At 49.6% G+C, this 70,350-nt stretch overlaps 2 protein-coding genes and 1 long non-coding RNA gene across 6 annotated transcripts; 1 reads left to right on the top strand and 2 right to left on the bottom strand.

Moving 5' to 3' along the window:
- Nucleotides 1–15,819: 15,819 nt before the first annotated feature.
- Nucleotides 15,820–28,009, bottom strand: LOC132250716 (uncharacterized). 2 transcript variants are annotated; one of them, XR_009462301.1, is made up of 4 exons: nt 27,809–28,009; nt 24,320–24,471; nt 17,729–17,851; nt 15,820–16,649 (listed from the first exon to the last, which is right to left on the bottom strand). It is a non-coding gene; the product is annotated as an uncharacterized LOC132250716 (long non-coding RNA). The 2 variants fall into 2 exon arrangements; XR_009462302.1 differs by lacking the exon at nt 27,809–28,009 and adding an exon at nt 25,108–25,133.
- Nucleotides 28,010–28,043: 34 nt separating this feature from the next.
- Nucleotides 28,044–34,160, bottom strand: LOC132250714 (uncharacterized). Its single transcript, XM_059727801.1, has 2 exons — nt 34,075–34,160; nt 28,044–29,933 (listed from the first exon to the last, which is right to left on the bottom strand). Exon 2 carries the CDS (start codon nt 29,846–29,848, stop codon nt 28,814–28,816), a length of 1,035 nt encoding a protein of 344 aa, XP_059583784.1. The 5' UTR covers nt 29,849–29,933; nt 34,075–34,160; the 3' UTR covers nt 28,044–28,813.
- A 772-nt stretch (nt 34,161–34,932) lies between these two features.
- LOC132250713 (fatty-acid amide hydrolase 1-like) lies at nt 34,933–64,292 on the top strand. Of its 3 annotated transcripts, XM_059727795.1 has the most exons (16): nt 34,937–35,193; nt 37,018–37,131; nt 40,469–40,612; nt 41,417–41,550; nt 42,666–42,872; nt 43,646–43,686; nt 48,608–48,732; nt 49,692–49,817; nt 52,302–52,399; nt 55,294–55,393; nt 57,573–57,613; nt 59,484–59,523; nt 60,686–60,757; nt 62,380–62,488; nt 63,713–63,858; nt 63,956–64,292. In XM_059727795.1, exons 1-16 carry the CDS (start codon nt 35,002–35,004, stop codon nt 64,082–64,084), a joined length of 1,818 nt encoding a protein of 605 aa, XP_059583778.1. In that variant the 5' UTR covers nt 34,937–35,001; the 3' UTR covers nt 64,085–64,292. The 3 variants fall into 3 exon arrangements, 2 of the variants coding, with proteins under 2 accessions (XP_059583778.1, XP_059583779.1); XR_009462300.1 differs by lacking the exon at nt 63,956–64,292 and having other exon boundaries at nt 34,933–35,193; nt 60,686–60,819; nt 63,713–63,802; XM_059727796.1 differs by lacking the exon at nt 60,686–60,757 and having other exon boundaries at nt 34,939–35,193.
- Nucleotides 64,293–70,350: the final 6,058 nt, after the last annotated feature.

Raw genomic sequence — 70,350 nt, 5'->3', positions numbered from 1 at the left:
GCTTTCACTTATTTTTTTTTTACTATGGAAAATAACACAGCCGTTTTTCCATTGTAAAGCGCTTGGACAGACCACAACGGGGCAGAATGTTTGACACATTCTGGATTCCTCCTTGAAATCTCTGGGTTGATCTGGTGAATCATGTGTAGATGTTTGCAGAGCGCTAATATTGTGCGGCACCCTTGAAAATAAAGACTCTCCTAGCACCCTGGTTGAGAAGCACTGCTTTAAAAGAATGGGTACTAAACATGGTGCCTGTCCACGACTATATCACCAGGAATATATAGTTTCATAGTTGATCGGGTCAGAAGGGACCTGAGCAGATCATCTAGTCTGACCCCCTGCCCTGGCAGGAAAGAGTACTGGGGTCAAACGACCCCAGCAAGGTGTTCATCCAGCCTCCTTTTGAAGACCCCCCAGGATAGGAGCCAGCACCACTTCTCTTGGAAGTTGGCTCCAGATCCTAGCCGCCCTGACTGTGAAGTAGCGAAGTAGAACATCATTATTCCTTAATGCAACTGGGAGTCCTATCAAACTGCATGAGGATATGAGTTCTTGTTGGAACAACTGTAGGTAACATAAAAGCCAGGCAGAGAGAGAGAGACAGAGAGAGAGGGAGAGAGGATGGCTTTTGGTGAAGCAGAGAGATGGTGCATTCACCAACACCTCAGCTTTCCCTTGTTCCCCTTAGTCCTTCAAATCACAGCAAGGACATCAGCCCACATTGTACCAATAGCACATCCCTTTGGCTACAGTTATCCCACCTTCATTTTCCATAGAGGTAGGTCACTGCAGAGTTTGAGGCCAAACCAAAATTATGTTGCTCTGCCTTCTTTATCCTCTTGCTCTACTTGTTAATAGCTAATCTCTCAAGATGTATATATTGTACCCTGGCAATGCACACTTAATATGCTGGGACAGAAAGAAAATCACAGTGTGGGTGGTCTACGTTAAGGAACGAAGCCAGTGAAAGCCCCTGGAGAATGCATGGAACACATGCATCCACGTACAAAAGATGTCCCTGATAACTGCATAGAAAAGAGAGCCTTTCTGTGAGTTAAAGCCTAACTAGATCATTTTGAATCAGGTTAGTGACAACATAAATGCAAGAAATTAAAAAAAAAAAAAAGGTGTTGACTAGTCCCCACCTATCATCTACAATCTAGGGGCCTTTGTACACACCACGTTTTTTGCTCTTTTTTGCGCTGCAACGGCGTGCTGTTTGCATGAGCGAGTTTTCTGGATGCTTTAAAAGTCTTTCTGGTGCATTAAAGTAAAACTCTTACTACATAGCTTAGTATGGCTCACCACAAATTGAAGTGTCACATCCATGGATTCATTGCTTGCAAACACAAAGGTACTCAAAGATGTGTAATGAGCCTCTTTGTTCACCAGATGTTGCTGTGACTTTTTTGTAGTTCACCCCTTTGAATTGCTTTCGCTTTCAAATTGCTTCCACTCTTTTTTCTTTTTCTTGTGCAGTTTGCCGACTCTCTGCTTCCACAGCTGCATGGCAGTGGAGGGCTGGAGGGGACCCTGGGTGAGGGTGGGGAGCGCTGGACTGTCCCATTCTCCTGCAGCACCAACTGGGGACTGGGCTTAATTCGTTTGAAAACTTAGTGCGTGCAAACTCTGATGCAATGCTTCAAAGCTTAATTCATTCAAAAACCTAGAGCATGCAAACACCAATGAGACGCTCCAACATAAACAAGTTTACATTTTATAAACCTATTTAATTTAATGAGGATTAAACCCCATGGTGTGTAGAGGTGCCCTAGCACTTCAGCCGTAGCAAGCCAAAAAGACTGCCAAAATATTCTCCTTAGTGCTAGACAGTAGAAATCCCAACAAACTACCTGTTGCCTTTTGAAATCTCCCAGGATGCATTCATTCTAGGAGTTGACCTGGGAAAGATACCCACAGGGCACAGGAGCTAAAACAGGGCATACATATTCAACATTACTAGTATGGATACATCATACAGTATGTGCCTGACCCAGTCCAGATATGAATGGCTCGGTTCCCTTGCACAGGTAAAATCTCAGGAACCAATTCTCAGTCTGGACCATCCTCACGCACTTAATGAAGTCAAAGAGAACAGAAGGATCTCAGTGTCTCGCAGGATCCAGCTGCTCGTCCCATCAACCTTTGCAAAGCTACCTCCTAGAAGTGTTCAGCTTCTTGTTCACTTTGCTACAGGCCTGCATACATCGGGGAAGGCTTTCTATCCCTTCCCTCATATTTCTTCCCCTTTCCCCCGCCAACAAAAAAACTGATTTTAAATACAGCCAGGTCCATTTTTTTTCTAGTTGAAAGTGGTTATTTGGACCATCAGCATCATCAAACCTTTTTTCGAGCAAGCTCCCTGTTTCCTGCAGACACCTGAAAATCTCACAGCCTTGAAAAATAAAGTGATCTGACTTTCAGCCAAAGCATTTGGCTGTCTGCAATTCTGTCAGCAAAGCCCAGTTATTTGTAGAAATTATTATTTGGGAGGTGGGGGGGGCATTTTTACTTTGTTTTTGGAGGGCCAGGCAGATCTTTTGAATGACTCCCCTTTTTAAAATGCTGTAGATCAGGACTGGGTAGCCCCTGATTTGTGGCTCAGGAAAAGCATTTCAGGACATCTCAGTCCCATCTACATTACAGCTGCAACCATTTTTTAATTAACCGGATCCATTTTAAAACGAGAGATATTTTGGAAAATATCCCCAGTATTGACCACACAGCATTTCCTTTCCATTCATTCAGTGGGGAGAAATAGTGAGGAATCCACTAATTGAGTTAGCAGAATGACCATACTGTTAATATACATACATCTACATAACAGCACATATCCCGGCGTTATCTTTTTCCTGGTCTCTTTTTCTCTCTTGGCTTCCTGACTACGTGAAACTTCCTCGCGTCCCATTTTTCACTCCTTCCACAGACATTTCAAGACGGGGGGAGTCGTCTGTGCAAGAACATAGCAACCTCCATTTATTTGATTGCTGCGAGATACAAGAGCGAAGCAGTGTGTCTTCCAGTTCGAAACGCCGAGAGATTAGATAGGGCAGCCAGATAGCTTGCATGAAGAAGGCAAGCGAATGAGCCAGCCTCCGTGCCCGCAAAGACCCAGTGACCATAAGTCCTTGATTGTGATTGGTCCTGGCTGGATAATGCCAGGAATAGGCATATTAAGCACATGAATGTCAAGTTCTAATTCATCTCTTTAATGTCGTACAGTAACAGGGCTGTGGCCCCCCGCTGCTGTGTAATTTCACGCTGAGGACTCTGATGGGGCTTCCTATGGGCTGATCCTTTATGGATCAGAAAACTCACTTTCTCTTTGTGCGAGGGGGCCTGGAGATTATTTTATTAACCACTTCCATGCCACAGCCGATAAAAGCAGCAGCCTCTGCCTCCTCGGAGGAATCTTTTTAGCGTCTCTCCCTCTCACCTCCAGGAGGGGACGAATGCACATAGGTCTTTTCAAATGAAATACTTGCACGAAAGGAAGCAGAAAGGTTTCGTGTTGGCGTGGGGGATGGCATCGAACCCACTCAGACCCACCCACACAACCTTGCTTAGAGCTGGCCGCCCGGAACCAGTTTAAGTCCCTGCAATCTGGCGTGTCTCCATTAGCCCCGACTAATTCATTTTATGCCCCCCTTTGCACTCCCGATGCCAAACTTCAGCAACCTCAGTAGGGTTGCCAACTCGGTTTGCATCTATTCGGGGAGGTTTCATCCCATGATGTAATGACATTAATGACTGTATGTCAGGAAGGCAAATGCACATTGCTATCCCAATTTAAAACCCCCCTGGACAACTGTATAAATCGGATGCAAAGCAGCCCTAAACCTCAGTGGCATCACCCTCTGGCTACCAGCACCACATTTCTGAGCTCTGCTCCTGGTACACGATGCACCATGAAACTAGTACATCATGGGATAGTCACAGGAGACTTAATCAAACCATTTCAGCTTGCCTCCATCCCCACTGATAAACTGTTCCCAAACCAGCCAGTTCTGGTCTACCTGGCTCTGAAGTCAGCTCTTCTGATCATTCATGAACCCAAAACCCATTCTCAGGCTAACGAGGACATGTCTGTCCTAGCCCAGACATGCCTGCTTCTAGCACTGGGTATTTTAAACAGGCTCCTGGCTGAGCTAGTCACAAGAACAAGCTCTTTCTGAAGAGCACTGGGCTCCATTTCATTTGGCCTCAGGGTTGGAGATGAGCTGGGGCTACGTGATTCAGATCTAGTTGGGATCAGGGGCTCCATCCACCTCAGGCTGAGCAACCATGAAATAAAGCACGAAGCCAGGTGAGATGAGAGAGATTCCTGCTGCCCAGCGGAGAGGAAGCCTTGCATGGAGGGTAGAGTGACTACAAGTACCCCGACATACCTTATTTACCTGCATCCATTTGCCCCCCACAGCCCAAATACGCTGCTTGGTGTGGCACTGCCCTGCCCACTTCTATGGCCGGGGGATTCTGGTGCCCCTTTGCAGTCGGTGCCCGGAGATGGTGCCCCACTCCCTCCTCTTGAGCGACTCTGATTGCAGCTGTGGTTCCTTCTCTGTGTGCCCAACTGCTCAGCTTTTGCTAATATGACTAGCTCTTAGCCCAATACTGGCCTCCATGGGGCAACTCCTCTGAGTGAGGGTCTGGAGGAGTGAACCCAGAGAGCCTCATGCAGCGATGGCCTTCAGCACTCCTCAAAGGCAGCAGAGATGGAGGTCACCCGGTCTTTCCCAGAATCGAGGCCCACAACGGCGAACGGTCTCCCATAAGACTTGATCTTCCTGCTGCTGTGTGCTCCACCATCGACCACAATGGGAACGATAGCCCCTGATTTAAAGCCACTCCAAAGGCCACACCGAAGTCCCATGCACAACCACTTTCTGACTCGAGGCCTTCATATCTCCTCTTTGCCCTACCTGCTATTAAATGCCCTAACACAAGCAACATATTGCTTTCAGCTGTAGAGCAAAGCCCAGCCCTGCTCACGTTACATCCAGCTAAGGAGCCCGGCAGTAAACATCCTTAGAAATTAACTCTGTGGCATTAATGGGGGAAAAAAAACCTACCCTGCATTTTATCTGCAAAAATAACATTGCCCTGTTCTTCTGGCCAGACAATTATTTAATGGATTTCCAAGCATTAAATAATCCTTCCCTGTCTAATGGGTTGAGTAAATCGCTTTCCAGCTGCTAGCCTGCTGGATTAGGCCGTGTTGCTGAGCACACCAACACCATTTCCCCATTCTCTGTTGGAGGATATAGAAAGTCTAATAGGAGGATATTTTTCTCTCTGCTTAATCCAAGTCTCTGCCTATTCACCTTGGGGTGCAACTGTCTCAGGGCCTGTTCCCTACCGCGTGGCAAACAGCCACTCCCACGACAGAAATACCAGGAATCTCAATGTAGCTGCGTCCATCTGTGGCCGCAGCAGGTAACATAGTGATGATGCCCCAGGGATACTTAAAACTTCGCAGATTTGAACCTTTGACTAAAGGCTTCCCACTAGACCACTGGAAAAAAAAGAGATCTGGGTTTTCAAGTTCCCCATCTTTTAAGCACTGAGGTATTGTCTGAAACATGCTCCACCCTTTCCAAAAATATAAGATATAATCTGCCTAGAGTCATGCATTCTTCCTCTATCAGTGGGGCGGTTTTTACCCAAAAATACACAGGGCCAATGGGTCCCAAGAGGTTGTGGAAACTTTCCTGGGATATATGCTTCATCCACAACGTCATTTTTTTCCCTAAAAAAGCAATTTCCCTCCAGCACCAGACCCTACCGCAAAGCGTTCCTTTCACAGCAAAAGGAGAAAAGCCCTGCATTCAAATGTACAGGATAGAGAGAGCACAGTGTGTGCATCTCCTTGGATAATCTCCATCATGCTCTGGGAGCAAAATGGTTGCCAAACCCAAAAAGGAGAGTGCTTAGAATCTACCCAGCAAACATGGCTGCTTTCAGGTTTCCCAGCTGCAACCAAACTCCATCCCAGATTCACAGCAAAAGGGAAAACGAACCACTGACGTTTCAAACATTTTGAATATCAGAATAAGGTGAAAAGGGACCACATCTCCTCTGCAATCAGAAAAGGGGATAATATAACTGGGACTTACCAGTTCTTAGGTGCAAAATGGCCGCTTTAGGGCCACAGCTGTCTTTCTCTGTGCAATTTAAAGGGATGGTCCCAGCAAGGCATGCTGGGAAAAAATGTTCCTATAAGAGAACACATGCCAGTAGGAATTAAGAGGTTGATGAAGGTGGCTGTGAAGGGCTGGGGATACAAATGGTGGATTTGGTTGCAGTCATGTTGGTCTAAGGACATCGGCAGACAAGGTTCTTTGGGTAGATGTGAGATCTTTTATTAGACCAGCTAAAGAGCTGGGGAAATTGGTTTTTGCAACCTTTGGGGCACACACGCCCTTCTTCAGGTGTAGGGAGAGTCTCATAGATCTCATAGATTTTAAGGTCAGAAGGGACCTATTAGATTATCAAGTCCGACCCCCTGCCTGGGCAGGAAAGAGCGCAGGGGTCAGATGAACCCAGACAAATGTTTGTCCAATCTCCTTTTCAGTATCTCCAAGGAAGGGGACAGCACCACCTCCCTGGGAAGCGTATTCCATATTTTGGCGTTGGTGTTTGTGTGCTCTCCTGGGTTGAGCTGTTTCCAAATGATGGAAAGACTCCTCCAGAAAACACTCCTGCTTATGAAATGTTTTTAGGAAGGTCCAAGGACGCTTTTTAAGATGGGTGCGAGTGCCCCTGTCAAACACACACGCGTGGACGTAGCATAAGCCAAGCTCCTTTCGGCACTGTAAACCTACCAGTGGATAGTGCTGGTTATGCTGCTACAAGTTGCTGGTGTGTGTTGGCATGAATGAATCCTGCTTCATGCACAGATCCCGGTGCAATAATAAAGGGACTCCATTTGGACTGCAACACCTTGGATCTTTATTTCAAGTGCAGAGTATTCAGTGCTGCCGTGTTGGATGCTGTTGTGAAGTTCCCTGAGCTTCCTGGTATCACCCTCCAAATCAACCCCATCCCCACGTGCAAGTCCTTGTTCCAATCTTCAGGGACCCAAGGGTGATGTCAGTCTGCTAGCAGTAATAAGACTCCTGCAGTTCAACTCAGCCCCTTGTCCCCAAGGGGCCCAGCGGCTCTCAGGAGCACCACTGCAGCCAACTGTCTTCCCCCATGTCCCACCCTTTCCCTGGTGGCCTGGGGAAATGGGGGTCTGAATGCCCTGGTCCTGTAAAGAAAGCACCCTTTTGCACTGCCTGCCACCAGAAGCAAAGTCAGGACCTACAAACTTCCTAGCAGCTATTGCCGGCTTCAGAGAGGGCAGAGTTAAGATGACCAGTGAGGTGGGGAAGCATCCCCAGTCCCGCTGGTTTCTGTGTATCCATCCCCTGCATTCGGGGGCGATACCAGGCCGTGTCAAGCTCCTTTGCCTGTTTTAATGAAGATTTCTGCTGTGCCTCTGAATCCATTCCCAGCCCACCCCTCCCATTTGGACCAGCCAGCGTCTGGGAGACATCAGACATTAACTTAACAGGGCTCCCAGATGCACAGATCTAAAACACTGCATCCTCCAGGAGAAGGTGGAGCAGTTTAGACCTAGCCAGGTCAGTCTGATATTCTCCATGCACTTTGTTGACTCCCAGAAGGAAAACCCCATAGTATCTTAAGCAGAATGAGTGCCCACAAAAGTCATTTTAAGCCCCTTGCCCCGTCCCACCTGTGGGTAAGAGAAGCAGGCAGACGGCAAGAGACAAAATGGGTATCATGCTCCTTTCCCCCTTGCTTACCCTTGGCGTAACACCCTCGGTTTGAGCAGTTACTCCCAAGAGTAGGCTGGGTCCCCGATCTAGGGCCAGCAATTAGGGACACGCCATGGAGCGGGGAGGGGAGTGAAGTCTGTCCTGCTGATACGTGCAGGAACGTGCATATAGACCAGCTTAACAAACGTGCACATAGACCGGAGACTTTGGAGCAGCATCACCCCTCCGTCACAAAGTCCTCCAAAGCAGCTCCGGAGAAATCAGACTTTATTCCCGGCACTGAGAACCGCTGATAGGGGCCTGGCTAAGAACGGCTCACGCAAATGCTCTGGAATTAAGCTCCGTCTGAAGGGAGAAAGGAGGGATGATAAACACTCCCGGCTTTCACACGACAAAAATATGCTTTGCAGGCACAGAGCTGGAGGAAGGCATGAAAGCATCTGATAGCACGTTAACAGCGAAGCAGCTCTGCCTCTCCAGGTTCCCTATAAAAACTCAAGACCCATTAAAGAGCTCTAACTATTATTTACACTTTGAAATCTTAAAACCATTAACAGAAGCCACTTAATTCAATTACTTTCCCTGGGCGCGACGGGTCTGACATGATTGTGGCAATGCCGAGCTGGGCTCTGCGGGGATGGGAGAGAGTTGGGGGGGTTGCTTCATGTCTCTGGTCCCTTCCCGGTCTCGTCCCCACCTCGCTTGCCTTCCCCGCTGCCATTGTGCCGAGCTAATGGGGTAAAGTGAAATGATGTCTGTCCCCCTTGACAGGTTTATGAGAATTTAATAAAGCGTGGCGAGGATAAAATGAGACATTACAACGCCGCACAAAGCTGATTGACTCCTCCACGTCAGCACTTTTCCTGCGAGATATCGACAGCTCCCGACCTAATCACGTCGTTCGAGTGGAAAGAGACTCTGGCTTTTTGTGGCAGTGTTTACAAGGCTTTGGGGCTGCTGCCAGGCCTAGAGTTTGGCAGAGAGCTCGGTTGGGGGTGCGGGAGCCCTTGAAAAAGCTGGGAAGCCCAGGTTCAAGAGCAGGCACCCACCCAGGCCAAACCCCCTCTGCTTCATGTCTGGGGTTGCCAGGAGGGGAGTGGGAGTGGGTAGGCTGGGTGTATTGCCTCTGTGAGTTGGTTGCTATTGTGGTGTAGATGTATTCCCCCAGCTTTCTGCTACAGTCAGTGGAGGACTTGTTTCCCCTCTCCTTTTGCATGCCCGACTCTCCCATGGATCTCTACCAGCAATGAGACCCACCAGCCCAGTGATGACTCTACTAAACCCAGCCTCCTCTTCCTGCCCCAGCTCCTCTCACTGCAGTTAAAACCGATGCGCCCTGGCGCAGGATGCCACCGTGCTAGGTGCTGCATGAACATGAAGGTGACCCTTTAATTTGTGGCAAGCCAAACTAAACTACGTGCGAGGAGTTCTAGTTTAATGCACCAGGAAGACTTTTAAAGCGTCCAGAAATCCTACTCGTGCAAACAGTCATGTGCTGCAGTGCAAGAAAGGGCAAAAAATGTGACGTACAAACGCCCCCGTGCAAAAGAGCTGCCAGCCCGTGCTGTCTTCCTGGGCTGTTAGCCATGTCTACATAGTAGATTTACCACACAGTGTCCTCAGAGATGGGCACAGCAGTATATCTGTGTCTGGGCACCACTATAGGTGGGTTAATTAGCACACAAGTGTGTTAATCAGCATGTTGGTTGTAGGGTTGTTGGTTGTAGCCAACAACATAAATGCAAGAGCCTTAGTTGGCCTAAGGACATAGGCAAATCAGGTTTTTTAGGTAGATGTGATATCTTTTATTAGACCAACTAAATACTTGGAAAAAATTGTTCTTCGCAAGCTTTTGGGCATGAACACCCTTCTTCATGTGCACTCAGCACCATTCGTGAGCCCAACTACAGTGCTTCACGCATGGAGCTATGCTGCTTTCGGTGGTGTGGGCAGCCCATGCCTGCCCAAACCCTTCCCGACATGCATCCACCCAGTCTGCATGCACCGCTGCTTCTCTGTCTGCTTTGCCCCCACCATCCCTTGGCCTCCCATTTTAAGTGCTATTTCTGCCCTGAGGAGACAGCAGCACCGCCCGACAGCCAAGTCCTTTCCAGGAATTTCTTACTTCCAACCGGGATTGTGCTCAATGGGGTTTTTATCTCAGGATTGTACTTTTAAATTGGTTCATGCCCACTGCTATTTTGTGTTCCTTCCCAACCCAGCATGGTAGGAGGCGAAGGCACTCTGTGAGCACACCCGCTCTTCAGGGAGCCTTGACATCTGCCCTCTCTCCTTTTGCCTTCATCTAAAATGAAGAGTCATTTGGAGGAAAGAACCTGGGTTGGGGTTTTTTTGGTTTGCAGAAAACAGGCAACCTGGGGTGGGATTTTAACACCCTCCCCACACACACACCCAGAAAATTGCCATAAGCAGTAACATAACTGCATACACTGATCAAGCACAATAGTAATGATGATGGTGATCATAGAGGTGGTTAGCTGAGTTAGTCTCAAGGCAGATGGGAGGCAGGCACCTTGGAGACTAACTCATCCATTCAAGCAGCAACCCACTGTGCCAGGTGCTATGAACGGCATTCATAGTATCCTTAGCCTCCAAAGAGGTAAGCTGTAGCCTATAAAAGCTCTTGCTTCTCTGAACTGCTGGATGCGTCTACACGTGCACATTTACTGTGCAGTAATTTAGGGTACTGCACAGTAACTAGGGCAATTTATGCTGACTTGGATGTAAATTTGATGCCAAATCATGCAGGTATCAAATTTACACCTGGATAGTTACTGCACAGCAATGCACGTGTAGACGCCTTGCTGCACAGTAACACCGTATGTGTTGACTGACTTGGGACTAACTTTAGTCCCAAGTCAGTCCACGCATAGCGTTACTGTGCTGTAATGCCTGCACGTGTAGACACCGGCCTAAAAACCACTTACTGCACAGTAAGTTACTGCACAGTAAATGCACGTGTAGATGCCCCCAGTTAGTCTCTAAGGTGCTGTCCTGTCCTAGTTACTCTCTATGCTGATGACTTTGTCTTTCTATCACAGTACCCCAGCCAGCCATCAGCATCCCATTGACAGTCATATGAACACAGAATAAAGGTCCCCATCACAGAGCTGCAAGGCCATACAGAATATAAGGATGAACCCAGAGTCATTGGTGAAAGACCCAGAGCTCAACACCAGGCTCTGACACCAGGCCTTGCAGCCTTGGTCATGTCACTTCACCTCCATGTACTTCAGTTCTCCCATTGGCCAAATGAGGAACATCAGCTCCCTTTTTTTGGCCTTTGCTACATCACACTGAAGGGCTGTATTTCACTCAGGGGACCTTTAGACAGGCTGCAGTTAATCACTCAGGTCCCAGCACTGCAAGGGAATGAAATCAGTAGGGGTGGAGGATTTTACAAGGGACCTGGCAAACACACCCATAACGCGACATGCCCAGGCACACGGCAATAAAACCATTAAAACACGTGTGCTTATGGCTATTACCCTGGCCAGAAAGAGAATAAATGGTTTGTTTGAAAACTGCTCGCTGTCCTGAGCTCAAGATCAGGCTGAGGGACCATGAGAAATGAAGATGAAAGAGGGGCTGGCGCATCAGACACCAGCATCGGCCCCTGTTTGTGTGGCCATGAGCTTATTGCTTTCCCTCTCCTGCCTCAGTTTACCTTCTACCTCTGGCCTGCCTAGCTTAATTAGACCCAGGAGGTGCTCCATCCTATAGGCCTGCCCTGAAAAAGCATGTGCAGGGGCTACCCTAACTAGGGATAAGCGTGCAGGGGAGTCAGGTATGTTCTCCATACGTGAATGATCTCCATGGAGCCACTGTTCACAGGACTGAAACACGTCCAGGTGTAACGCATGCATGTGCCAAGTGTGTCTCTCGGTCTCTCTCTAGTGGGCAGACTATGGATAGCGGCTTACAAGCACAGCTCTGTGGATGTTTTCAGGTTCATACAGACATGGAGATTTGGGCCCAGCAAAACTTTTCCCAGAATTTTGCTCTCTTGCCTTCAATAATGAAAAAGAAAAAGGAAAGAAAACCCTGAGAACATAAGAAGAACTGGGCAAACCAATGGTCGATCCAGCCCAGTATTCTGCCTTTGACACTGGCAGGAACAGATGCATTGAACTGGGTATCTCTAAAGCAATCTACCCCCTACCCCCTAAATAGAAAGTTTTGACCATTTGGGGGAACAAAAAAAGATTGTTTTTGTTTTTAAGTTGCTCTAGGCTTTGAAGCTTACCTAAATCTAGGGATTAAAACTAATAAATAACAAAACCTGATTGTTCATTTTAAGTGAAACGGGCCATTTTCATCCAACCTGAGAATAATTTTTTTGCTGGGACAAGTGAGGGGAGGGTCATTTTGCCGTAACAGCCATGAATTTGACTCCTGAACTGAACATCTTTCTTTGTGAGCCACTACAGCCTTTTCCATGGCAGAAGCTTGGGGCTTTTTTTGCTCTCTGGCCATGGAAGTTCGTGTTTTTCGGTCCACGGCTGCCACTAGAGGGGTGAGGACAATAAGCTGTGGAGGTAAACATTGGAAAGCAGGAGCACGGAGAAGAAGACCCATGTTACAGGTTGTGAGAAGCAAGGTGTGTTTATGAGAACCAACGAGATTAGGACAATTCTTGCAAGGCGCCGAGCCCCCATTTGAATCAGCGGGTGCAGAGATTTTAGCCTACGGGGTTGACGGGATCGTAGGAAAGTGGGGGCGGAAGGAGCCTCGTGAGGGCATCAGGTCCAGCCCCTTGCTCAACACAGGATCATCCGCTCCCAGCAAAGTACCCATCCAACCTGCTCTTGAAAACATCCAGGGATGGAGATTTCACCGCTTCTCCGGGCAGCCTGAGACTACCTTAGAGCCCAAAACATGCTTACTCATTTTTCCAGGTCAGCTGTTTGCTACGCTGGACCGAATCCCACAGCAACTGGAGCCGAAGGCAAATCTCCTATTGGCTTCAGTGGCATTGGATCAGGTCTGCTTAGCCCCGAGCTCAGCTTCGAGCCCAAGTGAAGCCAAAAGTGCTGCAAGCATCCAGGATCGAGCTGTCTTTGCACAGCCAGTTCCCCTCCCTGCTTGGCTCCCGTGTGCTGACACCGTGGCACTGGGCCTGTTTAAATCTAAATTTGCTCCTTAAATTGTGTGCAGAAAACACATGCTCTTCTTATTAGATTTTCTATCTGGTTTCATGTCTCCCCACCATCACCTCCCTTTCTTTTGAAACCCTCGTAGTGACATCCTGGCTTCCCGGAATCTGTGACAAATCTCGCTTTTCACCCCAAATTTTGCTTCTAAGCTAACGATGTCCCTGCAGCTCGAACGTAAGGCAAGGCTGTTTCGGCTGCCTCAAATCTGCTAAGCACAAGGAAAGAGCTCCCTCATTCACGCCCCAGCTCAGGGGGCTCTTGGCTTCCAAGTCTTCCCCCATCCTCGCCCAAAAACGGGGCGAGCAGGTTGCACTCACATGTCCGTCTGGAAGCTCAATCTCTCCCTCTAGCGGCTTCAGTGTGGAAGGCCGCATTGCACTGCCCTATCCCACTTTTCCCTCTACCTGGATGTGAAGTCAAATAACTTTTTCATTTTGCTGGGGTGGGGGGACAGGTCTGTTCATTTGAGAGCCGTTAAGCCGGGTCTAGAGCTCACGGATGGCAGATGCTCAAAGCAACTGTTCTCATTTGGTGCTCTTGGCGGGGAACATGACTGATGAGGAAAGACTGGGGGCACTGGGCTTATTTAGTCTGCAGAAGAGAAGACCGAGGGGGATTCAATAGCAGCCTTCACCTCCCTGCCGGGGGTGCAAAGACGATGGAGCTGGGCTGGTCTCCGTGGGGGCAGATGACAGGACAAGGAGCAATGGGCTCAGGCTGCAGCAAGGGAAGTTGAGGTTGGATATTAGGAAGGATTTTCTGACCAGGAAGGTAGTAAACACTGGAACAGGTTACCTAGAAAAGTGGTGGGATCTTCATCCTTGCAGGTTGTCAAAACCCAGGTAGAAAAGCCTTGTCTGGGATGAAGTAGTCAGGGCTGGTCCTGCTTGGAGCAGGGGGTTGGACTAGTGACCTCCCAAGCTCCCTTCCCACCTGAATTTTCTATGATTTTTTAGAGAACCAAGACAATTTGAATTTGGGGGGGTCTAGTTCACGATTCACCCCTGGTGCTGGGATCATGTCATCCTCGCTCCTTCGTCTCAGGTCTTTCAAATGGACACGAACACCCAGCTGTTGAGGCTGGCTCTGCTCCTTAAGCCCTCACTTCGAGGCAGAGCAGCCAAGGCAAATGGGGTTTCCCAGTATTAATTATTATTAATCTGAGAGTGCTCTTACTATTCCTAACAATATTCTGGCCATCGGGCATCCAACAGGAGGCCAGGTCCTGTCCCCGGTTCTCTGGATGGGCTATAATTCAGCCTCAGGTCTGTATATGGCCTCTGTTCCTCAGCACCTGAGCATCTCATGAGACCCTGGTGAGGTAAAGCAAAGCCCTTAACATCCCTATTGTGGAGATGGGGAAATGGCCTATAGGACAAATATAGGGCAAGTCTCTACTGCTTTGGAGTAGCACACACTGCCAACCCAGCTGGTATTGACCCCCACCAAACTAGCCTGGGGTCTAATAGGGCAGGTTGTGGTAGGAGAGGGGTTGAAACCAGTCTGGGGTCCCTCAGGCACAAACCTTCAGGCTGTTCCCTGCCCTGAGCACCTTGTGGCTGGCACCTGGGTTTAACCCTGCTGGGGTATGTCTACCATCACCCCACCCAGTGACCTGAAGTGCAGAGAGACAGAAGTGGCTTAGGCTTGGGGTGGATCAGCAGCACCGGATGTTACAGCAATCCTAGCATTGCAATGCAACCCCTGTGTGCTCTGGGATGAGTTGAGAGCCACCACTGGCCAGGTCCGGAGATCATGGTCCAGCATGGGCACGTTCACACCTCTCCCACTGTCCTGTGGAGTGGCACCGTGACAGTACACCATGGCCATGTCTTCCCTCTCTGCATGGGGACTGGGCAGGCAGGAGATGTCCTGAATGCCACTTTGCTCTAATAAAGTGGTTCTCCATCACTTTAGTCTCAAGAGGAGGTTGGATAAGCATCTAGCTGGGGTCATCTAGACCCAGCACTCTTTCCTGCCTATGCAGGGGGTCGGACTCGATGATCTATTGAGGTCCCTTCTGACCCTAACATCTATGAATCTATGACACCCCTGGATAGACTCGAGGCCCCCCTCGGAAAATGCCAGCTCTTCATTTTCACTTGGTTTTTGACTCCAGAAAAATGCTAGGGCCATTCTTCTGTTGTAAAGCACTCAGGAAGACTGCAACGAGGCAGGATGGTTTGAAAACTATGGATTCCTATTTGAAATCTCTTGGTTTGTCTTAGGAGTCATGTCTGTGCACCTACCAGTGCTGGCATAGTGTAGCACCCTTGAAAGGATCTCCAGGGATCCCCCGACACCCAGGTTGAGGGTCACGGCTGTAATGCGCACACCCAAGGCTCCAACCAGAGGGGATTAACTGGACTGCCCCCCGCTACCGGCTGGCAAACTCCTGCCTCGGCTCACCACCTAATCAGCTTTGGTGTCAATCAGCCTTTTGGCATGTAAATGTATGCAAATCTTTGGCGATATCCAGAAGCTGCCCATCTCTTCCTCTCTTCCTCCAAGCTGGTTGGAGTAATCACAGTGCTGCAGTGCCGCACGATGCGTTTCTGCTGATGAATGCAGTCAATACGAACGTAGTTTTATGTATCATTAATTCCTTCAGCGTTCAAAAAATAACTTTCTCTGACTGCAGATAATACAGTAATCACTCACAATTGCCAATACAATTATCTTCATTCAGCTGTGTAAAACAACAACAGCAATATTTTTAGCCACTTACATTTTCTTTTCTCTCTCTCTTTCTCTCTCTCTCTCCTTCTCCTTGATGTTCTCATTAAATGCAAAGTGGTTTTGATTCAGGTGGCTGCAATGCTGGTGTTCTCCATGAGAAGTGTAACCCCCTTGTTAATCTGTAGGGAAGGAAACCAAAAAGGCGTCTATGAGAGCCAGTTCTGAAGTGTTTGGGGTTTGCTAGGACTATTGGTCATGAGGGACAATCAATAGACTCATAGATAACGAGGGCGGGAAGGGAGCTCAGAAGTCACATCTAGTCCAACCCCTGCTCCAAGCAGGATCAGCCCCAACTACAGCATCCCAGACACGACTTTGTCTACCTGAGGCTTAAAAACTTCCAAGGATGGAGACTGCACCACCTCTCTGGGTACCCTGCTCCAGCGCTTCACCGCCCTCCTCATGAGAAAGTTTTTCCTAATATCCAACCTCAACTCCCCTTGCTGCAGCCTAAGCCCATTGCTTCTCCTTCCGTCAGACCTTCGATTACTTAGATCCAGTAACAGACCTTAGATTAGATCCTCACTGGTACGGACCATGCCGGAGTTGAATAGTCTGGATTTCTACATAGGGTGGTACCTTCACAGGTGGATCCAGGTATGGAGGGGTAGACAGAGAAGATGGGGAACTGGTAGGTGCAGCATTGCAGACGGTTGGGCAATGGAGGGGTTGGGATTGCACCAGGTTAATGCAGGGAGTGAGAAGTTCCCTGTGTTCCCCCTCGCCAGTTGGGTGTGGAAGTGGTAAAGGCCACATAAACATGACTGTGGGCAGCTGGGGAGAGCTGGGCACCGATATGGGGACAATGATCCTCCGAGGAGCTGGCTTGGAGCTAGGGTGAGTCTTGGAGGATGTAACCCTGCCGTTTCTTCCACCAGGGCTTGAGCCTCCTCCAGCTGGGAGAAGCCATAAGGAAGTGAGCAAGTGGAGCCTCACAGCTTCCTTCCTGAAAACGAGACAAGGAGGCCAAGGAGTAGCACAGCAAGGCTGCTTCTTCCCTGGCTTCCTCTTGGGGAGATAGGCTGGGTCGCATTCGCTGCATCCTCAGGCGTGAGCCAAACCTCGCCCCTGGCTGCAGCTGCAAGCCTCTCCCTGCTGCGATCAAGCAACCCTGTGCTCACAGCACTGGGGGCCAAGTTCTTCCTCCCCCTCCTCCATGCTTTTAAACCAGTGGGGCTAGAGCCACGGCAGCAAGGAAGGGCATGGAGGAGCCATGGAAGCGGCTGTACCCCTGGTGAGCTGCACTTTATTGGGAGGACTCTCAACTGGATGCCCAGGGCCAGGAAAGGAGCAGGTGGATCTATAAGGACTTCAACGCCCTCTCAGCAGAGCCGCTTATAGGGAAAGAGCTGCCTGCATTGGAAGCAAAGGGGAGGCAGACGGGAGGGCAGACAAGGGTCTGGGCAGCAGAGTGCAGAAAGGAGGAGAATGAGAGAGAGATGGAAATACCCGGGGGTCAGTCCATTTCTAGATCACTAGTGACCGCGCAGAGACACAGAAGCTACTACAAGACCTTCACGAGGGGCTCTCGGAACCTGTGCATATAGGACAAGACCCTCCTCCCCATTTACAGCCAGGGAAACTGAGGCACAAAGCAGGGAAACACACTGACCCAAGGTCCGCCCGCCGGTGTGGGTGACAAAGGTGGGGCAGGAACCCACCTCACCAAAACCCCAGGCCGGTGCGTCATCCTGGAGACCACACTGAGGTGGGGAAGGCTAGGGAGAGCCAAAGCCATGTCCACCGCATCTCCCTATCGAGGGAGAGGAACACATCAAGGGCTGGAGGGACCAAGAAGCAGGCCACACTCCAGCTGTGCTTGAGCCTGACAGCTGGACAGCTCGGAGGGGGCCTGGGCACATGCCCACCCCACTGCTCTCCATCTTGGGTGTGGGTAGAGGTGGTCAGTGGTGCTGGGCTCAGCGGGGAGCCTGTATCCACCTGGGTTATATCACACCGGGGCTCAGACCTAGACCTCGGGAGCTCCAAGCACTCGCAACTCCGGCCAAAGAGGTGAAGACTCACATTCAAGCATCTTCTTCCCAGCGGCTCTTGGAAAGCTCCTTGGAGAGTGGCCACGTCTGCCATCTGGCCACACAACGGTCCCTTCTATACACCCTCCGCCAACCCAGCTTTTCCAGCACTGGGCTACAAGGCATAAGCACATGGGACTGTTAGCAAGGGTCAATGCAAAACCACACAGGTTGCAAATGTCTGGGGAAGGGAGAGGGGTCCGAGCGATGTGGAAAAACATTGTGTGTCACTTTTCAACAGCCCCGAGGTTGAACGCAGTGGAGCTGAGGCCCAATTTTGGCTCAGTTCAACGGGATCAAGCCTTAGCTAGGTGCCTCTTTAGAAGCATCACCTCTTTCGCAGGCCCTAGACTGCTGCAGACCAGCGAAATAAAAATCCCCGTCAACTCTTCTGTTCATTCGGTGAACCAGTTCAGACTCTGCTATATAAGAACTATAGCACTTTTCAGCAGTAGGCCTCCACGTGCCTGGTAATGAGGGGCAGCAGCATTGTGCCCGTTTTGCAGACAGGGAAACTGAGGCACAAAGAAGTGAAGTGACTTAACCAAAACGATCTACCAGGCTGGTGGGAGATGGAAATAGGAGCCAGGTCTCCAATCTCCCAAACGAGTGTGTTATACTCATTAGAGATCCATTGTTGAGGATCACGGAGTTATTCAAGCTGATGGGGCAGCAGCGATGTGTGCAGTTAAGGGGAAACATGGCAGGCCCAGCATCTTATGGATGCAATGATCAACAGCCAATGCTACATGGTGCAGCTAAGAGCCAAGATTGATGAGATGAGAGCCAAACCTGAGGCTGTGGACATGCAATGCATGGGTACTGGGATCATCTGTCCTTATCCAGTGTGAATGTGGGGGAGACACATGACATGCAGCTCTGCACTAAAATAAGGGCCTTGTTATACATCGTACTTCAAGGGCAATAGATGTTAGTGTCGGAGTAGTTACACCTTCTGGCTAAAATCCTTCCCTGTCCCCAACCTGCACACCTGTGACTTGCCACTGCCTGCAGGGGCCTGACTAGGAGCCACAACTGTGAGCTGTCCACCCATGGCAGGAGGGTGAAGGGAGGGACACTGCATCCTGGGATGCTGGAGGACTGAAACATGGGTGGCTTATCTCTGGGGAGCAGCCACACATTCGTGGAACGGGAGCTGGGTAACACGGATCAGAGAGGAAACTTGCCCCGGAGTGGCATAGCTTTAAGACACCTTCAGGTTGACATGTCTGAATGTGTGGATAACCCAGAAGAGCTCCCTGAGCTGCCTAAACTGAATATGTAATGATGTCCTAAGTCACAGACTCCTAGCATCATCAAAACACAGGGCAGGAAGGAGATCACATCCAGTCCAGCCCACTGCTCAAAGGAGGATCAAGCCCCCTTCCAGGCAAATCACTCGCCTCTGGAGTATACAGAAGTACATACACACCAGGGTAAATAAATCCCACCAAGGCAGGTTCATGTGTCCACAGCCTGTGAAGTTCATCCTTTGCTTAATATTTGCAGGCTCTTACAGGCTAGATGCAGTAGCAGCAGATCCTGGTACTCTCATTTGTTCACTGGAGACACAAGTTACCAGCCCATGACTGTACAAACCAAAGTCAAATACACCGGTGCAAATACAAGAGGTGCCTAGGGGGTGTGGGGCTAAGATCTTCCAACTTATATAGGGCCTAATGGAGTTTAAGCACCTCGATACCTTTGTGAATGTGTGCTTATGTGCCTGACCCCCACCATCTCTTGCTATCGCTCAGACAACGATCGTGCCCAAAGCCAGTTAGAGCAATGCAACTCTTTATGAGACTTTCTTCTGCATATTGAATGGGGCTGCGGAAACCATCAGATGCAAAATGCCCTGCTTTTAAGTCCAGAGACTTTCCAGAAGAGAGTCTGGGTTCGTAGCAAAGGTGATCTTCAAAGAACGTGTGGCAGAGCACAGGGTGTCTCTGCCACTTTAAGGGCCTGGAGCTGGCAGCCTCCAGGTGCCTGATTAGGGCAGCCATTTTGAGGCCTAGGCTGCCTATATAAACAAGGCAGTTTGGCTGTAGGAGGTCAGGTAGCAACATTGCCTGGCTGTAGGGCTGCTGTGAATGACCTGGAGGTAAGGGGGAGCTGCATGGGGATGGCAGGAGGGTCCTGGTCCTGGTCCTGGTCCTGGTCCTGGTCCTGGTCCTGGTCCTGGTCCTGGTCCTGGTCCTGGTCCTGGTCCTGGTCCTGGTCCTGGTCCTGGTCCTGGTCCTGGTCCTGGTCCTGGTCCTGGTCCTGGTCCTGGGCATGACCTGAAACTGCACCCTGCTGGGAGTGGGTGGTCTGGTGGGGCTCTCGGTGGCGTGGGAGCCCCCAGGAAATGCCAGGCCAGTTATCACCCTGGTGAAAGGCAGGTTGCAGCGCCTTAACCCCTAGCTCCCACCACCACTGGGTGGGTTACCCATGTGTTTTGTTGGGGGGCCCAGATGGGCCAGTGTTGTGAGGGGCCCAGAGAGGGTGGACCCCAAGAGTGGGAGTGATGTGGGTGTGGTGCTGTGGTTGCCCCCGAGAGGGCGGGGAGTAGTGGCACAGTGAGGCCCAGTGACAGAGTGGGTGGCTAGAGAGACCCAGCCCGAAGGGGAGAGTACCCTCGACTGGCCCAAGCTGGGGCCAGGACTATGGTAGTCAAAAGGGCTGGGGGCCCACCGCGTGGGATGCCCAAGAGCCGGGGGCCTGGGGTCCCTACTAGCCTGGAGGTGGGCCAGGTAGCCGAAGGTCCCAGGGGGACCACACCTGAGAAGGGAAGATAGCCCAGATGATGGCGGAGTAGCCGCCTGAGAAGAGAGGATCAGAGAGGGGTCCTGTTAAGATGATTCTGGGGCCCAGTACGGGGCCGGTGATTAGAAACGCCATGATGCCATCTGTGAGGCTTGGGCTATGGTATTAGGGGAGGTTGGAGCTGCAGAGTGCCCCCTGGCATCGGGGCACTACAATGGGCAGCCTCCTGCTTAATTGACATCGATATATAAATCAATTATCATCAAAAGTCTGGCGGGCGAGATAAGCGGGCGGCTGCCCAGAGACAGGCGGGCAGGCCACGAAGAGCTCGGCCCTGAGTAAGCCCTCTGTCACAGTGACAGGCGGGTGGGCCACAGAGTTCGGCCCCAGGAGGCCTTCTGTCGCAGAACACAAAAAGGAGATGAAGGAATTCAAAAAAAGGCATTGTACCTACAGCATTGTCATGATAAGCAAGCAAAATCCAGGCTGGTTTTATTAGCTGCTATTAAATAAGTCATTCAAATGAATGATGAAGGAGCCAAATCCTAAATTAGGGAAATGGCCTCAGGCCGGGGGCTGGACTCGATGGCTTGTGGAGGTCCCTCGCGGCCCTACTTTTCTCGGACTTTACTGTACCCCTCCCCTCTCTCCTTGTAGGAGACTTGTGTTCACGGAGGCTGGGAAGACGATTGTTGGGACACTGGGTTTTTTTGGAAAGTAGGGGTCCCTGATCAGACTAGATGTGACCACCTCAGGGCTTGGCCAGCCTGACTTCTCCAGGACTTACAAGATAAACCCAGAGATCTCACATAGGAATCCGTAGCGTTAAAGCCACACAGGCTTTGCAATGAAAGAATTGCTCTATATTTAAAAAAAAAAAAAAAAAAGCCAAAAACCTAGAGCTGAGATTTTTCCAAGGGGGCCTCGAGTCTATTAAGGGGGTCCTCAAGTTTGAAAATGTTGAGAGTCACTGGTTTACAGCCTGGTCTGCTACATGGTGCACCGCTAGAGACAAGTCCAGCGTCAGGGCTCCTGTGTGTGGACAGCACATAGCCACAACAGACAGCAGATGGTGCTGCCGCTCAAAGTTCAATCATCTGGACAAAAACATTGCAGTGCAAAGCGTGTGGGTTATGATGGAGATGAGGAAAAAATATAGGGCCCCTATTCTGGACTGCTGGGGGAATTTGGAAGCTTGAGTGTTTTGTCAGAGGCTGCGACGGTCCAGAAATGATGTGAGAGGCAAGGATTTCTTAGGATGATCTTTTTTGTAAGTTATTGGACCAACCTGGATAAAGTTAGACAAACTTTTGAATGCAGGGCATCCTTCCTCAGATCAGAACTGCAGTTGAAAGAGATTGCCCTAAGAAATCCTGGTCCCTCGCATCATGTCTGGACCATCACTCTTGTACTATGATATCCAAGACAACTGTTCTCCTCATCCTTGGCTTTTATGCTTGGTGTTGAAATGCAGTCGTGCTAAGTGAGCAGTCGAGCATTTTGCTCCTTGCATTTACCCTTCCTCTTTGGAGATGCTTTGAAATGTCAGCATATAGCAAGCAGGAGAAACTTTTCCTACTGATTGAGTTCTTCCATAAAATAACAGAATCACAGAAAATGAGGGTTGAAGGGAGCTCAGGGAGTCGCATCTAGTCCAACCCCTGCTCCAAGCAGGACCAGCCCCAACTGCATCATCCCAGCCAAGGCTTTGTCAAGCCAGGTCTTAAACACCTCCAAGGATGGAGACTCCACCACCTCTCTGTGGGGGCTGTTCCAGTGCTGTACTACCCTCCTTGTGGTAGTTTTTTCTAATATCTTATCTTTCCTCAGCACACAGCAGCTCCTGCAGTGCTGTATTGCTTTGTGGTGGTAGGGAAGGGAAGGGAGGCTGGAAGAGTGCAGGAGAGAGGAGCAGGACAGTGGGCATCTGCTCCTAAATAGCACATGAGGGTGGATCCTGACTCCTGAAGGGCTGGGGTGGGGGCAAGGAGCCCTCATTCCTGCCTTGCTGGTAGATGACACCATCAAACAATAAAGGAGGTAGGACACTTAGCTTCATGTAACATTTGACCTGAGTCAAATAAGAGCCCATCAGTTGACCTTATCTGACCAGTCCATCAACTGGCTTGTCAACCCTAATCACACCCTGGCCTTTTTCTGACATTGTAGTGATTCTTGTAGGCACTGAGCACAGGATTGCTGAGGGTTTGGGGGTACTGGCAGTTTCACTGCACACGAATGAGAGATGCGCACAACTGCAAACTGAAACAAGCTCATTGCAAAAAAGGAGCCAGTGCCCATCTGAAAAACCAGGTTGCCTAGGGAGTTTGTGAATTCCCAACCCCTTGAGCCCTATAACCCCAGACTGGATGCCCTTGTAAGAGATCTGCTGTGTCTCAATGATAGGTTATGGCCTTAATGCCCAAATGGCAAGCGAGGTTCTCTGGTTGATCAGTGGTCCTCAGCCTTTATGATCCTGTAGCCCATTACAGTCTTTGCTCAACACCCCCTGCCAGATATACAAGTCAGCTCTGAATGGAGGTGTCATAGCCATGTGTGCATGGCCCTGAGCTTGGACTAATTACCCCGGCCTTTTACTGAAGGTGGCTTTGTTGCTTCCTGTTCTGGAAATGGCTGGAGTGGTGCCACTTGGCTTCTCACTTGGACCCTACCAGCCATCACAGGACAATGCAGAGGGGGTTAGCTAGCTCTCTTGCATCCACCCTGGACCACTCACGGCTTGGCAAACACTGGTCTAGACTCCAGATAATCACGATGGTCCCTTCTGCCCTTAAAAGCCCATGAGTCCTTCTTGGAAAGTTTCCTTCCTCTTATATACGACCATGGAAAGAAAAGGGCCAAAAGCCACGCGTTGGAAGGGAACTGCAACCATACAAGCATCATGCTTTGTAGAGTTGTCGTGGTGCCAGGGCAGACTGCCTGTTCCTGAGCAAATCTAGATCATTGCAAAGCGGGGTGCAGATAGCGAGGTGCATCATCACATATAGCAACAACACCTGTTCTTCTCCTGTTAAAAATAAAGGAGAAGCTCTACTAATATGCCAGGGACTGGGGCTATATGACTCAGTTTCAGACTGAAGCAAAACCAAGCGTAACATAATTGGAGTGAGTTAAAAATCATCTGCAGGGCTGTGAAATAGGAGCTTCACGGGCAGGAGCAGACAGCAGCATTGTAGAACAAAGGATAGCGTGATTGGTCGAACATCAAGACCATTAGAAAGAAGAGACAGTTGTTAGCACCTGGGGTAGGAAGAGTTTAAAAGGGATCAGTTAGATTATAATGAACCGTGAAGTCAAGGGACTCCATCTTGACTGCCTGGATAGAAACGCTGCTGCCACTGCCAGGCAGTTGGGTTTAAATTTTGGGTGGAGCAGGAATCAAAGGGAGGTGCAAATGCAAGCCCCTGGATCCGTCCCTGTGCCTGTTCCCTCGGAAGTCACAGATGCAAACAACCCCAATGCCAGAAAGCTTTTGCCATGGCAGACCACACTTGAGGGATCCTTTTCCCCCTCGTTCTCTTCAACATCTGCTTAATTCTTTGCTGGTATTTCATTGTTTTTTAAACGGCTGGGAAGAGACACACAACACCAGTTCCTGCATTTCACTGGCTTCCCAGTATTATAGAAAAACCCAGCACTGACAAACAATGACACGACGGGGTAAAGCTGTTGCCCTTGAAAAAGCCCTTTTCTGAGACCCCTACGCTGGGGCAGGGGGGAACGGATCTGAGCTGACAGCTTCCGTCTTTTTAAACACAAGCATATTTTCCAGTGGAAAACAAAGAAGGGTTTTCCCTGAAAATGTTCAACCAACCTTCTTCCTGGAAAATTACTTCAGTGCCATCTTCTCCCGTGGAGACTTCTTCAGGGCGAAGACGGCACTTAAAGAACAGGAACTTGGACGCTCGAGACCATCCATTAGAAACTGCAGAAATCGAAGACTCTGAAACCATCTTGTTTCTTTTACTAGGGAGAGAGAGAGTTTTTAATACTTTCTCTGACCTGTATTACTTTGATTGAGAACCAAACCTGAGGTTAATGTCGATTGTGTAATGAACTGCACACGATGCTTTTCCTTCCTTTTCCATCACAACTATGAACCCCTGGAAACGTTGGGAATTTGCTCAAGTTTCTCCCGGAAGTGCAGAGGCCTCACTGCAGTGCTAATTAATTTGTTAATCACTGCTCTCTTAGGTGCCCTCTGGGAAATTTGCAGTTCTCCTTATAAAGGTATTACTGTCGCAAGGTGCTATGGTCACATAGGGCAGTGGAAACGGAATAAAATGCAATGTTTTTAACTGGGACGGGCATAGATTGTCATTCATAGATTCATAGATGCTAGGGTCGGAAGGGACCTCAATAGATCATCGAGTCCGACCCCCTGCATAGGCAGGAAAGAGTGCTGAGTCTAGATGACCCCAGCTAGATGCTTATCTAACCTCCTCCTGAAGACCCCCAGAGTGGGGGAGAGAACCACCTCCCTTGGTAGCCCGTTCCAGACCTTGGCCACTCGAACTGTGAAGAAGTTCTTCCTAATGTCCAGTCTAAATCTGCTCTCTGCTCGCCACTGGTGGCCGCGACGCAGGTGGTAAGGTTTCTTACATAGTTACAGGCAATGAGTTGCTTGCTTGTGGCCATTGTTTCTTGTAACCCCCGGGGGCGCCTTGGTGAATAAATACTCACCAATTCCCTTCTGTGCCCCCGTGATGAACTTATAGGCAGCCACAAGGTCGCCTCTCAACCTTCTCTTGCGGAGGCTGAAAAGGTCCAGTTTCTCTAGTCTCTCCTCGTAGGGCTTGGTCTGCAGGCCCTTGACCATACGAGTGGCCCTTCTCTGGACCCTCTCCAGGTTATCCGCATCCTTCTTGAAGTGCGGCACCCAGAATTGCACGCAGTACTCCAACTGCGGTCTGACCAGTGCCCGATAGAGGGGAAGTATCACCTCCTTGGACCTATTCGTCATGCATCTGCTGATGCACGATAAAGTGTCATTGGCTTTTCTGATGGCTTCGTCACACTGCCGACTCATGTTCATCTTGGAGTCCACTAGGACTCCAAGATCCCTTTCCACCTCTGTGCCACCCAGCAGGTCATTCCCTAGGCTGTAGGTGTGCTGGACATTTTTCCTCCCTAGGTGCAGCACTTTGCATTTCTCCTTGTTGAACTGCATCCTGTTGTTTTCTGCCCACTTGTCCAACCTATCCAGGTCTGCCTGCAGCTGTTCCCTGCCCTCCGGCGTGTCCACTTCTCCCCATAGCTTTGTGTCATCTGCAAACTTGGACAGAGTACACTTCACTCCCTCGTCCAAGTCACTGATGAAGACATTAAAGAGTATCAGTCCAAGGACCGAGCCCTGCGGGACCCCACTGCCCACACCCTTCCAGGTCGAGACCGACCCCTCCACCACGACTCTCTGGGTGCGACCCTCCAGCCAATTCACCACCCACCAGACTGTGTAGTCATCCACATCACAGCCTCTTAACTTGTTCACCAGTTTGGGGTGGGATACCGTATCGAAGGCTTTCCTGAAGTCTGAGTATACGACATCCACCCCTCCTCCTGTGTCCAGGCGTTTCGTAACCTGGTCATAGAAAGAGACTAGATTGGTCAGGCACGATCTGCCTGCTACAAACCCGTGCTGGTTTCCCCTCAGCATAATTTGCCCTGCCGGGCTCTCACAAATGTGAGCCTTGATAATTTTTTCAAAGACTTTACCAAGGATGGAGGTGAGACTGACTGGCCTATAATTGCCCGGGTCCTCCTTCCTCCCCCTTTTGAAAATGGGGACTACGTTAGCCCTTTTCCAGTCTTCTGGGACTTGGCCCGTGCGCCACGAGCGTTCGAATATTCCCGCCAGTGGCTGTGCAATGATGTCGGCCAGTGCCTTCAGCACCCTCGGATGGAGCCCATCCAGGCCTGTCGACTTAAAGGCATCCAGTTCTTCCAAGTGACTCTGCACCATCTCAGGGTCTACGCATGGCAGTCTGGCACCTTGCTGCTGCCTCTCTACAACCCCAGTGAGAGACTTGTCGTGCCCCTCGCTTAGGAACACCGAGGCAAAGAACTCGTTGAGGAGTTCAGCCTTGTCCCCCCGTCCGTCACCAATTGTTTCTGCCCATTTAGCAGAGGTCCTATTCCTCCCTGGGCCTTCCTTTTACTCCCTATATATCTAAAAAACAATTTCTTGTTGTCTTTTACTTGGGTTGCCATCCTCAGCTCCATGGTAGCTTTGGCTATAATGTTGTGATCATTAGAACAGATCTCCCGGGGCTTAAATCAAAATTGGATATCTTTGCCAGTCTGATGCACTTCAGCTCCAAGTCAGATTTGACTCAAGAGTTTAAACCAATCTATTTACTCAAAACGTTCATTAATCACATCAAAGAACATCTTGATCTTTGGAGTCCCTCTGCAATTTCGCAACCTCCGTTGTACTTTGCACTCTATGCCTGGGATCCTGTGAATAAAATCACACGTGCTCTTAGGGCAAAATGCAAAGGTGAAATCATTCCTAATAAAAGCTTTGGCAACAGCATTTCGGCATACCTGGAAAAAAATTAAGCAGCTTAAAAAAATAAAAAAGAACTCCTATGACATGCTATCAGTTTGAACCCCTGGTCACCATCTCCTGATGTCTCTATGTAGACCCTTGCCTGGATTTTTGGAAGCAAGGGGTGGGGATCGTCTTGATTTTGTACCTGGAAACCCCACTTGGTTTTGTCGCGCTCCCTAGTCCACGCCGATTGAGAAATTCTGCGCAGAAGAACCAGATGCTGCCAAATCTGCCCCTACCGGGGCACGTGGGTGAGGAGGAGAGAATCAAAAGCCCCAAATTCATTTAACCCTTTGCTTTCACACGGTCTCCCTCTTCTCTATCATGTCTGAAGAGATGAAAAAAAAAACCCACAACAATAGTTATTTATATGCAAATCCAGAAAGCACTATTGCGATCAGGGCTGGATTAGTGCATAGGCAAACAAGGCATGTGCCTCGGGCCCTATGGGAAGAAGGAACCCAGTTGTGCTTATTTTACATATTATAATTACTGAGTGTGTGTGTGTATATATATATCTCTCCTAGATAGATAGATGTACAGTATTAAGTAGGGGCCCATGACTTTGTTTGCATAGGGCCTACTGTCCCAGACGGCCGGAGCCAACTTGAGGAGGATTGCTGATTACTCGGCCGTCAGATGGGCTGGTGGATGGAGAGGCGGGACACAGCATATTGGTTGCAAAATAACTTTTACTTTAACTTTACTTATGCCGCTGGTGGCCGCGACGCAGGTGGTAAGGTTACTTACATAGTTACAGGCAATGAGTTGCTTGCGTAGTTACAGGTAACTGGCAACAAAACGAGCCGGCGAGTTTGTAGACAGAAACGAGCATGCAGGATGAAGGATACGTCGGGAACAGACGGTGACGGGGAGATGTTGGAGGATGGCCAGTCTGCCAGCTTTTCTCTGCCACGTGGCAAAGTTCTCCGTACTCTACCACGTGCTCAGAGCTCTCCGACTTGGACGGAAGCTGCATGGATTTTTATACATTTAGAGTAGCCAATAACAGACTGCCAGGTGGGAATAGCTAATGAGGCAGAACGTACCAAATTTGAAAGTAACTGTGGTTATTCAGGGCAGTTCTATTGTGACAGGGGCACTCAACTCATTTGGTTATGACATGCCCCCTTGACCATGTCACAATGGACAAGGGAATTAGGTTACAAGTAATTTTCGTCTAGGAACTCGTCGTCTTTATAAGGTTCAAGTGGTAAACGAGTATACACATAAGCAAATAACTTAATAAATCGATCTTTAACAAACTGTAAAATACAACAACCCAAACATATAACAATGACTATTGGTAAACACAAGGTAATAATAGGAGTTAACAAGTGTATCAACCAGAATGACGTGTCCCATCCTATCCAACTAAAAATGTCGGCTAACCATCCTTTCCCGATTCTGGCAATTTTATTGGTGTCTGTGGCAACTTGTTTTATGCGGTCGAGTTGCTCTTCTAATGGAATAGTAACATTGGGTATGCTAATACAACAGTATTCCTTAGACAGGTTAAGAAACTGACAAACGCCTCCCTGGTGTAACAACATTGCGTCGAGGGCTAAGCGGTTCTGCATGGTCATATGTGATGTAGCTTGTAGTTGTTGGTTCAATAACCGTAGGGATGTTTTGGTACTATTGGCTAGAAATCTCAACTTGTTCAGCTAACTCGGTGCTAGCGACTCTCACTTTGCCTATCCCTACCCCCCACGCAAAAAGACCTTCAGGCGTCCACGCCAAATGTTGGCTGAATCATTCGCCCCGTGTCAACTTACTCCACACCGGAAGGTATCGCTTATGGTGACAGAGTACGGTCGGGCTATTCGGGTGAGCTGTATTAACACTTAAAGGAGGGCAGAGCATTACTGTACTCAAAAAACATTGGACACCTGTTAGGGTAGCTGGGAGGTTAATATAAAGCTGCCCGTCTGAGCAGGCCCATAGCATCCCTATGGGGGCTGGCGTATTGATCAGTGCACAGCTTTGGTCTTTCCATCTGATCAAAGCTACCTCACGAGGGAGATCGACTGTGTTTGCAGGTGCGTCGTAACCATAGAACCATTGACTAAGTCTGGCCGCGATTAAGATGGGGTAAAAGTATGAGCGCCTGTCTTGGGCATCCGATATGTTGATGGCTAGCGACTCGTTCCAAGAAACTAGAGATCGGGTCCGCTGAAGGACGGATGGAACCGGGCCAGACTCATCTCGTGCCCTCGTTTTGTTTGGGCCTGGTGGAAAAGCTAAGTACCATGTTGGTGTGATGGCTGTGGGGTTCCAGGTTAACGAATTGTCATCCCTGGACCACTTTATTCCCTTTGGGTTAATCCCCCATGGTATTTCTGAACGCGCAATGTTATAGAAGAGCCGAACGGGGGCAGGTGGAAACATAGCCTCCGATCTGCAGACAGAGCGGTTCATTTTAGCTAGGGTCAAGTTATGTGGCCAGGAATACCGGTAATAGACGGTGTGTTGGCACTGGGAATATATAAAAGAATGTTGAGCTATCGTAATATTGGGGTTCAGATTGGTGTTCCGGGCTTTAAACCGCTTATCAACATTAAGAGGATATACAAACGGGGTTAACACCGGGTCGTTAACAGAAAAAGGCAGGCGTAAGCATGCGGTGAGTCCTGACTTTTCACTATCTCCCGTAAGGTTCGCCCAGAGTGATAAAAGGGACAGAACCGAGTTAGATGTTGTGGAGTCAGTCCTGTTTGCTGAGGAACCTGTCGGGAACAGCAGGAATAGGGTGACTACCCCACTCGCGACATACAAGTAGGCGGCCATCGCTGCGTTGACTTGGATGTGCTGCAGTTTGGTGCTCGATGGATCTCGTGATCGAGCAGCTGTAGATGCCTTGTCACCGCCAGGCCTGCAAGGAAACAAAAGAAACAAAAGAAAACCATAATCGGGTTCACTACAAGGAAACTGGGTGAACAGCGGAACAGCGAGTCAACCAGTTGTGGTGAACGATAATGGGGGGACAATCGGGCTTTTCTTCTAACAGGACGGAATAGGTATTGGGATACTGTTCTGACCGTTGAACTGTTCCCTTGTAGACTTGTGGATGAGATTGACGAGGGTGCGGTATCGAAACCCACACTAACTCATCGGGTTGGAGTTTAGGTTCCCAGGGTAGAGGTTTCTTGGGATTAGCCTCGTCCCATAGTGGCTTTGCGGTGTTCAGAGAAATGAGGACGTCATGCTTGTGCTTTAAGTCCAGTGTGACTCCAACCCATTTGTCTCACTGGAATTGGGCCATTTCGGACATACGTTGTGGTAGGGTGGAAGGGTTGGGTTGCTGAAGTACTTGACACCTTTTGTTGGCCTCCCTGTAATCAACAACTAGCCGGGCTTTGTCGGGTTTTCCAGGTTTTGCGACTCCCCACCCCAGTGATAGGTAGGTGCTAGCAGTTACTGGTTTGATGCAACCCCATTGCTCGAATCGTCACAGGAGGTCGGTGAGGGACCCTTTGAGGGGGTCCTTGGTTGGGATTGGTCAGTATCGCCAGGTGGAGGTGTTACAGAGCATCGGTCGATGCCAGTCCAGCTCCGGGATAGCAATGGGTAACACTTGTAGCACTTGTTCTTTGAGGTTAAGCGCTTTGATTCCCAGAATTCCCAGGATATTGATGCCCCCTAGCACTGCCTCTAGAGTGCATCGATGGCCTTGGATTGCAAATTTAACTTTTGTTGTGACTGCAACGGCGTTGAGTCCTTGTACCCTAATTATTTTTGTGGTTTTCTGGAGGGGTGTCGTTGGAGTGATGACGTTGACTTGGGCTCCGGTGCCGAGGAGGAAGAGCACTTGTTGTTGATTACTTGGATTAACGGAGTCGTAGCCGGTGAGTTCAGTGTAGGGGCGAAGGTCAGTGGGGTCAGGTTAGGTTGGCCGCTGGAGTGACCGACGGCCACTACTCGTTTTTTTGCTTTTCATTAAACTTGAATCCTAGCTCACTTGCCAAGTGACGTTGACCTTCGTCCCCTAGGATGCGTAGCTGTTGTTTCGAAAGTTTCAAGTGGTTTAATAGGAATCCAAACATGGCCCGCTCCTCCGGTGTTCTCTGTGGCAACGGTCGCAGTGTTTGTCGAGAATCAGATTCGTGACATCTCGTGTTCTGGGCCTCGATCGGGTATGCAGTGGGTCGATGCTCTGAGTCGCTGGAGGTTCTTGTGGCCAGCTTCATAAGGGCCTGCAGCAGCGGGAGATGGCTTAAGAGATTACCCGCGGGCTGGCCAGCCACTGGGTTGAGGAGAAGCCAGAGCGTTATAGCATCCTCCCCACCATAAACTTCCACACAGGCCTCCACACTGTTGAGAGTTGCTGGAACAGTTCCAGGGTTTCGCAGGTAACGGTGAGGCCACATTCCCCGCTGCTGAGGTGGCATTAGCTCCAGGTGATATGCTCTTGGATTCCAGGAGCAGTATGAAACTCCTATTATAGCCAGCAGAAGTTGCTCCGCACTGGCCTTTGGTGGGCGGCCGTCATGCCACGCGTGGGATTTGTGGTTAACTTGGCCTGCAACAAGCGTTGGAAGTGGGATGGGCCAGTGACCGTTACTCGCTACCACGTCCAGGTCAGTGGCGTGCCCCCCACTCCATGAGGCTTGGCGGGTTAGGACGCTAGCCTCTTCTAAGTCCAGCAAGTCCGACCCAAACTCCACGACCAAGCGTCCTAGCCATATGGCTAGCGGTTCTCCAGGTTTTATTTTTGATTCCCGGCACAATTCCTGCAGCTCTCCCCACGTGCGGGTACGGTATGTGGTAGTGGTGTGGGTTGCACCCTGTGCATCAGTGACTTGCTTCACTAAGGCTATGGGGTGAGCAGCAGTCGGGAGGGGGTTAAATTTGTCGGGCAGGAGCACTGGATACAACTTTCCTCCCTCATACAGGGGCGGTTCCACTACTGGCTCTACGTCAGGGGGCGGGGCTTCTTTTGGCGCCACTCCGAGGGGCGGGGCCGTGGGCGGTGATGCAGCCGGCCCACCTCCCAGGGGGATTCTCGCGCCCTTTTCTCTTTCCTCGGCGCCATTTTCTGGCAGCGGCGCCATGTGGCCAGCACCATTTTGGAGCGTTGGCTCGCAGCCCCCCGCCGCCTGCTCCAGTGACTCCTTGCCCACTGTGTGCAACTGAGCCTCTAGATTTGCGTTCTCCCATAGTAGACCCGCTACCGAACGGAATAATGCATTTATTATTTTTCCTTTATTCCACTTTGTCAACCCCCATCTTGCCGCGTGGCGGCCCTCGGTCTCTAGGCCTTCCCGGAGCTGGCCGAGGAGTTCGTGACCGCGCAATCCAGGCACTAAAGCCGGACAGTTAAACCAGTCCGGTGGGGTGGTTTCCCCTCCTTCTCTCAGGTACCGGGCACACTGGGCAAACTCTTCAGCGGGGGTCAGATTTTCCGCCTTCTTTGCCTTCACCCCCACCAGGGACAGGGTCAGTGTTTCATCTGGTGGCCGATAGCAAACCCAGTCACTGCCCATTACACACCCGAACGCCCCGGGAAACAGCTTTGCTCTCCACTCCTTCATGACTGCTCCTTCCCCTTTCACCAAGAAGTAGCCATCAATGTTCCTTCCATCCCCTATCACCGTGTGATTAGGCTACTGCACATTATGTGTCTCTTATTTACGCGGCCAAGTGGTCCTTTCCATCCAGAGATCTGCACGGAAGGGACCGACACCTCCCCCTCCGACCCCCCCGTGCACACACACACTTTTTGAGAAGCAAATAAAGGATGAAGAGGGTGACCCACGTGGAGTTAATACCGGAGCTGTGCACAGCATACAACTAGCTAGTCCAGGGGTCTCATCTATGGGCTGTGTCAGTATAGTTCCAGGGGGCAGGTGTCTGCATCACACAAACCCACCGTGGACCCCCAGGTCAAGGGCTACGCCAGCCTGAAAGGCTTCCTCAACATTACACTATACCTATGATGCGACCGCACTCCGAAATGGGTCGTCCCAGCCTCCTCTGCACCTCTTCTACTGAGGAGACAAGCGTCACCACTCAAGCGAGGCCTGACTCGGAGGTCAACAGTTCTATGTAGACCAGGGTGCTTGTGCCCAAAAGTTTGCAATGAAAGAATTGTTTTCTTTGCAAAAATCTAGTTGGTCTAATACAAGATAGCACCTCTACCACAAGTTCGGATTCCCTTTGCCTTTAGACCGATGCGGCTACAACCTACCCGGGGTTGTCTGACCCCAGCGCTCTTTCCTGCCCAGGGCAGGGGTCAGACTCGATGACCTACTGAGGTCGCTTCCGACCCGAACATCTATGAATCTATGGATACCTGACACAATGGTTCCAGGTATCACATAAGCTACCTCTGGGGGGTTATTCAAAGGGAAAAGGCCTCTCTGTATGCAGGGGGGCTGGACAATGATCTGTAAGGTCCTTTCCAGCCCCTAACAACTACAAAGTACAAAGCGCAGAGTGGAGACAATTCAAGAGCTCCCCACTGCAAGGAGCCGTGAGGATCATGATATGCACGGCTAGGGCTTGCTGAGACAAAGCTGATGGCTCCTGGAGGGATTCAGTTTGCTCTCCTTACTCCACGCAGGGATTAAGGCAGGGTAGGGAACGCTCCGTGAGGACACACGTTGCTTAGCCCTAGATCCACCAGCCCTGGAGCATTCACCGTGGGTGCAGCGACGCAGAACGGATGCAGCAGGTCAGGCCTGAGGGGACTTTCGAATCAGAGAGCCCTGGGAAAAGGGTAAAGGGCCCATCAGGTTTTAGCAGCAAAAAAAACCTCCAAAACCTTCCACCTCGTTGGCATGGTCGTGCTACCTGAGCCACACAGCAGGACATGAGATGAGCAGAAATCCCTGCCAAGCAGCACCCCGAAAGCCGTGTCTTCGACTCTCTGCATTCCCCTTTGAAATCCCGGGGTTGAAACCATGGGTCCCATGTAGCTGTTTGCATGAAGAGCCTTTTCGAGAGCATGGTGCCAATCCCATACAGTTACCAGCTGAAGGTCCCACCTAGCAAAATAACTATAGTCTTCTGACCTGAGCCTTGGCGGTAGCCTCCTGCGGTAGCCTTGTCCGTGGTACCACAGGAGAACGGAGGAACCAAAAGGCAGAAAACAGCAGCAAAAGCCCTGCTGCCAGCCCAGCCTCCACAGCAGCTCTCCCTCCTGTTGCTGAACTGCGAAAAACCCAGGCAGAAGGACATCCCCTTGCACCTCCCAGCTGCTTCTCACTGCCTTGCCTTGCCCCTGGGTGGGCCCGTGCTGCACTGGATGATGATTTGGACTCTCCACGATTCCCTTGCCCCCCGCTAAAATAAAAAGGTATAACTGCCTGCAAGGGGTTTCTTCTTCAGAAGATGTTAGCAATGGGCCAGGTGCCAGAGAGCATCAGGAACCTTGCTGTGGGCCGCAGCACCTGCATCTTCCATTGCCAAGAAAAGGAGGAAGGCTCATTTCCCCAGCAGATGGGAGGAAGGGAGCTTGCTTTTTTATTGTTTTTCCCATTGCTTCGGTTTATGGCAAGACTGGCTGGCCAGGGCGAGTCCTCCATAGCGCTTAGGAGCAGCTGACAAGGTGCTGGGGGTCGGGTCGAGCAGCAGAGCCCCTCTCCAAAGAAGCACCAGGGGCTTGCCAGCTTCTACCTGGGAAGAGCAGTGCCTTTGAGAAGCCTCTTTGCAAGCCATCTCTACCCCTGTCTGCAAGACCTCGCAGTGTGCAGGCAATCTGGGGTGGGGGGAGAGGCCGGGGGCTTCCAAAGGATGGCACTGAGGAGGAATTAAAGAGGATCTGGAGGCTTTTGCAGAGGCAGAGAGATGCCTCCATCCCCCTGTGGATGGCAGCATTTCACCTGTGCCTTGGAGAGGCTCCAAGATCCCTCCCGCGGGCTCCCTGCCTCGTGATCCAGGGCTGGGAAGCGGCAGGGACAGGTCCAGTACCCAGGCCTGGTGCTCTCTGTGGGAGCAAGATGCCTTTCCCCGGAGAGACGTGGCTCAATCCCTACCTGGGCACTGCGGTGCTGTGCTGCTTGGTGGTCACCATCTGGCTGCTGCGCTGGAAGAGGAGAGCAGTGCTCTGGAAGCAGGTGGAAGAAGCCAGGAGGAAGAGAGAGCAGAGGCTGGAGCGGATGCAGAAGGCTGCCTTGACATTTAGGGAGCAGGTAGGTGCCCCCAGCAGGGCTGCCATGAACCCCCCCAGGAGAGACCACAGGCTGCCCAGCACCCTGCACCCTCTCCCAATGGGCTGGAGATGACCCTTCCCTTAGTCCGGTGATTCTGTCCCCTGGGGGGCTGTGAGAGCCTTTTAAGGGGGTCACACAATATTTGGGGTGCAGCTACACACAGCTGTGGGGGCATTGCCAGTGGATCAAGGGCAGTGATTCTTCCCCTCTATTCAGCACTGGGGAGGACACATCTGGAGTCCGGTGTCCAGCTGTGGGCCCCCACTACAGAAAGGATGTGGACACATTGGAGAGAGTCCAGCGGAGGGCAATGATAATGGTTTGTGGACTCGGGGGCATGACTGGGGAGGAGAGGCTGAGGGAACTGGGCTGATTTAGTCCGGAGAAGAGACGACCGAGCGGGATTGAATAGCAGCCTTCACCTCCCTGCAGGGGGGTTACAAAGAGGATGGAGCTGGGCTAGTCTCAGTGGGGGCAGAAGACAGGACAAGGAGCAATGGGCTCCAGCTGCAGCAAGGGAAGTTGACGTTGGATATTAGGAAAAACTCTCTCACCAGGAGGACAGTAAAGCACTGAAGCAGGCTGTCCAGAGAGGTGCAAAAAAAAAAAAAAAGTTTTAATATTGCAGATATATGGGACTGGCAACGTTATCAATTGAGGATGAACTATTTAAAGACATGGATACCACAGATGTGATAAAGACTTTTGCAACAAGTCTGATTATTATTATCATTATCTCTGGTAAAAGGGGTTGCTGTGGTCCCCCAGCTTTACCTGTGCCAGGTTAGGGTGGCAGGTCTGTGTTGTGTCAGGGTTGAGGGCAGTCTTATGTAGAGTTTAGATTATGGATTGTATGGGATGGTTTGGATAGAGATGATCCTGCCTGATGGCAGGGGGTTGGACTAGATGACCTCTGGAGGTCCCTTCCAGCCCCACTTCTCTATGATCCTATGAAAAGGGATCTGGGTCCCTACTGAATTCTCCAGAGCTTCTCTGGAAGCGTAAGGGAAGAGGTGATTCCTGGGGCAACTGGTAAAGGATGAACCATGCAAACTTCATGGCTTGTTTTCTTGGCCCCTACTGCATGTTTCTTCACTGCCTTTGACCCTACACATTCAGGTTGCTATCATGGAATCAAGCTGGAAAGAACCCAGCCCATTGTGGGAGCCAGAAGGCATGCCGTGGGTAGGAGGAGTTAGAAACCTGCAGGTCTAAAGTCCTGGGGAAGGTACCGGAGACATCAGAACAGCTGGAACGTATTCAAGAACAGCCCGATGCAGACACAATCAATGCAAACTGGCATAATAGATAAGGAAAGCATACAGCAGAGGGGATCAACTGCTCTGGCAGGCGTGCCACCGATTAGCCCTTCAACCCTCCCTAAATGCCATTTGTCCTCTCCCCCATCTGATCTGCTGCTCTGCTTTCTGCCCCATCTACCCCTGTGCTGCCTGTCCTCTCCCCAATTGTCTGCACCAAGGCTACCTGTGTCCCTTCTGGCTCAAGTGCCACAAGTTGGGCACCCCTGGCCTCTAGGATGATCCAGCCAAACCTCATTTAATAGGGATGTTGTATCCTGGCCTCCAGGATGGTCCAGGCCAACCTCAGGGGTGGTATGTAGGTTGTCTTTATTGCACGTGTATTTAACTGGGGCAACACAGAAGGATTGTTTCACCTGCTGCTGAAATGCAGATGCTTCTGGGGTGGAACACAGCAGCTCTTTCAAACCTCTGTGCTGTTGTAAGGTATTTCTTTGACCATAAAGTCCAGCTCCTGTGTTTCCTCCCTCCCTCCCTCCCTCAGAATCCTGGGGTAGAAGCTGATCGCATCCTCTCTCTCCCTCTCGTGGAGCTCTCTGAGGAACTCAGGAACGGGTCTCTTCCTCCAGAACATGTCCTTTACACCTACCTGGACAAGGTGAGAAATGCACGTATTTGCAAGGCTGGTTGTCCCCCATGTTATACCTGACTTGAGGGTCAGGGGGAGGGAGGGACAGGTGTCTAAAAGGAGGATGCTCTTCACTGCAAACAGAGCCAATTCCCAAAGCCCCCTACATTGTCTAAAGTCCAACAGAGTGAATGCTTTGGGTTACCCCAAATTCAAGGTGGCCCCAAAGAGAGGGAGTTGTAATGTTTCTGCCTACAGAATTAAGAATCCTTTTTGGGTGGGGGATTTCTACTTGTGCTATATGACAATTCCTACTCCCCTGAGGTCATGATGCTCCTTTCCTGATGTGGTGTGTCCTTAGCCTCTTCACAATCTGACTCCTGGCTTGTTAGGACTTGCATAGTTGTTCATTACTCCCTGCTACAGAAACTGCTGGGGAGCCTTCAGCAGCTTGGGAGAAACAAAGGTCAGCAAACCATACCTGTGGGTTTGCATATAGACTCAGACCATGCTAAGGGCACTTATAAGATGAGCGATCACATGTTAAAGCTCATGCTAAGTGCCTTCTGAACCTCTCAAACTTACACCACTTCAAGAGAGGGTTAACTCTGGGCTGTGCGACGTAGCTTCTGTGAGGGTAACTTAAATGTGCTCCAAGGAGGTAAAACAAGCAAATTGCAATTCTCTGGCATCCCAGGTTGCACTACTCCCAGCACCCCACCACCCATAGCAGGGATAAGACCCAGGCATCCTGGCTGCTCACCAGCTCGGTAGTGGCAAGTCAGAGCGATGCAGGAAAGAAATGGTATTAACTTCTAATGTGCAACTGCTCACAGCATGTGCTAACTTTAACACTGGCTAACATTACACAGATTTAGCATGTCGAAGTGTAACGTGTAACTTCACCCTCAGTGAAATCACCAGTGAGACCTCACCTTGACATCCGTATCCATGAGTCATATGGGTATGAGTTATCTGGGTTAAGTGAGCAGTATTTTATGGAGATGTAAAGCACTTTGGGTTTTTTGTCTTTTCATTGTCCTCCGTGATCAAGACGGAGGGAAAGAGAATAAAAGAGCATTGAAAAAGGGCTGGGAGACACTCAAGGCTGAATAGATTTACTGTATTAAAACCATATAGCTAAAATAGTCAATAGCTGATTCATTACGATGATTATAAAATGAGATTCTCAAGAATCTTATCAAAAGCAAACTCCTGGTCTGTGCCACACCAGCCGGTGCAACACTTCATAGCTCTTCTGAGATGCATCATTTTATATAATTTGCGATGTGGCCCAATGTTCTTTCCCTTGTGACCTTTTGGCATAGTTAGGGGGAAAATTGTCCTCAGTAAACCTGCCCCAAAAACCTGGGGAATTTGGCACTACAGTGAAATCTGGTTAATCACTCACTAGCATAACTCAGGACACTGTGGTCTGCCAATGTATTTAATCCCTGCCAGAGTCCTGTGATTTGTACACAGAACAATTTGGCTAATTTGTCAGCTGTTAAAGCGATATGAGTCTTGCTACATGGGCTCCCAGACTAAATCACAGTGGCGTTTGCTCCTGCTAATTAGTCACCAGACCAACCTGGTAGCCTTCTATGACCACAGGCGATGACCGGGTGAGGGGACTGTGGGTGCTTGACCACCTGGCGATAGCGATCATTGCCTATTGGAATTCACCATCCAGCACAGAGTGGCAAAGGCCTGCAGTAAGGCCCAGCCCTGGACTTCAGAAGGGCGGATTTCATTGAGCTAAGGAGACTAGTCAGGGAGGCACTGAGGTCCTGGAGGGGTGGGGAGTTGAGAGTTCAAGACGAGTGGTTGTTCCTGAAGGAGACGATCCTCCAAGTCCGAATGGTAGCAATCCCAACATGGATCAATGGGGGAAAGAGTGCTCAAAAGCCCCCATGGCTCACCAAAAGCATCCAGGAACGTCTCAAAACTAAAAGGGAGGCATACACCCGATGGAAGGGAGGGTCTATCACCAGGGAGGACACCTACAGGCTGGAGAACTCCCTTCTCATCAGTGCAGAGGCAGAAAAGGATCTTGGAGTCGTTATAGACTCCAAAATGAACATGGGCCACCATGTAGGGACACAGTCAGGAAGGCTAACCGCACCTTGTCATGGATCCACAGATGCATCACGAGCAGGTCCAAGGAGGAGATCCTCCCCCTCTACGCGACACTGGTCAGGCCGCAGGTGGAGTACTGCATCCAGTTCTGGGCATCGCACTTCAGGAGGGATGTGGACAGCACGGAGAGGGTCCAGAGGAGGCCACCCGCATGACCCGGGGGCAGCAGGGCAGGCCCTACGAGGGGAGGCCGCGGGACCTGAATCTGTTCAGCCTCCACAAGAGAAGGCTGAAAGGGGATCTCATGGCCATCTATAAACTTACCGGGGGGACCAGCAGGCTATGGGAGAGTCCGTGTTCCCCCGAGCACTACTGGGAGTAACAAGGAATAACGGCCATAAGTTGACGGAGAGCAGATTCAGACTAGACATCAGGAGGCGCTACTTCACGGTCAGGGCAGCTAGGATCTGGAACCAACTTCCAAGGGAAGTGGTGCTCGCTCCTACCCTGGGGGTCTTCAAAAGGAGGCTAGACAGACACCTTGCCGGGGTTGTTTGACCCCAACATCCTTTCCTGCCATGGCAGGGGGTAAGACTTGATGATCTGCTCAGGTCCCTTCCGCCCCTACCAACTAGGAAACTATAAGTTTCTGCCATGCATCTTCAAGCCAAATGGTGCCCACAAAGCATTAGATATTCTTCAGCTTTTCTGGGCTCTTCTAGCAGACAATCAAGCAGTCAGTTTTACAGAAGTATCTTCTCTTTTGGCCACAAGTGCAGAGCAAAAACCTTTGACTAATTATTTTACTCCATCATCATATCATTTCTATAGAAAGCAACCTCATCAAGAGTTTGTCTACATCATCTTGGCAGGCAAGGTTCTTTGGGTAGATGTTGTATCTTTTATTAGGCCAACAAAATAGGTGGGAAAAAGCTCTTTGTAAGCTTTCGGGCGCAATAACCCTTCATAGGGAGTCTTCCCTATTCCTGGAGAAGGGTAATTACACCCAAAAGCTTGCAAAGAACTTTTTTCAAGCTACTCAGTTGGTCTAATAAAAGATACTCAAAGAAACTTGCCTGCTTATGTTCTTAGACCAGCATGGCTACAACCAAAAACTCTGCATCATCTTATAATTGGGTAGTTAGGCATTACTACTAGTGCCCTTAGAGCCGCAAATCAACCAGATTTTACTGTGTTTCTTGCTCAGAGGAAACCAGCTTCAAAATTCAGCTGGCTTCCGCCTCCAACCTCTATCCCCCTCCTGACGGGCTTTGTCATCTTTTCAAAGGCCTTTCAAGTGAACAAGGACATCAACTGTCTGACTGACTTTCTCCAGGAGTGCGAGTCTCAGCTTCAGGAAGTGAAGAAGCAGGAGAAGAAGGGCTTGTTGTACGGGATCCCGGTCAGCGTGAAGGATTCCATTGAGTGCAAGGTATAGCACGCATCGCTTTTGTGGCTGAAATTCTCAGAGGAGATCAGTCAGTTTGGACATTGAGATGGATTGGTATCATCTTTAGATCTTCATGGTTTCAAATCTCAGTGGTAATCCCCGCTTTTGACCTATATGAGGATCACAGTGGTTAAGAGAAGTCTTCCTGACAGTTTCCCTAGGGCAGGTCATGCTCATGAAACAGTCTCTCTGTCAAAAAGTTCCCTTCTCGTTAAGAACCAGACTGCAGGCATGTGAACGGCATGACTCAGAAAGTGGTATCCTAAGGACAGAGCTATGTCCAGGTCACAATATTCCTGTTTGCAGTATCCCAGCAAGTGGGAATATAGCCAATTTTCACATTGTCACGTGCCTAGCCAAGCCAGTTACAATACCTTTCTTGGACTTGCACAACCTATGTGACAGGTTGTCTCCATAGGCATATCCGTTTACTCAGTGCTTATTAACACAGTCCAACCGCATCATAACCAACCCCATTCATCACCAACCCCCATTTGAACAATCCCAACAGCAGAGAAGGATTTCTTTTTGCATTGTTACGATGCAGCAAATTGGTTCTCGCTTTTATACTGAAGGTTCTCCTTTAACGAGCTTTTCTTCTGGTCCCATTGCGGGTGGGGAGTCGTTATGTAGAGCTTGTACTGTGAAAATATCCCAATTCACATTTCATTAAAACCACACCACAGAACAAGCTCCTATGAGTACATGGTGCCAATCGTTGCTCTTGAGGCATGAAGGAGGTTTCAAATCGGGCCCGGCTACCTGTGTCTGCTTTCTGCTTTTCAGGGACATGATTCCACAATGGGGTTTCTGAAGAACCTCAATCGTCCTGCTGCCGAGGACAGCGTGGTGGTCCAGGTCTTGAAGAGACAGGGCGCCATTCCCTTTGCGAAGAGCAACGTACCTCAGGGCTTGCTGAGGTAAATTGGAACAACTTTCGAATGGATCCAGTTTTCATGGGCAAAGCAAATATCTTCTGCCGACTTTTGGGCCAGGATTATTTTGACCTAGATTTTTAATCAGTTAAAAAGTTTCCTAAGAGCTGCTAAGGACATCTTGAAAACATTCCAAATGTCACTGAAACCGTAATGGTGGGGTCAGCTATTTCTTTTCCCCCTCCAATTTCCCCTATTTCGCTACCACAGGGGTGGGCAAAACGTGGCCCAGGGGCCACATGCAGCCTGCCTGGTCATTCTATCCAGCCCGCGGGGCCCCTACAAAATTTAGAAACTTAATATTTATCTGCCCTGGGCTGCCTGTCACGCGGCCCTCGATGGCTTGCCAAAACTCAGTAAGTGGTCCTCTGCCCAAAATAATCGCCCGCCCCTGCTCTACCAGCGACGATTCCAGCTGTGAAGGTACTCAATCAAATAAAGGAGATGTTATTCACTCTACTATTACCATATCTCCTTGCATGCCATGTGCCCTCAAATTACACATGCACTGTGTTTTGGGGAGGCTGAATGAAATACAAAGATTTTTCTTGCATCATGGCTAAATCCTAACCACGGGGGATCCTGACCTCATGGCTAAATCCTGGGCAGAGCTGCCTGGCTAAAAGCTACTGCCAATTTGGCAGCAGCTGTGAAAGGGTTAAAATGAACAATGATGCTGAACAGTGCACACCACCCCTCCCCTCCCACGCCAGGCAAAGAGCCAGTCCCAGCAGGCATTATAGCATCCCTATGCATTATTAAGTGCAGAAATTTGCTTCCTTGCTTAAGACAAGCACCTACATTTTGGAAGGCACATTTTTGGGGGGGAAAAGGTACACGTGGCATGCAAGTAAATGCAGTATTTTTCCCATTTTAAGGCCTCCCCCCCCAGTAAAAAACTGGGAAAAAAAAGACTTAATGACAAACAGCTTCTGCTTGCACAACATATGCCTTTTTGACAAATCTCAAGTAAAAAATACTACACTGCAGAAATTTCTCAGCCCTATACCAAGGACCTGACTAAAGGCTCCTTTGGACTTCACTGGTCTCCAGACCAGATCACGAGGTACGTAAACACTGAAGCTTCTTTCTCATTCTAGCTATGACTGCAGTAACGTCATCTTTGGGCCTACAGCGAACCCTCTGAACCACGCCAGATCACCCGGTGGTTCCAGCGGTGGAGAAGGGGCCCTGATCGGGAGTGGAGGATCCATCCTGGGCATTGGGACTGATATAGGAGGGAGTCTTCGAATCCCAGCTGCTTTCTGTGGGATCTGTGCATTTAAACCCACTGGGTCCAGACTCAGGTACCCCAGACACCTTGGTCCTTTGCCCTGGCAGCAACCTGGGCTTCAATGAAGATCACTCTAAAGTGAAATCTCAGTGAGAGGGTCAGGAATTAACCCATGGGTAGGAAGTATCCATGCCTGGTAGCAGCCTGACAATGCCAGCACGTTCAGTGAGAACATCTTTAAGGATATTTTCATGCTAGTCTTTTATAGACGAGCTTTCTGCAACTCAAAGGTCTCTTTTTCCCCCATCTAAAAAAAGGGACCCAGGCAAAACTCTCTTCCAGTGCAGTTCCCTTCATCCCATGTGTCCCTATGCAAGCAGAGGTTTGCATTTCCAAAGGAAACCAAAGGCATTAGGAAGACCACTTCTATTACTGTAGAAGATGAATAACTAGTTTTCCCTTGGGCCTCTTTGCAAGTTCCCAGCTGAAAGCTTTAACGTTCAGTCTTTTTTTCATATGCCAGGGACTTCAACCTAGGACATTTCAGTCCCAGATAAGAATGTTTTGGGGAAAAATGTCCTGGCTTGGGACTGCGAGAACTTTGGCTGTAGTTTTTGCTACCTAAATCTTTTTCAACCAGGCCTGAATTATTTTTCCCTATAATCTCAGGATCTCTGTTTATTTTTGGGTTATTGCAAGCTAGAACACACATTGTAGTCTGTGTGTTTGTAGCATGTGCCAAGGAAGGGCAAATGTCCCATTTGTTGTCAGTCTTACTCACAACCACCCTTCCCTGTTAAAAGCAATCTTTCTTCTGCTGTTTGTGCTTCTGTGTTCTTTCCACAGCCAGAAAGGAATGGTTGCCATTCTTCGGGGGCAAAAATCAGGTAGGATTTTTACCACCAATGGTCTCCTGAAAACTAGAATCATAGAAAAGTAGGGCTGGAAGAGACCTCTGAAGGTCATGTAGTCCAACCCCTGCCTGAGGCATGATCATCCCTATCCAAACCATCCCATACAAATCCACTGTCTAACCTAGTAGTGACACTACACAGTCAACCCTGACACAACCACAAGATATAGCAGCCTAGCCTACCACAGGAAAAGGAGGGGGACAATGCCAGGAAATGGGCACATCTACACATGCGTTTAATTTTAATGTGCATTAAGCTAATGTGCATTAAACAATTTTTGGCAGGTGTATACACGTGCAGAGACTTGGCACTAAAGTTAGTGCCAAGTCCCTGCAGCCCTGCCATGTGCCCCTAGTCACCTGGGCAGACCCCGCACTAAAGTTAGTGCCAGGTCGCATCTACACGTGCATTAATACGCTTTGACTAATCACACCTAAATTTGATGCCTGAGTTCCTCCTGTTTGTTCCCCATACTCCGAGCGTTGGTAAAAAGGCATTTAAGGCCTTGCATAGCTGTGCTTGCCACCCCCCAATTAGGAAGACTATCCGGACCCCTGTTTCTTCTGCCAAAGGCTTTGTGGTCTCTTTCAGGAGATCAAAAGAAGAGCCTGGCAAGCCAGAGCCAGAGAGCTTCCTTTGGTATCCTCTCTAAAAGCGATCTTGGATGTATTTGGCTTGGGCTTGGTTGACCATGCTAATGATGTATGGGGAAGTGGGACCCAGCAGGTCTCAGAAAGCAGAAGGTCTCGGACCTCTACCCTTGGTCCTCTGCCCAGTACTTGCTACCATAGCCATGTGACCAGGTTCACCCTGACAGCGAGTATGTCTCTTTGTTAGGCTACTGGAAGTGATGTGTTGGCAGCATGCCTATGGAGACAAAAATGGAAAACTCCAATCCAAAGACACATGGATATTTCCATCTTACAACTGGGGGTTTTTTGCTGAGAAGTGTACACCCGTTTTAGAGCAACAGCTACTGTGCCCATCACAAACATAGTTTGCTTAGGTTAGCAGTTATTTGAGCACTAGTCTGCAAGTGTGGCCCTTCTGGTTCTACACAGCTGGTGTCTGTGAGATATTACCCACTTCCCCTTGGCCTGGTTCAAGAGCATTCAACTTGTTCATGCTCCCAGATGTACGGCCTACTCATTTTGGGTTTAGCGTGCTTGAAGCCAGGGAGCAGTGTAGACATACTCTTGCATGCTTGGGTGGTGAGTACCCAACTACATAGCATGAGTCTCATCTGAAGAGTAATACCCACATTGGCTTGGATTGAGTCATTTTGCCTTGTACACTCTGTCTATGCAAAGGGAAACCTTGGCCTGTGACCCTCAGGGAAAGGTGTTCTGCTGTTTTTACCACTGGTTTGTTCTAGCAAAAGTCAAGTCAGTATAAAACACCAGATCTGGGTAAGCCTAAAAGCTATTCTTCCAGGAGAACAGATCTGAACTACTTGCAAGAGCCATAGACACATCTGAAGGTGTCCTGAAGAGTTGCCTCTTCTCTTTCCCTAATCCTCCACTTACCTTAACCAGCACCGGCTTCATGTCCCTTTCCCAGGCCCAGCTGTGGGGCTTGTCTCCTTGCAATAGAATTGGTCGGGGGGCTGGAGCTAAGTCCACCTCTTTCTGGAATTCTCATCTGATCATAGATCATAGATTCATAGATTGTAAAGTCGGAAGGGACCACAATGGATCATCGTGTCCGACCCCCTGCCCCTGGCAGGAAAGAGGACCGAGGTCAGATGACCCCACCTAGGTGATTATCTAGCCTCCTCTTGAAGACCTCCAAGCTAGGTGATAGCACCACCTCTCTTGGAAGCCCATTCCAGATCCTGGCCACACTTACTGTGAAAAAGTTCATCCTAATATCTAACCTAAATCCACTCTCAACTAGTTCACACCCGTTGTTCCTAGTCACTCCCTGGGGCACCTTAGTAAACAGCGCTTCCCCTATTCCCCGTTGACCTCCCCTAATAAATTTATAGGCGGCCACAAGCTCTCCCCTCAGCCATCCCTTGTGGAGGCTGAAGAGATTCAGCTCTCTCAACCTCCCCCCGTAAGGTCTATCATGAAGGCCACTAATCATGTGAGTGGCCTTCTCTGGACCCTCTCCAGATTTCTCGCGTCCCTCTTGAACTGCGGTGCCCAAAACTGGACGCAGTACTATGGCCTGGCCATTGCGGCAAAGAGGGGGAGCATCACCTCCTTTGATCTATTAGTCATGCACCTGCTAATGCAAGGCAAGGTGCGATTGGCCTTGTTAATGGCCTCATTACACTGCCGGCTCATGTTCACCTTGGAGTCAGTTATGACTCCAAGATCCCTCTCTGCCTCCGAGCTGCTGAGAAGGACACTTCCCAACCTATAGATGTGCTGGGGGTTCCTCCTTCCCAGGTGGAGTACCTTACATTTATCTTTATTAAATTGCATCCTATTTCTCTCTGCCCATTGATCCAACCTGTCCAGGTCGGCCTGAATCTGCTCCCTGCCCTCCGGTGTACTAACTTTGCCCCATAACTTGGTATCATCAGCGAACTTGGAGAGGGTGCTCTCCACACCCTCGTCCAAATCGCTGATGAAGATATTAAATAACATCGGTCCGAGGACTGAACCCTGCAGGACCCCACTTCCCACCTCCCTCCAGGCTGAGAAGGAACCATCCACCACCACTCTCTGGTGCGGTCCCTAAGCCAGTTGGCTACCCACCTGACCATGTAGGCATCCACTCTGCAGTCTGCTAGCTTCCCAATGAGGATAGGGTGCAAAAGTGTGTCGAAGGCCTTCCTAAAGTCCAGGAAGATGACATCAGCCTTGGCTCCCATGTCCAGGCAGTATGTGACCTGGTCATAGAAGGCTACAAGGTTTGTCAGGCAGGATCTACCTGTGACAAAACCCATGCTGGTTTCCCCTCAGCATTGTTTCCCTTGCTGGGTCTGCACAAATGTGTTCTTTGATTATTTTCTCTAGCATTTTCCCAGGAATAGAGGTAAGACTGACTGGCCTGAAGTTACCTGGCTCATCCCTTCTCTCGTTCTTGAAAATGGGCACCACATTGGCCCTTCTCCAGTCCTCAGGGACCTGGCTGGAGCACCACGAGCACTTGAACAGTTGTGCCAATGGCTCAGCTATGACACTGGCCAATTCTTTCAGCAGCCATGGATGGAGGTCATCCGGGCCTGCTGACTTGTACCCATCCAGCTCCTTCAGGAACTCCTTAACTATTTCAGAACTAACCGTAGGTAGACTGGTGCCATGTGGACATCCATCAATGATCGAGGTGGGGGGATTGGCTTGGTCGGTACGTAGAAATACTGAAGCGAAGAACTCATTGAAGAGCTCTGCTTTTTCCTCACGTCAACCACCAACTTTCCTGATTTGTCCTGTAGGGGCCCTATGTTGCGCTGAGCTTTCCTTTTGCCCGCTATATACCTGAAGAAGGACTTTCTGTTGTCCTTGATTGTTGAAGCCAGCCTCAGGTCAAGCCCCGCCTTGGCCTGTCTGACCAATTCCCTGCAATTCCCAAGCCCAACCCAAATACATCCAAGATCACTTTTAGAGAGGATACCAAAGGAAGCTCTTTGGCTCTGTGTTGCCAGGTTCTTCTTTTGATCTCCTGAAAGAGACCACAAAGCCTTTGGCAGAAGAAACAAAATGAGTATTAGATTCCTCCAATAGCATGCCAGAGAGAGAGATTCCTCTTTGGTGGCTGCTCCCTGCTTCCATTGCCTATACATCTCTTTCTTTGCCCCCAGACTCTCCTGGAGTTCCCTGTTCAGCCAAGGGGGCTTTTTTGCTCCCTTACCTCCCTTCCTACGTAATGGGATAGACTTCTTTTGAGCCCCAAGGATCACTCCCTTGAGATACCTCCAACCCTCCTGGACCCCCATTTGCTCTATGTTCTTGAGTTGCATCCCTTCACTAACTAGCCTTACTAAAGTTGGCCCTTCTGAAGTCCAGCACCTTAGCCCCACTAGTTACCCACCCTTCACTGGATAGTGAACTCAACCAAGTGATAGTCACTATCTCCCAGGCTACCATGAACTCGCATGTTCCCCATGAGATCACCCCCTGTTGCTAAGACCAGGTCAAGCAAGGCGTTACCTCTGGTGGGACTGGACACCACCTGGGATAGGTGGAGGTCCTGCACACAGTGTAAGAACCTCCATGAGTGGCTTGTTTTGGCTGTCTGCTCCTCCCAGCAGATATCTGGGTGGTTTAGATCTCCCATGACCACTGCCTCCCTCGCTTGTGTGGCATCTGCTAGCTGCCCGGAGAATATAACGTCTAGCTCTTGATCCTGATGAGGAGACCTGTAGTAGACCCCCACAACCAAGTCCTTTTCCCCTGGCCATCCCTGGATTCTGACCCACAATGCCTCGTGTTCCCCTCCTCCACCCCCGCCTTAATGGTGGAAGACATATACTGCTCCTTAACATAGAGTGAAATCATGGGATTTCTTCATGTATAACAAAGACTCCTTCCAGCTTTTTAACCCCATTGAAGGAACATTCTGTACAGCTCAGGAATCTTTCTCATTTGCAAATCAAATGGGAAAATAATGCAGAGCTCTTGGGTTTCTCCTACACTACTTTGTATGATGAAAACATCCAGAGTCGCTGCAAGGACTGAGGGAAGAAGGAAAAGAAATCCTCATGCTTCAGGGCACCAGTAAACCTCAGAATAAAGAGCATCAGAAAGATGATTCCCTGGACGGGGGCTATCCCAGAGTGGCCGGCCTGTTCTGAAGTAGCTGGTACTAGCCACTGTCGCAAATAGGATAGAATAGACCATGGGTGTGCTTCTGCCCAACAGCCCCCACATAGTTTTCTCCCTTTGGAGGTTCGTGGGGACCTGATGCTTGTCTGCACAAATGGTCTCTTGATTTATTTCAGCAATACCAGCAATCGGGCCCATGGCACGGGATGTGGACAGCCTGGCTCTGTTCATGAGGGCACTCCTGTGTGATGACTTATTCCGCCTAGATTCTTCTGTGCCTCCAATGCCCTTCAAGGAGGAGGTAAAGTCCCAAAAAGATCTCTGTAGAGGGAAGAAGGGGTCCAGGAGTGTACCACTGATGAGCAGCTATTATTCTACACCTTTGAGTACAGAATGATAACATGGGAGCAAACTAAGCTTTGCAACCTCCCTGAGGGTAATACTGTATTTCCTTGTATACAGAAACTGCCATTACCATATTTCCTCACTCATAGCACGCACTCCAGTTTCCAGCAGCTACACTTGGGAAAAAGGGGAGTGTTGTATGCAAGATCACATGGTATTATCCTCCCTGTTTTTCCAGTTTCGAAAGTGAGACACACAGGGTGTGTCTACACGTGCATCGTTCCTGTGTAGTAACTTAGGTTACTGCACAGTAACTGAAAATCACTGTGCAGTACAGGTGCACGTCTGCATGTGCATGCCCATACTGCTCAGTAAGTATGGTGACTTACACTGACTCAGGAGTAAATTTGCTACCTGCATAATGCAGGTAGCAAATTTACTCCCAAGTACTTACTGAGCAGCAAGGCACGTGCAGATGCCTTACTGAGCAGTAACCCTGTTTGTATGGACTGACTTGGAGTAACTTTACTCCCAAGTCAATGCACACACAGCATTACTGTGCTGTAACACCTACATTTGTAGACACCAGGCTAAAAACCATTTATTGCACAGGAATTTACTGTGCAGTAAGTGCACATGTAGACATGCCCACAGAGAAGGACTTAGTTGCTTGAGCCTTTGACTACCAGGCTCTGCCAATCTTTTGCCTTAAGCTCTGAGATCCTTTTTATAGTCAATGCACCCCTGGCTGTGAATTCTCTGCTTTTCAAAGCAACAAGGGGAACCTATTGGGTTGATTTTGCTAAGTGTATTACATTCCCAGTATTGAGACATTAGAAATGACTGTTCCTGCCAGTTTTGAAAGCCTTTCTTTGGTTCCTGACACCACAAATGACTCCTTTTCTTCCACCCCAGGTGTATGCCAGTTCAAGGCCTCTCCGCATAGGGTATCACGATACAGATAGTTTAACATTGGCCACTCCTTCCATGAGACGTGCAGTTCTGGAGACCAAGAAGCTTCTAGAGGACGCCGGCCATACGGTAATCCTTGGAACTGTGGCACTGTCTAGGAGAGGGCACATGAGCATCAGTCATGCAACAGGACCCCTATGGTGCTTGGTGCTGTAAAAGACTTCTTGGTCTAAAGACTTTTTGTTCTTAGACAAGACAAAGATGAATGGCACAAGGAGGCAACGAGGTGTTACTGCTCAGCATTCAATGTCTCGTGTGCCATCTTGGCATCCATGGGAAACTTGCCATTTACATTTAAGCAGGCTTTTAGAACCTCCTTGACAGGGTGCATAGAGGTGTGACTGAACCATGTGGACACCCCTTGAATTTACAACAGAGTCAGACCATACTCATACGTGCCAACCCATGGCACATAACTGCAAGGTCAGCCTGTGATGAAGTCCATGAGGCTTTGCTGCTATTAATACTAAAGCAAACACATATGCTTTAAAATGTTGCAGTTGGACTGGAAGCTGTAACATGGACAAACCCCATAGGTTCATTCTGTAAGTACCTCAGTGAAATTATCACTTTTATATCAACAGATTTGTCTATTAACTTGTGCATCTCGTGGGTGGGGGTGTGTTTCATAGTTTCATAGTTGTTTCACAGTTGGTAGGGTCGGAAGGGACCTGAGCAGATCATCAAGTCCGACCCCTGCCATGGGCAGGAAAGAGCAATGGGGTTAAATGACCCCAGGGAGGTGTTCGTCTAACCTCCTCTTAAAGACCCCCAGGGTAAGAGCCAGCACCACTTCCCTTGGAAGTTGGTTCCAGATCCTAGCCGCCCTGACAGTGAAGTAGCGCCTCCTGATGTCTAGTCTGAATCTACCCTCTGCCAGCTTGTGACCGTTATTTCTAGTCACTCCCAGGAGTGCTGGGGGGAACAGGGACTCCCCCAATGCCTGCTGGTCCCCCCTGACTAGTTTGTAAATGGCCACTAGATCCCCTCTCAGCCTTCTCTTGTGGAGGCTGAACAGGTTCAGGTCCCTCAGTCTCTCCTCGTAGGGCCTGCCCTGCTGACCCCTGATCATGCGGGTGGCCTCCTCTGGACCCTCTCCATGCTGTCCACATCCCTCCTGAAGTGCGGCGCCCAGAGCTGGACGCAGTACTCCAGCTGCGGCCTGACCAGTGCCGCATAGAGGTGGAGGATCACCTCCTTGGACCTGCTCAAGATGCATCTGTGGATGCACGACAAGGTGCGGTTGGCCTTCCTGATTGCATCCCCACACTGTCGGCCCATGTTCATCGTGGCATCAATAATGACTCCAAGATCCTTGTGGGGGTGTGTGCGGTCACTGAAAAACAGAACTTTCTTAAAATCCTCTAGTGCCTTTTCACAGAATCATAGACAATGAGGGCTGGAAGGGAGCTCAGGACGTCACATCTAGTGACAACCCCCTGCTCCAAGCAGGACCAGCCCCAACTAGATCATCCCAGCCAAGGCTTTGTCTACCCGGGTGTTGAAAACCTCCAAGGATGGAGACTCCCCCACCTCTCTGGGCAGCCTGTTTCAGTGTTTTACTACCCTCCTCATGAGACAGTTTTCCCTAATATCCAACCTCAACTTCCCTTGCTGCAGCTTGAGCCCATTGCTCCTTGTCCTCCCATCTGCCCCCACTGTGAACAGCCCAGCTCCATCCTCTTTGCAGCCCCCCTGCAGGGAGCTGAAGGCTGCTATTCAATCCCCTGCAGTCTTCTCTCCTACAGACTAAATAAGCCCAGTTCCCTTGGCCTCTCCTCACGAGTCATGTAAACTCAACTTGTTTGGAAGAGTTGAGTTTAAAAGAATAGTATGTGCTAAATATTTTTTTCTTTTAATTTCCCCACGGAGAAGGTTGTATTACAGTGACAGAATTCCAGAGGAAACAATAAAACCCCAAAAAACAAACTTGAACTGCTGAACAGATCCTCTTTCCCAGCAAACCCCTTGTGACTTTAGAGGAATTTCTTTCAAACCCTGCTCATTTCCCCAGTGTGTGGGAGATTGCATATGAAAATACTCACATATGACATCAGAACTCTTGTTCCCGGTCTTGCTTCCAATGTGCTTTCTAACAACAGCACAGGGTGCATGGATCACTTGATGCCTGTACACCTGTTTTTATGATGGCCTAGGCTCTCTGGTGGAAATCAATACCACTGTATCCAGATCTAAAATGTCTGTGGACTCAAGCTGACAACTGTGCAGTGCTGAGTAATTAGCTTTGGAAATGGTTCCTATCCCTGTTTTTCAAATGCTGGGTGTAAACAAGCCATTCAAACCTAGAAGTGCTTAGTTAACTTCCGTCAAAAGTCTACATTTTAAGTAAAAAACTCACTGGCCCACCCAAGCAGTATCTGCCAGCCTTTCACACTTTCAAACCCTGATACCATCCCAGGCTGCAGCAGCCAGCTGGACTAATAGCAAGAGACATGAGCCTTTGATCATTTGCATTTGTTCGTCTCTGTTCTGTGCGGCTCATGGTGCTCTTATCTCTAGACTCACTGCCTTTCCCCTTGTTTGCTTTTTTAGCTGGTGCCTTTCAAACCCCACTTCTCAGAGGACTTTTTCTTTAATGTTTGCCTAATGGGATTGTTTGCAGATGGAAGTTCCACATATGTGGACAACTTGTAAGTACAACCTTCAGCAAGTGTGTGTGTTTGTGTGTGTGCACATGCACACATCTATCTCTAAGTGAGTGCTCAGGCATATAAGATGTGAGTAGGCAATATTTTTCCTATGTTTAGTTCAATATAAACAGGGATAAAGGACATTCTGTGGGTCAAGGCCAAATGACAAAGTTGGGAGGGGCAGGGAAGGGGCAGCCCATGAATTCAAGTGCTGGATTGGTATGTGGTGAACCTGAGTGGAGTGCTAGCACCATTAGGCAAGTGCTAGCCCCACTAGGCAAGGCAATGAATTTCTTTTTGCCTCTGTTTCCTGTTTGTGAGGGAAGGATCAGCTCATGGGGTTGTGAGCAGCTCCAAGAAAGTGGTGATGGTGGCTGGCAACCACCAAAAATGAGCACCTCCAGGGCTAGGGACAGACATTCAAAAAGCCTGAGCCTGAATTGATTCAATCATTGCAGAGCCACTGGCGGAAATATTCGAACGCTCGTGGCACACGGGCCAAGTCCCGGAGGACTGGAAAAGGGCTAACGTGGTCCCCATTTTCAAGAAGGGGAGGAAGGAGGACCCAGGCAACTATAGGCCAGTCAGTCTCACCTCCATCCTTGGTAAAGTCTTTGAAAAAATTATCAAGGCTCACATTTGTGAGAGCCCGGCAGGGCAAATTATGCTGAGGGGAAACCAGCACGGGTTTGTGGCGGGCAGATCGTGCCTGACCAATCTAGTCTCTTTTTATGACCAGGTTACGAAATGCCTGGACACAGGAGAGGGGGTGGATGTTGTATACTTAAACTTCAGGAAGGCCTTCGATACGGTATCCCACCCCATACTGGTGAACAAGCTAAGAGGCTGTGATGTGGATGACTACACAGTCCGGTGGGTGGCGAATTGGCTAGAGGGTTGCACCCAAAGAGTCGTGGTGGATGGGTCGGTCTCAACCTGGAAGGGTGTGGGCAGTGGGGTCCCGCAGGGCTTGGTCCTTGGACCGATACTCTTTAATGTCTTCATCAGTGACTTGGACGAGGGAGTGAAGTGTACTCTGTCCAGGTTTGCAGATGACACAAAGCTATGGGGAGAAGTGGACACGATGGAGGGCAGGGAACAGCTGCAAGCAGACCTGGACAGGTTGGACAAGTGGGCAGAAAACAACAGGATGCAGTTCAACAAGGAGAAATGCAAAGTGCTGCACCTAGGGAGGAAAAATGTCCAGCACACCTACAGCCTAGGGAATGACCTGCTGGGTGGCACAGAGGTGGAAAGGGATCTTGGAGTCCTAGTGGACTCCAAGATGAACATGAGTCGGCAGTGTGACGAAGCCATCAGAAAAGCCAATGGCACTTTATCGTGCATCAGCAGATGCATGACGAATAGGTCCAAGGAGGTGATACTTCCCCTCTATCGGGCGCTGGTCAGACCTCAGTTGGAGTACTGCGTGCAATTCTGGGCGCCGCACTTCAAGAAGGATGCGGATAACCTGGAGAGGGTCCAGAGAAGGGCCACTCGTATGGTCAAGGGCCTGCAGACCAAGCCCTATGACGAGAGACTAGAGAAACTGGACCTTTTCAGCCTCCTCAAGAGAAGGTTGAGAGGTGACCTTGTGGCTGCCTATAAGTTCATCACGGGGGCACAGAAGGGAATTGGTGAGGATTTATTCACCAAGGCACCCCCGGGGGTTGCAAGAAACAATGGCCACAAGCTAGCAGAGAGCAGATTTAGATTGGACATTAGGAAGAACTTCTTCACAGTTCGAGTGGCCAAGGTCTGGAACGGGCTCCCAAGGGAGGTGGTGCTTTCCCCTACCCTGGGGGTCTTCAAGAGGAGGTTAGATGAGTATCTAGCTGGGATCATCTAGACCCAGCACTCTTTCCTGCTTATGCAGGGGGTCGGACTCGATGATCTATTGAGGTCCCTTCCGACCCTAACATCTATGAATCTATGAATCTTTTCAGGTTAGTCTAACCTGTCTAGGCTGAACCAGCTTATAACATACAGACATCCCCTGTGGACTGAAGAAATGCAGGCACATGCTTGCAGTGGCTCAGACTAGAAGTTGCGGGGTGCTAGAGTAGCCCTCCCTTCCCTTCCCTAGTGCTGAGCTGGGGGGTGGGGAGGCACATGGCCAGGCCCTGACAGGACCTCTGGTTAGGGAGAGGTGTAAACCCCCACCGTGGCCTGCACCATCTCAGGCTTTTCCCGCACTGGCTGCACTCTGAGGCAAAGGTGGGGTGTGCAGTGCATGCATCTGTTGATGATACAAAGCTTTTCAGTCTCCCAATCTCTGACAGGGCTGCAAACCTGCAGGTGGGCTAATAAAACCACAACACTGAACTTATGTTCTGTTGCAGGTTTAAACCAGTCTCTGATCACTTCAACCAGTCTGTGTGTAATGCCTGTCCCTAGCCCAGAACACCAGCAGGTTAATTTGAGTTGGACCGTGGCTCAGTTGATTGGTTCAGGGATGTTACGTATCCAGGCACAAATTCCTGTTGGAACCAAATAGGTTTGAGTATCTGGAGCTACTGCTTTCCAAGGGAGAACGTCCTGGTGTTAAGAGGCTGGAGAAGAGGCTCAGTGATAAAGCAGATGAAATGTCCCACCCTGGCAGCAGAGGGGCGAAATACCACTGATACAGCTGTCAGTGGGCACTCAGTTATTTGGGCAGAGGATTTGAAGTCAGACAGATGTGATGCTGGATATCCCTATCCTGTGTGCCCTTGACTTAGGTGGGCCATCCTGCCCAGCGGGCTGCTAGACTCAGGTAGCCCAGTGACCTTGAGACACCTAGAGAGCTCAGCTGAGAAACGTGATCCTTTACTATACCCTTCCAAGAGGCAGCTAGTGAAAGAGCTGAGGTGGTAGCTACTGCCTGCTTCAACAAGTGCACTGTTCTCTTTCAGCAAAGGGGAGTTGAAGGAACCTTATGCCAGACAGTTTCTCCTGATGACCAAGATGCCTGATTGGTTTAAAAAACTCATATCCTGGATCACCGGACCAATAGTAAGATGTGTTTAACCTGCATTGACTTCTTAGCTGGCTGGTGACTAACCTGAGTACTGAGAGGATGACTCAGGGGCTGTCTTCCTGGCTGGATGCCGTGGGCTAGCTTGGGCTTTTGGAGCAGGATAGCCATGTTAGCACTGCGCTCCATCTGGGCAGATATCCCCTGATTCTCACCTACCGCTTCATGTGGCACAGTATTGCACTGCATAGACATCCTCTTTTTTTACAGCTCAAAGGCATCTTACTGCTGGCATAAATTCAGCACCATCACTATCAGGCAGTGATTGTCAACCAGAAGAAGTGCTCTATTGGGCATAGACAGAAGTGACAATGTTCACCCAATCTGGCCGCAGAAAACAATTTATTACTGTGACCAAACACAAGCGCACAGCTACAGGCAGCTTCAAAAATGGTGCGCTGGGTGAAAATCTGACCCCTCCCTGGATGAGGTATCACAATAAGGCGTTTCAAAGTGTAATGTCTTCTGTAACTTCTGTCTGTGCTGCGTGTGTCCTCTCTGACTCGGCTCTCATTCAAAGAGCTCCTGAGATGAATATCATACAAAGGGAAGAACAGAGTTAAAAGACAAAAGGAAAAGCTAATTTTTTGATTGCCTTTCACAGGCAAGGGAATAGTAACTATATTCCATACATGGTTGGTTCACTTTTGAGCTTGATTGATTTCCAGCTGAGTTTTTTTTCCATCAGGTGAGAAAGGAAGTCATTCCACTAAGCCAATGCCAGGGATTTTTGTCTGTCAGTCTCTAGGAGAACTTAGGACTCACCTTGTGTCTGCATGAGATACACAAAGAGTCATGGCCACCTCTAGTCTACTTTGAGTAGAAAAATGGGTTCACCTCTCTCAAATAGGGGGAGTAAGGCACTTTCTTCTACTTAAACACAACCCATACCTAGTGCTACAGGAAACACTTGTCTCTGAAGTAGGTAGAATAATGTAGAAATGGGCTGACGGAGGGGTGGGAACAAATACCAATAACTTTGTGGGCGAGTGTTTTTTGTCCCTCAACAGAGTTGGCTGAATATGCAAGGCCATATTTCTCCCAGTGCATGGTTAATCACATGCCTGGAAAGAAATCAGTTCAACAACTTGGGGAGGACAAGGGAGGAATGTCCTTTTAATCTTATTTGTTGTATTTGCAATGACACCAAATTAAATTCATGCCATTTGAGGTTTCGAGCAGCACTCGGCCCATCTTTGCTAAAGTTTCGCCATAGTCACAGCCCCTTGTAGGCTGGGTGTGTTGCTGTAACACATCTAGACCCCAGCCTGGTAGTTCTGTAAAGACACTTCATAAAAAAGAATAGAATCATAGAAAGTGAGGGTGGGAAGGGAGCTCAGGAGGTCACATCTAGTCCAACCCCCTGCTCCAACATGGACCAAGCAGGACCAGCCCCAACTAGATCATTCCAGTCAAGCTTTTGTTGAGCTGGCTTTGTTTAAAACCTCCAAGGATACACACTCCACCACCTCTCTGGGTAACCTGTTCCAGTGCTTCACCACCCTCCTAGTCAGAGAGTTTTTTTTCCCAATAGCCAACCTCAACTTCCCTTGCTGCAGCTTGAGCCCATTGCTCCCTGTCCTGCCATCTGCCCCCACTGAGAGCAGTCCAGCTCCAGCCTCTTTGCAGCCCCCCTGCAGGGAGGTGAAGGCTGCTAGTCAATCCCCCTCCGTCTTCTCTTCTGCAGACTAGCCCAGTTCCCTCAGCCTCTCCTCACAAGTCGTGTGTCCCAGCCCCCTAACCTTTTCGATTCCCTTTGCTGCACTCTCTCCAGTGTGTCCACATCCTTTCTGTAGTGGGGGACCCAAAACTGGACACAGGACTCTGAAAGTCACTGTCCCAAAGAACATCCGGTTCAAATGGACCTGGCAGACAATCAGTGAGAGCAATGGAGTAGGGGTGTTCTTTCCAAGGTAACATAACCAGAAAAGAAATCAAGGGATCCTAACCCTTCCAACAAGCTGGAAATGACATTGTCTCCCTAGGCTGACAACAGAACCCAGGAGTCCTGACTCCCATCCCCTGCTCACACCAGTAGGCAACCTGCCCCATCCATAATTCATATTTGGTTTAGCCAGATTCATCTGAGATGTTCAATAAATGAATTAAACATACAAATGTTCATGTTTCATGTCCTCCTTTTTTTCTTCTTCTTAGATACCTCGGTTATCAAAAATGTTGGGAAACCTGGTGACCAGGTGAGTAACTCCTGGAGGGCTGAGTAAATGTATAAGGGCACAGCTTGACATTTGGGGTTTAACAATTAACACCATAACATTATATATGTAAATCAGCCTTTTGTTGCTTAAAATAATAATCAAAACAGCACACACCAAGGGAAGCTGCTACTAAGTGGGTGTGTCTGCATGAGACATTTACTGCAGAGCTGACTAGTTAACGCTGCAGTAAATGTTTCAGCGTCTTCACGTGCGGCCTTCTTAGGCCACAGTAAACTAACAAACTCTGCCGTAGGATAGTACTTGTAAGTAATGTATGTGTAGATGCTGACCCGGCTGACTGGAGCATCCTCGTGGCCCAGCCAGCCCCGCCACAGCACGTTGAGCCAGATCTGTTCCAACCCAGCTTACCGTGCTGCACTCCCCAGCACGCATTCAAACGCAGCGCCCAGGAGCATTAAACTCTGGCGCAGTGTGCACCAGAGTTTATTTTTGCACCTTACTTGCACATGTAGACGCATTCAATTGGTTCCTCAGAAGAAACCCAACTCCTAGCCATGCCAACAAAACTTCCAAGCTTGCCGCCACAGGAGATTTGACAAACAAGTCCTAGTCTTGTGAAGAAATACTCTTCTCAGTGGATTAGTGGTTGATTTGGGTCTCTGCTGCCCTCCCCGAATAAGGTGTAGTGCTGTGTGCAATGAAAAAGTGATTATAAGTGATTATACATTAAGGAATAAAACTATTCCCTGGGCAATATCCCAACACTGAACCCCTCCTGCTAAATTCCTGCTCAAATAGGAAGGCCTTGTAGCACTCGTGAAAGATATCCAGACTTGCGCTATGGCAAGACTCAAGGGGAAGGAAGTTCCAGGTTGGAGGTAGGGCTACTGAGGATAACCTCCCAAAGTGAACTTGGCTCATTTGTGGTATTTGTGGGAGGTCTCTCTAGGCTGACCTTAGATATCATGATGGTGCATAAGGGAGGAGACAGTTCCTTAGGGATATAGGACCCAGGCCATTTAGGGCTTATAGGTCAAGACCAGCACCTTGAATTACACCCAGAAAGCTATTGGAAGCCAGTGCAGACTGGAGCACTGGAGAGATGGGTTTTTTTCTGGGGACCCAACCCTCTCCTAAAGCAAATCACCCCATTCTGTATCTGCTGCATCTTCCAGAGGGTTTTGGAGGGGTTGTAGTATCCTCTTCTATAGAACTGGGAGAGTCCCCTGGCGCCTGCCTTCCCATGTTAATTGATTTCCTAGCTCATTTCTTGTCTGTCTCAGGCATTTGAATGGGTCCATCCCCCTCATTTCCCAGGAGAAGAAATACCTATTCTGTGCATGGTCCTGTCTTTGTAACTGCATCTTACCCTTCCGCTTATTGAGTTTAGTCATCAGAGTGGGAATTCCTCAATATTCAGAGTTTTGCTAGAAACAGTTAGTTTCTCAAGGACAGCAAGCACTCTTCCTGCCTGGGTAAATAGAGATGTTACGGGAGTCAGCCATGAATTTGGTGTTTGAACCAGGCCTGATGAAGGAGCCTCTGATCTCCTTAAAATCATAAAAATCACAGGAAAACAGGGCTGGCAAAGTGTCTGTCCAACCTGTTCTTAAAAACATTCAAGGATGGAGATTTCCCAACCTCCCTGGGTAGCCGGTTCCAGGACTTAACAACAAGATCAATGGGTGAAAGACTCCATGGCCTCTGATGGGTGCACTGATGGAGGTGGGAAAGCTAAGGTAGCTTTCAGACAACTGTGGGTCATCTGACCCCGTCTTGCTGGGGGTCTCCTGGGGTTGCCCTTTGGGAGAGAGAGAGAGCGTGTGCATGAGAATGCAAAATGGATGAACTATTTTGGCTTCTTTTGCTTTTCTTTTTGAATGTTTAGGTCTGTGAAGGAAGTCTGGGCACTTCATAGTGAGATTGAGGTAATGTACCAGCCAGAATATCAATTGATGTCTCTCGGTAACTTTGGCTTGATATGGGCCTTATGCAGCAACAACTGAAATCAGTATGAAGGCTACCGACAGGTGGGGGCAGGTCCTAAATACATGGTAGTCAAAGGTGCAGTATAGACAGAGTGGGTCTGTGGGTGAAAGTGGTCACTTTAGGGTGAAAGTGCTAGACTTGAGGAAAGCTGATCTCAATGCACTCAGGCGATTAGTCAAGGAAGCACTGCAGAGTAGGAGTTTTGATGGGATGGGAGCCCAAGAAGGGTGGCTGTGCCTAAAGGAAACGATCCTTCGGGCACAAAGCAAGATGATCCCCGAGCGAGGCAAAAAAGGGAAAGGGGCCAGGAGGCTTCCCTGGCTGACCAGAGAAATCCAGGGCAGCCTAAGGGCCAAAAGGAGAGCACATAAAAAGTGGAAACAGGGTGAGATCACTAAAGATGAATATACCTCCTCTGCTCGTGCTTGTAGGGAGGCAGTTAGACGGGCCAAAGCTACCATGGAGCTGAGGATGGCAACCCAAATAAAAGACAACAAGAAATTGTTTTTTAGATATATAGGGAGTAAAAGGAAGGCCCAGGGAGGAATAGGACCCCTGCTAAATGGGCAGAAACAATTGGTGACGGACGGGGGGGACAAGGCTGAACTCCTCAACGAGTTCTTTGCCTCGGTGTTCCTAAGTGAGGGGCACGACAAGTCTCTCACTGGGGTTGTAGAGAGGCAGCAGCAAAGCGCCAGACTGCCATGCGTAGACCCTGAGGTGGTGCAGAGTCATTTGGAAGAACTGGATGCCTTTAAGTCGGCAGGCCCGGATGAGCTCCATCCGAGGGTGCTGAAGGCACTGGCCGACATCATTGCAGAGCCACTGGCGGGAATATTCGAACGCTCGTGGCGCACGGGCCAAGTCCCGGAGGACTGGAAAAGGGCTAACGTGGTCCCCATTTTCAAGAAGGGGAGGAAGGAGGACCCAGGCAACAATAGGCCAGTCAGTCTCACCTCCATCCTTGGTAAAGTCTTTGAAAAAATTAGCAAGGCTCACATTTGTGAGAGCCCGGCAGGGCAGATTATGCTGAGGGGAAACCAGCATGGGTTTGTGGCGGGCAGATCGTGCCTGACCAACCTAGTCTCTTTCTATGACCAGGTTACGAAACGCCTGGACACAGGAGGAGGGGTGGATGTCGTATACTTAGACTTCAGGAAGGCCTTCGATACGGTATCCCACCCCATACTGGTGAACAAGTTAAGAGGCTGTGACTTGGATGACTACACAGTCCGGTGGGTGGCGAATTGGCTAGAGGGTCGCACCCAGAGAGTCGTGGTGGATGGGTTGGTCCCGACCTGGAAGGGTGTGGGCAGTGGGGTCCCGCAGGGCTCGGTCCTTGGACCGATACTCTTTAATGTCTTCATCAGCGACTTGGACGAGGGAGTCAAATGTACTCTGTCCAAGTTTGCAGATGACACAAAGCTATGGGGAGAAGTGGACACGCCGGAGGGCAGGGAACAGCTGCAGGCAGACCTGGATAGGCTGGACAAGTGGGCAGAAAACAACAGGATGCAGTTCAACAAGGAGAAATGCAAAGTGCTGCACCTAGGGAGGAAAAATGTCCAGCACACCTACAGCCTAGGGAATGACCTGCTGGGTGGCACAGAGGTGGAGAGGGATCTGGGAGTCCTAGTGGACTCCAAGATGAACATGAGCCGGCAGTGTGACGAAGCCATCAGAAAAGCCAATGGCACTTTATCGTGCATCAGCAGATGCATGACGAATAGGTCCAGGGAGGTGATACTTCCCCTCTATCGGGCGCTGGTCAGATCGCAGTTGGAGTACTGCGTGCAATTCTGGGCGCCGCACTTCAAGAAGGATGCGGATAACCTGGAGAGGGTCCAGAGAAGGGCCACTCGTATGGTCAAGGTCCTGCAGACCAAGCCCTACGAGGAGAGACTAGAGAAACTGGACCTTTTCAGCCTCCTCAAGAGAAGGTTGAGAGGCGACCTTGTGGCCGCTTATAAGTTCATCACGGGGGCACAGAAGGGAATTGGTGAGGATTTATTCACCAAGGCGCCCCCGGGGGTTACAAGAAACAATGGCCACAAGCTAGCAGAGAGCAGATTTGGACTGGACATTAGGAAGAACTTCTTCACAGTTCGAGTGGCCAAGGTCTGGAACGGGCTCCCAAGGGAGGTGGTGCTCTCCCCTGGGGGTCTTCAAGAGGAGGTTAGATGAGTATCTAGCTGGGGTTATCTAGACCCAGCACTCTTTCCTGCTTTATGCAGGGGGTCGGACTTGATGATCTATTGAGGTCCCTTCCGACCCTAACATCTATGAATCTATAAGAGTGCAGCATATTGGTTTAGCTAATAGGTTTTGGTAGGGCTGAAACTACTTTCTGGAAACTGAATTGGGTGGGTGAGGTTCCCTAAGGGCCCTTTAAATGGAAGAGGGATTCTTCACAAACAGGTGAAGAACAAAATTGATGGATCACACTTTTTTTCTTGCATTACAATTTTGCCTAAAGGACTTGGTTACTTTTGGGCTTCATTGTGTTAAGCATTTAGGCATGGCAAGAAAGCCATTGCCTTCCCTTCCAATCTGAATTCATAGGGAAATGTCTGAGAAGAACCGTGCCATCTTCTTGAGTCAGGTTTTGATCTGACCTAAGGGGTGTTATTTTAAGGGCACTCTTTGGGTAGCAATCTTTCTGATCCTAGTGAAGCTCAACTCCAGGTATGAGCAAGCTGGGGCTGGTCCTGCTTGGAGCAGGGGGTTGGACTAGATGTGACCTCCTGAGCTCCCTTCCCACCCTCGGTTTCTATGATTGTATGTTTGGCTCTTAGGGGTATAAGAGAGAATTCATGGCTGACTGGAGGAAGCTGGATCTGGATGTGATGCTGTGTCCCATGTTTGGCCCTGCTTTTAAGGCTGGATATCCTTCAAAAATCCCAGGTATAAATTCATGGAGCAGGAAATGTGCCGGTGCGCTTGAGGCTCATGTCCAGTCCTGACTCTTTGGGTGGATCAAGGAGCTCTAAGGCTTCCTGTGGGTGGATGGCCTTTCAGTTCACTGGAGATAATAGAAGAGCACTTTTCAGCTTCATCTCCACTCCTATCTCCCCACACTTCCTAAGCCCATCTCTCCACTTAGCTGGGATCTATCCAGGACTGTTTCCCACTTAGCAGCAGGGAGGCACCAAAATACCTTCTAAAATTAGGTCCTTAAACCAATATGGGAATGGGGGCTCCTATGTCACTTAGGCACTTTTGACAATTTTACCCATGATGCTTTGGTGATAGCTCACCCTCTCCAGCTTGATGTGGTACTTTAATACTGTTGATGCTGGGCAAAATGTTCTGTGCATGGCATAGGTTTGGGGACAGATACCATACCCCATCCTCATAACCTAGGACTTGGACAGAGTAGTGTAGCTGAGAGAAGAACCGTATTTTCTGCCATACAACATGCCTTTAGAATAAGATACACACCCCGGTTTTGAAAGGATGAAAGAAGAAAGACAAGCTATTTCCTTGTAGCCAATAAATAAAGCTAAAAACAGACCTTGGGTTTATCCCAGATCTGATCATCCTGGCCTTTGACCTGCATCAAACCAGGCGATTTACACACACAACTTGAATGGCAACTGACTTGGATTAGCACAGACTATCCTGGGGGGAAAGGGCTATTGTGCTTCTTCCCAGGTGCTTAAAGTGGGACAATGAGTTTGTACATCTGTAGGATCCCGGAATAAAAGGCCTGGGGGAAATCCAACCTCTGCTTTTAGCCTGAGTCATAGCAGCTAATGAACTGAGTCTGCTTATCATTCTTCTCCCTGTAAACTGTACTTTCCCTTTTGCCTTGTAAGTGGCAGATACTGCACTTACCGCATTTCTCACATGTAATGCGCATTCCAATTTATAGCAGCTGGTTTGGGAGGGGAGGGAAGATGCATGTTGGGTCCTGGGAAGGTGTTATCCTTGGAGGTAGCGAATTCCACAAGAGAAGATGGAGGTCGAGGGACCCTTTACCATCTAGAGCTCCTGCCATGCTCCAGTTGTGCTCCTACAATATCTCCGTCATTGCTCCCTCCCCCAAAGGAATGATTTTCCAGTGGGGAATGCGTCATTTCTCCAGCAGAGGTAATGATCAGGACCTGAACACGTTCTGTTTTACAGTGCTTGTGAGCTATACTGTTCTGCATAACTTCTTGGACTTCCCTGCCGGGGTCGTGCCCGTCACTACAGTGACTGAAGAGGATGAGGAAGCACTGAAGAGCTACAAGGGATACCATCACGACTGGTATGACAAGCTGCTTGTGAAGGTTTGTAGCTGCCTGGCCTTAGGATGCTTGTGTTGCCATCCGCCTTGCCTTGACTTCGGATGTCAAGCTGTTTCCTTCTTTGTGTTTCCATGAACAGGCTACTTGTGGAGCTGTGGGGCTGCCCTTGGCAGTTCAGTGTGTGGCTTTGCCATGGGAAGAGGAGCTCTGCCTTCGGTTCATGAAGGAGGTGGAGAGACTGACCCAACAAAAGCAAAAGCATCTGTGAACAACGTGCACACCGCAGCGCACAGGATGAAGAAGGCCACCCTCCTCCTCAGTGCATCCATCTGTTTCAACCCGTAGGGGCACAATGTCTGTCTGGTTAAATAACTCAAGGATTGCTTTTGGTTGGTGAGGTAGCGTTTGTCTATCTGCTCTGTTCCCTGGGTGCTCTCCAGGGACACGCGCTCTGCTAATATACTAATACACACTTGGCTAACGTCTCTCATTTGAGGTTCTCCATAGCAATTAGACACGTCAACTAACTACACCTAAGAACAACCCCTTGTGAGGTGGGGAATGGGGTCTATGCCCAGCTAACTGGATATGACCAACGTGTGGCAGACCAGAGACTCCAATTCCAACTCGCTTTATGCTTTCTCTCATAACTCCTCTACATACCACTAGTGTATTTTCCTACGGGGGTATAGAGGATGCACCTTGTTTTTGACAGGCGGGATGAAGAAAAACAGATATTCCCTGTAAAAAGTGAGCAGCATCAGACAAGGAGCTGAGTCTGCCCCCACACCGACTGCCAGCTGTGTGCATTGGAGGGGCATGGAGGGTCCAGAGCCATGTGCTGTGTCCAGGGCCATGTACCAGGGCCGAGGCCACGCGTCGGGTCTGAGACTTTGCACTGGGTCCAGGGCTGTGTACCTAATCTGGCATGCCAGACCATGTCATCTGGCTGAGGGCCTAGACATTTGGCAGCACGGGGGCAGTGGCAGTTTTCCCGTAGCTCCTAAAATCAGGGCAATTAACACCGCTACTGCCCCCCCACTGCCAAATTTCTGGACACGTGGGGATCCAGTTTTCTCACATATAATGCACACCCCAAGTTTCACCAGGTGGTTGGGGGGGGGGAAGGGTGAAAGTTGTATGCCAGAGAATACGGTACTCCATCTTCAGGTGAGGTTGGTCACTGCAAGTCCAGCTGGGAAGCCACAGAGACCAGTCAATAAAAGCGTTTTTAATAGGGGCATATCCAGGCAAACCAGTTCCCACCTAGGGTGGTACCTTCACAGGTGGATCCAGGTATGGAGGGGTAGGCAGAGAAGATGGGGGACTGGTAGGTGCAGCATTGCAGACGGTTGGGCAATGGAGGGGTTGGGATTGCACCAGGTTAATGCAGGGAGTGAGAAGTTCCCCGTGTTCCCCCTCGCCAGTTGGGTGTGGAAGTGGTAGAGGCCACATAAACATGACTGTGGGCAGCTGGGGAGAGCTAGGCACCGATATGGGGACAATGATCCTCCGAGGAGCTGGCTTGGACCTAGGGTGAGTCTTGGAGGATGTAACCCTGCCGTTTCTTCCACCAGGGCTTGAGCCCCCTCCAGCTGGGAGAAGCCATAAGGAAGTGAGCAAGTGGAGCCTCACAGCTTCCTTCCTGAAAACAAGACAAGGAGGCCAAGGAGTAGCACAGCAAGGCTGCTTCTTCCCTGGCTTCCTCTTGGGGAGATAGGCTGGGTCGCATTCGCTGCATCCTCAGGCGTGAGCCAAACCTCGCCCCTGGCTGCAGCTGCAAGCCTCTCCCTGCTGCAGTCAAGCAACCCTGTGCTCACAGCACTGGGGGCCAAGTTCTTCCTCCCCCTCCTCCATGCTTTTAAACCAGTGGGGCTAGAGTCACGGCAGCAAGGAAGGGCATGGAGGAGACATGGAAGCAGCTGTGCCCCAGGTGAGCTGCACTTTATTGGGAGGACTCTCAACTGGATGCCCAGGGCCAGGAAAGGAGCAGGTGGATCTATAAGGACTTCAACGCCCTCTCAGCAGAGCCGCTTATAGGGAAAGAGCTGCCTGCATTGGAAGCAAAGGGGAGGCAGACGGGAGGGCAGACAAGGGTCTGGGCAGCAGAGTGCAGAAAGGAGGAGAATGAGAGAGAGATGGAAATACCCGGGGGTCAGTCCATTTCTAGATCACTAGTGACCGCGCAGAGACACAGAAGCTACTACAAGACCTTCATGAGGGGCTCTCACAAGCTGTGCATGTAGGACAAGACCCTCCTCCCCATTTACAGCCAGGGAAACTGAGGCACAAAGCAGGGAAACACACTAACCCAAGGTCCGCCCGCCGGTGTGGGTGACAAAGGTGGGGCAGGAACCCACCTCACCAAAACCCCAGGCCGGTGCGTCATCCTGGAGACCACACTGAGGTGGGGAAGGCTAGGGAGAGCCAAAGCCATGTCCACCGCATCTCCCTATCGAGGGAGAGGAACACATCAAGGGCTGGAGAGACCAAGAATCAGGCCACACTCCAGCTGTGCTTGAGCCTGACAGCTGGACAGCTCGGAGGGGGCCTGGGCACATGCCCACCCCACTGCTCTCCATCTTGGGTGTGGGTAGAGGTGGTCAGTGGTGCTGGGCTCAGCGGGGAGCCTGTATCCACCTGGGTTATATCACACCAGGGCTCAGACCTAGACCTCGGGAGCTCCAAGCACTCGCAACTCCGGCCAAAGAGGTGAAGACTCACATTTAAGCATCTTCTTCCCAGCGGCTCTTGGAAAGCTCCTTGGAGAGTGGCCACGTCTGCCATCTGGCCACACAACGGTCCCTTCTATACACCCTCCGCCAACCCAGCTTTTCCAGCACTGGGCTACAAGGCATAAGCACATGGGACTGTTAGCAAGGGTCAATGCAAAACCACACAGGTTGCAAATGTCTGGGGAAGGGAGAGGGGTCCGAGCGACATGGAAAAACATTGTGTGTCACTTTTCAACAGCCCCGAGGTGAACGCAGTGGAGCTGAGGCCCAATTTTGGCTCAGTTCAACGGGATCAAGCCTTAGCTAGGTGCCTCTTTAGAAGCATCACCTCTTTCGCAGGCCTTAGACTGCTGCAGACCAGCGAAATAAAAATCCCCGTCAACTCTTCTGTTCATTCGGTGAACCAGTTCAGACTCTGCTATATAAGAACTATAGCACTTTTCAGCAGTAGGCCTCCACGTGCCTGGTAATGAGGGGCAGCAGCATTGTGCCCGTTTTGCAGACAGGGAAACCGAGGCACAAAGAAGTGAAGTGACTTAACCAAAACGATCTACCAGGCTGGTGGGAGATGGAAATAGGAGCCAGGTCTCGTGTTCTGCTCATTAGAGATCCATTGTTGAGGATCACGGAGTTATTCAAGCTGATGGGACAGCAGCGATGTGTGCAGTTAAGGGGTAACATGGCAGGCCCAGCATCTTATGGATGCAATGATCAACAGCCAATGCTACACGGTGAGGCTAAGAGCCAAGATTGGCTTAGTTTGAAATGGGATCTTAAAAAAAACAAACAAACCTGAGGCTGTGGACACGAAACACATGGGTACTGGGATCGTCTGTCCTTACCCAGTATGAATGTGGGGGAGACACATGACATGCAGCCCTGCACTGAAATAAGGGCCTTGTTATACATCGTTCTTCAAGGGGAATCAGTGTTAGTGTCGGAGTAGTTACACCTTCTGGCTAAAATCCTTCCCTGTCCCCAACCTGCACAGCTGTGACTTGCCACTGCCTGCAGGGGCCTGCCTAGGAGCCACAGCTGTGAGCTGTCCACCCAGGGCAGGAGGCTGAAGGGAGGGACACTTTAAAAATAAAGGAGAAGCTCTACTAATATGCCAGGGACTGGGGCTATATGACTCAGTTTCAGACTGAAGCCAAACCAAGCGTAACATCATTGGAGTGAGTTAAAAATCATCTGCAGGGCTGTGAAATAGGAGCTTTGCGGCCAGGAGCAGCCAGCAGACAGCAGCATTGTAGAACAAAGGATAGCGTGATTGGTCGAACATCAAGACCATTAGAAAGAAGAGACAGTTGTTAGCACCTGGGGTAGGAAGAGTTTAAAAGGGATCAGTTAGATTATAATGAACCGTGAAGTCAAGGGACTCCATCTTGACTGCCTGGATAGAAACGCTGCTGCCACTGCCAGGCAGTTGGGTTTAAATTTTGGGTGGAGCAGGAATCAAAGGGAGGTGCAAATGCAAGCCCCTGGATCCGTCCCTGTGCCTGTTCCCTCGGAAGTCACAGATGCAAACAACCCCAATGCCAGAAAGCTTTTGCCATGGCAGACCACACTTGAGGGGTCCTTTTCCCCCTCGTTCTCTTCAACATCTGCTTAATTCTTTGCTGGTATTTCATTGTTTTTTAAACGGCTGGGAAGAGACACACAACACCAGTTCCTGCATTTCACTGGTTTCCCAGTATTATAGAAAAACCCAGCATTGACAAACAATGACACGACGGGGTAAAGCTGTTGCCCTTGAAAAAGCCCTTTTCTGAGACCCCTACGCTGGGGCAGGGGGGAACGGATCTGAGCTGACAGCTTCCGTCTTTTTAAACACAAGCATATTTTCCAGTGGAAAACAAAGAAGGGTTTTCCCTGAAAATGTTCAACCAACCTTCTTCCTGGAAAATTACTTCAGTGCCATCTTCTCCCGTGGAGACTTCTTGAGGGCGAAGACGGCACTTAAAGAACAGGAACTTGGACACTCGAGACCATCCATTAGAAACTGCAGAAATCGAAGACTCTGAAACCATCTTGTTTCTTTTACTAGGGAGAGAGAGAGTTTTTAATACTTTCTCTGACCTGTATTACTTTGATTGAGAACCAAACCTGAGGTTAATGTCGATTGTGTAATGAACTGCACACGATGCTTTTCCGCCCTTATCCATCACAACTATGAACCCCTGGAAACGTTGGGAATTTGCTCAAGTTTCTCCCGGAAGTGCAGAGGCCTCACTGCAGTGCTAATTAATTTGTTAATCACTGCTCTCTTAGGTGCCCTCTGGGAAATTTGCCGTTCTCCTTATAAAGGTATTACTGTCGCAAGGTGCTATGGTCACATAGGGGAACGGAATAAAATACAATGTTTTTAACTGGGACGGGGATAGATGGTCATTAGAACAGATCTCCCGGGGCTTAAATCAAAATTGGGTATCTTTGCCAGTCTGATGCACTTCAGCTCCAAGTCAGATTTGACTCAAGAGTTTAAACCAATCTATTTACTCAAAACATTCATTAATCACTTCTAAGAACATCTAGATCTTTGGAGTCCCTCTGCCATTTCGCAACCTGCGTTGTACTTTGCACTCTGTGCCTGGGATCCTATGAATAAAAACCACACGTGCTCTTAGGGCAAAATGCAAAGGTGAAATCATTCCTAATAAAAGCTTTGTCGGCATACCTGGAAAAAAAATAAGCAGCTTAAAAAAATAAAAAAGAACTCCTCTGACATGCTATCAGTTTGAACCCCTGGTCACCATCTCCTGATGTCTCTATGTAGACCCTTGCCTGGATTTTTGGAAGCAAGGGGTGGGGATCGTCTTGATTTTGTACCTGGAAACCCCACTTGGTTTTGTCACGCTCCCTAGTCCACGCCGGTTGAGAAATTCTGCGCAGAAGAACCAGATGCTGCCAAATCTGCCCCTACCGGGGCACATGGGTGAGGAGGAGAGAATCAAAAGCCCCAAATTCACTTAACCCTTTGCTTTCACACGGTCTCCCTCTTCTCTATCATGTTTGAAGAGATGAAAAAAAACCCCCACAACAATAGTTATTTATATGCAAAGCCAGAAAGCACTATTGCGATCAGGGCTGGATTAGTGCATAGGTAAACAAGGCATGTGTCTAGGGCCCTATGGGAAGAAGGAGCCCAGTTGTGCTTATTTTACATATTATAATTACTGAGTGTATATATATATATCTCATAGATAGATAGATAGATAGATAGATAGATAGATAGATAGATAGATAGATAGTATTAAGTAGGGGCCCATGACTTTGTTTGCATAGGGCCCACTAAAGGGTTAATCCAGCCCTGATTGTGACCATCCATTTGGGCATCCTGCATAGCAAAAGAGAGCAAACTCTACCTATTTGTTTCCAAGTTATTCAGTAAAGCAGATTGTGTAGAAAAGAGTCTGGTCTTGACTTCAAAAAGGATGGCGCATTCTGTGCGCTCCCAGCCAGCTTGGCCCTTTCTATTAAGAACTTACCCTTAGGGCTCATTAACACCGACTGTGTGTCAGGTGGAGGCATAGGCAAGCTTCAAAGAGCTCAGCACGGAGCGAACAGAAGGACTTCTGCAGAAGGAGGATTGTCAAGTGCTTAGGGAACTTTAAACAGGGCTGTCTATGGGGTTTAGGCACCTCCTGGGTTCGGTGAGGGCTGAGCAGAGGTTGTCAGCATCACCACTTCGGAGTCTACCATCCCCTCCCAAGCCCGTTTCTGGCTTTAGTGACACAGCTGGGAATGGAGCGTGGCTCTCCTGAGTCCCAGCTTAGCATCCCAGCAGCCAGCTGCTCAG

Source organism: Alligator mississippiensis, chromosome 5 (genome assembly GCF_030867095.1).
Source record: "Alligator mississippiensis isolate rAllMis1 chromosome 5, rAllMis1, whole genome shotgun sequence".
Classification (NCBI taxonomy): Eukaryota; Metazoa; Chordata; order Crocodylia; family Alligatoridae; genus Alligator; species Alligator mississippiensis.
Note: the sequence above shows the minus strand (reverse complement) of the source record. Positions and strands in the feature narration are given on the sequence as shown.

What these genes read in the sequence shown, in the direction of transcription:
- LOC132250714 (XM_059727801.1), bottom strand. Translation starts at nt 29,848, where the DNA reads ATGGCCGCCTACTTGTATGTCGCGAGTGGGGTAGTCACCCTATTCCTG.
- LOC132250713 (XM_059727795.1), top strand. Translation starts at nt 35,002, where the DNA reads ATGCCTTTCCCCGGAGAGACGTGGCTCAATCCCTACCTGGGCACTGCG. An exon ending in CCTTGACATTTAGGGAGCAG is followed by an intron (nt 35,194 to 37,017) that starts GTAGGTGCCCCC and finishes TCCCTCCCTCAG; the next exon opens with AATCCTGGGGTAGAAGCTGA. An exon ending in CCCACTGGGTCCAGACTCAG is followed by an intron (nt 42,873 to 43,645) that starts GTACCCCAGACA and finishes TTCTTTCCACAG; the next exon opens with CCAGAAAGGAATGGTTGCCA.